Source organism: Lampris incognitus, chromosome 2 (assembly GCF_029633865.1).
Source record: "Lampris incognitus isolate fLamInc1 chromosome 2, fLamInc1.hap2, whole genome shotgun sequence".
In the NCBI taxonomy this organism is placed as follows: Eukaryota; Metazoa; Chordata; class Actinopteri; order Lampriformes; family Lampridae; genus Lampris; species Lampris incognitus.
In genome coordinates this window covers 6098803-6170891 of record NC_079212.1, presented here as the reverse complement: position 1 = coordinate 6170891, position 72089 = coordinate 6098803, and the positions used below count along the sequence as shown (strand labels likewise).

General features: G+C 48.6%; 3 protein-coding genes and 1 pseudogene across 3 annotated transcripts in view; 1 reads left to right on the top strand and 3 right to left on the bottom strand.

Moving 5' to 3' along the window:
• slc52a3 (solute carrier family 52 member 3) overlaps positions 1-12921 on the bottom strand; it is a 14376-nt gene extending 1455 nt beyond the window's left edge. Inside the window, exons 1-3 of the mRNA XM_056274590.1 lie at positions 12752-12921; positions 8151-9191; positions 6146-6269 (exon numbers count right to left, since the gene is read on the bottom strand). Coding sequence (XP_056130565.1) covers positions 6146-6269; positions 8151-9151 — 1125 coding nt within the window. The 5' untranslated portion in view covers positions 9152-9191; positions 12752-12921. The remainder of the gene's footprint in view (positions 1-6145; positions 6270-8150; positions 9192-12751) is intronic.
• Positions 12922-18399: 5478 nt separating this feature from the next.
• LOC130106692 (ubiquitin-conjugating enzyme E2 variant 1-like) lies at positions 18400-22863 on the bottom strand (annotated as a pseudogene).
• A 4271-nt stretch (positions 22864-27134) lies between these two features.
• On the bottom strand, positions 27135-37919 carry peds1 (plasmanylethanolamine desaturase 1). Its single transcript, XM_056272902.1, has 6 exons — positions 37778-37919; positions 35589-35708; positions 34494-34585; positions 33417-33561; positions 33059-33271; positions 27135-31143 (listed from the first exon to the last, which is right to left on the bottom strand). The coding sequence occupies exons 1-6, from the start codon at positions 37917-37919 to the stop codon at positions 31022-31024; spliced, it is 834 nt and encodes a 277-aa protein (XP_056128877.1). The 3' UTR covers positions 27135-31021.
• A 5499-nt stretch (positions 37920-43418) lies between these two features.
• cebpb (CCAAT enhancer binding protein beta) lies at positions 43419-45186 on the top strand. The gene has a single exon (XM_056273705.1). It carries the CDS (start codon positions 43679-43681, stop codon positions 44552-44554), a length of 876 nt encoding a protein of 291 aa, XP_056129680.1. The 5' UTR covers positions 43419-43678; the 3' UTR covers positions 44555-45186.
• The last annotated feature ends 26903 nt before the right edge of the window (positions 45187-72089 follow it).

The following is a 72089-nucleotide window of genomic DNA, read 5'->3' as shown; positions in this document are numbered from 1 at the left end:
AGCCCACGCAGACCAGCAGTTCCGATAACACCGAGGGCGGTCTGACAGGACACGGAAGCGGGAGAGGCTAGGCTAACTGCTAGCCCATGCAGACCGGCAGTTCCGATAACACCGAGGATGGTCTGACAGGACACGGAAGCGGGACAGGCTAGGCTAACTGCTAGCCCATGCAGACCGGCAGTTCCGATAACACCGAGGATGGTCTGACAGGACACGGAAGCGGGACAGGCTAGGCTAACTGCTAGCCCATGCAGACCGGCAGTTCCGATAACACTGAGGACGGTCTGGCGCCGGCCTCGCCTAACGTTGACTAGGTTTTTGGCGTCGTCGTGTGGAGTGAGGGGAGGTGTGTCGAATGTGTGTGGCTGGGAGAGCTGGCGTTGGATCAGCTGGGAGAGCTTGGTCTGCTGCGTCCAGTGGGCCCAGGGACCACGGCCCTGCCTGGAGCTGCACCCGAGGAGGAAACACCGAGGGCGGTCTGACAGGACATGGAAGCGGGTAGGCTGAGCTAACTGCTAGCCCATGTAGACTGGCAGTTGCAACAGTCATCCTGGCGTTCGCTCCTTTTTTTTTTGATAAGTTGGATATGTGTTCTTGTAGTTTTTTGTAGTTTGGATATACTATATGTTCTTGTAGTTTGGATGTGTTTTTGTCTTTGTTGCACTGCTGTGAGAAACCACGTGTATAAAACGAAACATGTTCTTGAGTCCTGAAGCGTTTGGAGACGGGTTTGTTTTTGTTTTTTTAACTTAGTTTTTATTTCAATTTCACAACTTATACAACCAATATAGATTTAGGAATATCGTAGGTTATCATCTGAAATTGATAGAAAAGCTTAGGTAGGACATTCATGCGTATACTCTCAATACGGCCTAACAGAGACAGGGGAAGTGTTGACCACTGGTCCAAATCCTTACTGATATTATCAATTATGCGTTTGTAATTTGCATTATATAACTTACCTAGCGATGGGGGGATTTGAATACCGAGATATTTAATGCCATATTTAGGCCATTTAAACCCTTTCTGGAGTTTGACTGCTTGAGAAATTCTACCACTTATATCCATTGCCATTGTTTTGTCCACATTTACTTTATAGCCCGAGAAGTACCCATATGTTGAAATAAGACCCTTTAAGTGTGAGATTGTGGTTGTAGGTTTGGCTATATATAAAAGCACATCATCTGCGAATAAGGATAATTTGTGTTCTTCATTTATTGTCAGTCCCTTTATGTTATTGTCATCTCTGATAAGCTGTGCTATTGGTTCAATACTAATATCGAACAGCAGGGGTGATAGAGAGCAGCCCTGTCTGCAGCAACGTTCTAGGGCAGATCGGTTTGATAGAGCCCCATTTACTTTAACATCAGCTTGTGGATTAGAATATACAGTGTTTGTATCCACTTTATGAAATTAGGGCCAAATTGGAATCGTTTCAGTGTTTGAAGCAAGTATTGCCAGGATACTTGATCGAATGCCTTCTGGGCATCGAGGGATAATATCACTGCTCCCTCCTCCTTGACTTTTGGATGAGCCATTAAATTTAATAGTCTTCTGATATTGTCCCCATAGCTTCTTCCTGTGATTAAACCCGGTCTGATCAGGATGAATAATCTCTGTGATCATTTTATTGACGCGTCTTGTTAGAATAGCTGTTAGTATATGCAGGTCTCCATTCAGTGGTGAAATAGGCCTATATGATTGGCATTTGGTGGGGTCCTTGCCTTCCTTATGTATTACAACTATTGTCATCTCCCTCCAGGAGGGGGCCATGGATCCAGATTGTAGCGCATGGTGGTAAGCTTTTAATAGTAAAGGTGATGCTGTCTCTTTAAAATTTTTGTAAAATTCATTAATATACCCATCTGGTCCGGGGCTTTTATTGTTTTTCAGTGTAGAGATTACCTGTTGTATTTCCCATTCCTTAATTGGTTCATCCAACTCTTTTGCCATGGGCTCAGGTAGCGCTTTTATTTTGATGTCTTTTAAAAACTGTGCTAACTCTTTGTCATCTGTGCAAATGTCTGTGTTTTTGTATAGGAATTTATAACATTTTTGCAAAAGACTGAAATTTCATCTGGTTTTGTAAGTGTTGAGCGATTAGGCTTTAATTTCTGTACTACATTGGATGATTGCTGTTTTTAAGTCTTAATGCTAACAATCTACTTGCCCTGTTACCACTTTCATAATATGTTTGATTGGTGAACCTTAAGTTGCCCTCAATCTTTTCTGTGATTAGGCTATTTAGAGCTCTTCGTGCTTGTTTGAGTGCATTAAGTAGATTGGAGGATGGTGTTCTTTTATGTTGTTGCTGGAGCTGTCTTATTTTGTCCTCTAATTCATGTTGTTTTGTTTCCCTTCTCTTTTTTTAGTAAATGAGATAATGCGACCTCTAATATAAGCCTTAGCACAGCCCCATAGAATGAGAGGTGATATTTCGGGCGAGATATTTGTAACTAAATAGTTGTTTAGTTCAGTTGTTACAAATGAGATAACTCCCTTATCATTTAAAAGTGATGCATTTAATCGCCATTGTTTAGTTGTTGGCCTGTGACCTTTGTTCCATGACAGTGCTAGAGGTGCATGATCAGAGAGAGTAATTGGTAGAATCTCCATGTCTTCTATCCTGTGGATCTGCTTTGGGGGTGAAAAAAATAATAAATTCTAGAATAGAATGAATGTCTATGTGAGTAAAAAGTGAAATCTCTACCTTTAGGGAATTTACATCTCCAAACATCCACCAGACCTGACTCTGTCAATGTGTCTAAGAATTTTACTCATTCTAGAAGTGGGAGATTTTGAGGTAGGTTGTCTATCCATAAGCTGAGACATAACAGTTGAAATCCCCTCCTAGCAGTAAGATACCAGAGCTGTTCTGTAGGATTGTGGTGAAGATTGTACTAATGAAGCCAGGCTCGTCCTCATTTGGAGCATACATTTTCATAAAAGAGACTTGTATTCCATCAATAGATCCATTTACTAGAATAAATCTCCCTTCAGCATGTTTGTGGACTTTAGTTTGTGTAAAATTAACCTGCCTATGTATCAGAATAGATACGCTTCTCTTTCTACCTGATGGGTGTGATGAGTAAAATACTTTGTCCGCCCAAGATTTTTTTAGTTTCTCATGTTCCGTTTCTGACAAGCGGGTCTCTTGCAAAAATGCTATCTGAGTGTTGGCTCTTTTTAACTGATTGAGGATTTTCTTCCTCTTTATAGGACTATGAAAACCTTTCACATTGTAACTTATGACTTTAAGGGATCCCATGACTTAAAGTTAGAATTATGTAGAGTATTAGTTTTGCCCTTGAGTAATGTGGTGGGAAGGGAAGGGAAGTGCGGAGGAGAGAGTTTGAAGTGGGACGTAGTATCATTTGAAGTGGGACGTAGTATCAATGTGTGTGATTGTATGAGCGCAGGTGGATGGGTATAAGAAAGTACCTGTGGTAGGTCAGGGTAGATAATGTGGGTAAAGCAGGGTATTGTAACAGAAGAAAATATATAAAAGTAAAATACATACATAAATGGATATACACGTAAAATTATGAAATAGTGTGTGAAATAATTAGTAATACTAAGTACAGCAGTATGATCACCATAATGTTTTAACATTAACAAAAAGCATTTGAAAGGAAAAGTCAATTTCCCTGTTGCTCTTATTCTTATGGCAGGATCCCTGGGGAACAGCGGGATCTGTGCAAACAGAACTGAACATAAAGCAAGATAAACCATGGACTCAACCAGCATTAGCGTCCGATCACTCTTTTGGGACAAGGTCCCAAGCAGCTGTCCGAACAGTCTTTAAAAATGTTTGCATTTGCTTGGATATAAACCCGAGCATACCAACTAGTGTCATCAGTTAGCACTCAGGATCCTGCAGAACTTACGAATACAACCTAGCAAAGATAACGACACCTTAACCTCAATGTCTCTGTTATCAAAGTAATTATATATATCATGTATATAGCTTATTGTGGAGCTGGGAAACAGTCACCGACAAGGTAAATATAGAGAATTTTTTTTTTTTAATTATAGAAAAGTAAATGTATCCTATGGGGATATGCCCTTTGTTCATTACAGCAGGTTTGCATGGACAAACCTACATCAAATCCATTCCTATACACACACACACACCCCCCACCCCCCTACACACACACAGAGTACCAAAGCACACGGGCATATCAACATGCAAACGTGCAGACAACCACAAAGGGATTTGCATATTCTGTTAACCTTGCCATTAATAAGAAATAAAAATACTCATATCGACTGTATGGGTTGACATTTAGAAAGCTGTCGATATAGACATGATCATGTGTTACTTATCATATAAAACAAGGACACTTTTACTTCCGGTCACTTGCCCGTATCAGTTGATGGAATGATCTTTTTCTTTACATAGTCCATAGCTTTGGCGGCATCCACGAACTCTTTCTCCTCGTTGTTGTAGGAAATGCGGAATCTAGCGGGGAAGAGTATTCCATAACGGACTCCTGGTCTTCCTTGGAGCATCTTCCTGACGTCCGTGAAAGCCGCTCTGGCTTTAGCGACGTTGGCTGTGTAGTCCGGAAATATGGCGACTGGATTGCCGTTGTAGTTGAGTTGGCCACCCCGGTCACGGGCCTTCCTCAGGATGTCCACAGCGTCCCTGTCATGGTGTCATTTGGCAATGACCACACGCGGCTTGTCTCCCGGTTTTCTCTTTGTCAGGCTTCGATCTGTGCATCCCTGTCCATCTGGAACACTTCCTTAAGAAGTTTGGAAACTGCCGCGGGAGAGCTTGATCCTGGTTGCTCAGCGACCCCCATGATCCGAATGTTACTTCTCCTCATCCTCCCCTCCACGTCCTCACATTTTTCTTTTAAGTCTTCGACCTGCTTCTTCAGGTTTATTAGTGATTTGTACCGACACTACTTCATCCGACCATGTGGACAGTCCCCCCTCCACGGCTTTTACATTAGCTCTAACCTGGTCTATTTCTGCATGGGTTGCGGTTGTAGTGTTAGTAATTTCAGTTTTCACTGCCTTAATTTCATTTTTCAGTCTTTCGAAATCATCCGCTGAAGCCCTCTTCAGCTCTTCTCTTATTACAGAGGATATATCTTTTCTTAATGAGGAGAGGATATCAGCTTTGATCGATGCGGTGTCTATGGTCGGGCTTACCGCGGGTGTGGGTGAGGCTTGATCGAGGTTACCAGAACTCTTCACCGGTGGATTGTTGGGCTTTGCGTTGATCGGACCGTCGTGTTTACTATATTTTCGAAGATTAGACGCCATCCGTGTTGGTTTTACTGAAATTCAGCTATACTTTGATTTATTAATAACAGACTGAAGTTTTTTGTATAATATTTAAAATGATGATGTCGTTAAAATGTGGAATTAGCAAGGATTCTGCCGGAGCCCTAAAAGTAGCTGCTATTCCATTTGCCGCTCAACCGGAAGTCCGAGACGGGGTCGTTTTGTTCAGAAAGTGACATGTTTGGATAAAGACAAGTCAAACAGACTGACAACATGATTAACATGTGGGTTGGGGTTGTAACATAAAAGATTATGTCAGATGTTTCATTACTGATATCTTTAATATTCATTTTCTCACTCACACACACAGCTAAACTATTCCATAACATTTTACTATTTTATTATTTATTTACTTGACTTATTTCCATTTTCTCTTCATCCCGTTCCCTTTATCCTGCATTTGTGTTGTGTTTTTGTTGCGTTTTTGCAATCAAAATAAATGTCATGGTGATATGTTAAAGCAAAAAGAGAAACCTGGCGCTGCTTTGAGGTACAAAACGTGCAATATAGATATAAATACAATTCTGATTACGTGGGTCACTAATTCCCCTGAAGAATAATGTAACAACGGACCGAGGTCTGAAACGTCTGGAACGCAAGACGTTAACATACATATAAGTAATTCTTAGACCTTTATACCTTTATTATAACTGATCTTACAAACTGATTGCCTCGGCAGAGTTGCTCAATGCTTCAAGTCGTCCGCCGTTAAAAAGGTGAACTTTGACACGAGCGTGTAGCTGATAAAGCAACTGACAAAAAGTCAAGGTTGGATGTAGGTCTCGGGAGGGTCGGTTTCTATTCTGCGCTGTGTGAATCACATCTTAACACACTGTCTGATACTCACAATGACAGCCTCCCCGATGGCAGAGTTCTGCAGCAGAGGACACGGACTCAGAGCCGCCATCGCCATGTTATAGCTCCCGAATCCAGTCCCCAGGAAACCCAGCACGCCCAGAAAGACCAGGGACCTGCAAGACAGTACGAGACAAGAGGGCTAGGCGATCCAATATTACCCTTTATTTTCTGTTAGTGGTAGTGTGTCAGGACGAAATTTGGTTATGGTCTTATTATGATACACAATTTTGTTGTCTAAATTGATGACAATCAATTACTTACAATTTCACATGAAATGAGATGTAAAATATTTGAGGGAGTATTATTTGGAAACCAGTTTTGGTTCAATATTATACTTTCCATTACCAAACAGTTCAATCAAGAACCTCAGTAAGATTGTTAAAGGGACACAATCAGTTTTCAACATTCTCCCTCTTGCGCACACGTGTGCTCGCTCTCTCTCTCTCTCTCTCTCTCTCTCTCTCTCTCTCTCTCTCTCTCTCTCTCTCTCTCTCTCTCTCTCTCTCTCTCTCTCTCTCTCTCTCTCTCTCTCTCTCTCTCTCTCTCTCTCTCTCTCTCTCTCTCTCTCTCTCTCTCTCTCTCTCTCTCTCTCTACACATACATACATTATCCAAACCACTTATCCTGCTCAGGATTTCGGGGATGCTGGAGCCTATCCCAGCAGTCATTGGGCGGCAGGTGGGGAGCCACCCTGAACAGGCCGCCAGGCCATCACACCCACACCAAGGGACAATTTAGTATGGCCGATTCACCTGACCTGCATGTCTTTGGACTGTGGGAGGAAACCGGATCACCCGGAGGAAACCCACACAGACACAGGGAGAACATGCAAACTCCACACAGAGGACAACCCAGGACGACCCCCAAGGTTGGACTACCCCGGGGCTCGAACCCAGGACCCTCTTGCTGTGAGGCAACCCCCACCACCACTGTGCCGCCCATATATATATATGTTGTGGGGATAGCACTCCATTAGCAACCATAATACTGAGCAGTCTTCTGTCTGTCTCTGAAACACTGCCAAAATTGTGCGGAAAAGTCCATGAATGTGAAAACTCACATCTATGTTTGCCACAAGGCTGCATTGTATAAGAAACTGCATATACTGTTGTAACACACAGCTGTATACATATATACTATATATATATATTTACTTCATTAAATGAAACCTTCAACGGTTGGGAAAATGCTCAGCAAATGAGGAGCAAAATAATCCACTCCGCACATCCACACATAGGACAACCTGGGATGACCTCTTTAGGTTGGACAACCCCAGGGTTTGACCCCAGCACCTGCTTGCTGCTTGGCATCCTGCTCATTCTATTCTTCATAAATTTTATAAGTCCGTTATAATTCTGTTTATCCTCTTTCAATGTGGTATTGTGTAAACACAACATCCATTGCTCATTGTCCGTCGTGGGAGATAGATCCCTCCTCTGTTGCTCTCCCTGAGCTTTCTTCCTATTTTTTCACCCTGTTAAAGGTTTTTTTTTTAGGGAGTTGTTCCTTATCTGATGCGAGAGTCTATGGACAGGATTTTGTGTTGCTGTAAAGCCCACTGAAGCAAATTTGTAATTTGTGATATTGGCTATACAAATAAAATTGACTTGACTTCCTGTGAGGCGACAGCGCAAACAACCGGGCCACCGTGCCTTATGTATACATGTTATAGTGTTGTTATCCACATTTTATTATATAATGCAGCCCAGCAGCAAATGAGGAAGTACATTTTCACAACCACTGCTTGTTCTACTAGAATATAAGGCGATAATGTTGAAAATTGTGACTTTTTGCCTTTAAACATCAGATTTTTGTATATGTAAGCAGATATCTTGATATGAATATTGATATCCTGTGAAATTCCCTATAGTTATCATGATGATCACATTTTCCATAGTATGGTACCTGAGATGATTACTTACAATGTTTTCCACCACATCTGTTGTGAAATAACTGACAGGATTGTTGACTAAAAACTGCCGAGACCGTCTCACCTGTTTGGGAAGAACATGGTGATGGTACACGCCACTGGGTTGGCCACAGATGACAGTGCAGCAGAGAGGTGGTAGGCCAGGCTTCCATAGGGCATACAGGAGTACGTCTGCACTGAGGGCAGCAGGCCGTTGGTCGCTGCGTTAACCCAGACCACCATAAAGTAGATGAAGGTCAACTGGTACAGCGAATGTTTGGCTTTGGCAAGTGTGGCTCTGCTGCGGTCGGTTCCCTCACCCGGACACTTCACACCATCACCATCCATCTCCGCTGCAGGGTTATCCAGGTCAGAACAGACAGATGCAGCGGCATCTGGCACAAGGTTCTCTGTGGACAGCTCGACTGTCAGAGGAAGTCTGTTGAGTGTACAAAAAGCAGCCAGGCTTATACACATCATGGCCGCCAGGAAGAAGAAAAACACCTCAGTGGAGAAGTTGGGAGGAAGATATTGGGTCTGTAGGGACCATGAATTGACAGCATCACTGTTATTGTGAGTGGTGTTCACACACTTGGCTATGCCAACGCCCTGCACCAGGGCCACCAGGCTGGGGACGAGCCCACTCAGCCCTTCGCCGAGGAAATAGGTGGTGATGTATTTTGGTGGGAGCTGCATCATGAAAGGCAGGAAGGTGACAGAGGAAGTGCAGTCGACCAGGGAGAGGAAGAATGTTAGGATGAAGAAGGCGGTGCTGTGCAACTCCCCCGCCACCACCGTGGTGTGGTCCCAGAAGAAGGCCAGCAGGATGCAGGACAGGACCCCAATGGACAGGATGGCATAGATGACCATGCTTTCCTTCAGACGACCGGGGAACATTTTGTGCGTGAGCGTGACCAGCAGAGGACCGATGTTGGCCAGCTGGATGATGACGGTCAGGTAGGATGGGAGGTTCCAGTCCTCGGGCAGCACGTTGACGATGAGCGGCAGTTCGACCCATAGGCCGTTCACCGCCACCCAAGAGCCTGAGCCAAATGCACAGGCCAGCATATGGATGAGCAGAGCCATGCTGCAGCCTGATGGGTCCACGGCGATCCAGGCAGGAAAACTTTGGATATCAAACAAGATTCTCCAGTTAGATCAGAAAATATGTCATGAAATGGCAGAATTTGCCTGTTTTACTGTTTTGTGGCAATTTTATTGTGTTTTATAACTTGAGTCTCCTGTTCAACACCTCTTGATTGTGTACAGCACACCTACACTAAATGCACTCTGCATGACATGCACTTTTGGCTATGATATAATTACTATATAGCACATGTACCACTACTACTACTACTACATATAGCACTTCTATAATATGATTACTATGTAACAAATGTACTACGACTACAACATTCAGTAGTACTAACTACAGTGATGTGATTATGTAGCAAATGTACTACTATGACTACGTATGGTGTTACTATGATATGATTACTAGGTAACATATGTACTACTACTACTACATTCAGTACTACTATAATATGTTTACTATGTAGCACATGTACTACAACTACTACTACATATAGTATTACTATGATTACTATGTAGCAAATGTACTACTTCATTTAATATCACTGGTATATGATGATTATGTACTACTACTACTACTTCATATCGTACTACTATATTACTGTGTTGCGTGCTATGATGCCAGCTGGTAATACTTGAATTTATCTGCTAATCGGGGACTCTCTCGTAAATCGCTGTGGATTAAAGCATCTGCCACGAGTCAATATAAATGTAGTAAAATCTTACTTCTACAATACAGAGAGGAGGGAAATAAAACACTGCTTGAGTCTTTAAATTCTTCTCCCATCTGCAGTGATGCTGTTCAGACGAAAGGTCAATACTGAGCTAGTCGTGAGCAGAACCAGCATGTCCAAACCAGACAACACTGCCAACCAAACAACTGAACAACTTATAAAAGAGAGGGAGATTCAGATCAGAGGATGTTAAAGGATTTTCATGAATTTCAAGTGTGTCTCAGAGGCCTCTGAAGCGTTGACTCTTGATAAAGTAGAAAATGCAAACAAGGTAATAAAATTCCTCTCATCTCATCATCAGCCGCTTCTCCGGGGTCAGGCCGCGGTGGCAACAAGCTAAGTAGGGCACTCCAGACGTCCCTCTCCCCAGCAACACCCTCCAGCTCCTCCTGGGGGATCCCAAGGCGTTCCAAGACCAGACTGGACATGTAGTCCCTCCAGCGAGTTCTGGGTCTACCCCGGGGTCTCCTCCCAGTTGGACGTGCCCGGAAAACCTCCAAAGGAAAGCACTCAGGAGGCATCCTAATCAGATGCCCGAACCACCTCAACTGGCTCCTTTCAACGCAAAGGAGCAGCGGCTCTACTCTGAGCTCCCTCCGGATGGCTGAGCTCCTCAACCTATCTCTAAGGCTGAGCCCAGACACCCTACAGAGGAAACTCATTTCAGCCGCTTGTATCCACAATCTCACCCTTTCGGTCACTACCCAAAGCTCATGACCATAGGTGAGGGTTGTAACGAAGACTGACTGGTAAATTGAGAGCTTTGCCTTCCGGCTCAGCTCCCTCTTCACCACAACGGTCCGGTACAACGCCCACATTACTGCTGATGCTGCACCAATCCGCTTGTCAATCTCCCGCTCCATCCTCCCCTCACTTGTGAACAAGACCCCGAGGTACTTGAACTCCTTCACTTGGCAACAACTCATCCCTGACCCGGTAATAAAATTAAGTGTGAAAAATTCTACTGCGTGATAAGAAAAAAAAGATGCGGTCCAACAAAACTCAGTATTGATCTACTGACCAAGTATTTCGTAATACCCTTATCTCAGGGTAAAAGGGTGAAAATAAATTCTCGTTTCCATCCCATCAGATGAAAGACAAGACAGATTTTCACATGAGGAAGTTTGTGGATTCTTCCATCGTTTCCCATGCTGGATGTTACCTAACTCTTTTATGTTTCATTGTTGTTGGTGCTTGAATAATGCAAATAACACCAAAGCATTTTCCCTGACCACAAAGTTAACCAGGGAGACGTGGTGCACAACAGGAGCCACGCAGGGCTGGCACTAAAAATGAGTCATTTCAGTCAACGACTCCATTTATCTTCATTCTCAAGCAGATGATGAGATGTTCACATTCTGACACACTCGGCAAACCATGTGGTCCTCTTGTTTCTGCCCGTTGGACTGTCAGAGACCGACCGAGCAAATGAGGAAACATCTCAATGCTTCAACCGTCATCTGATGCATCCGAATTGGGGAAATCATGAGTCCCTTTTTCATGCAATAAAACCACACAAGATAGGGAACTATCACAAGGCACAGAATAACTAAAAGAAGGAGAAAAGGGGGGTTACATCAATCATGCAACAAATCACCCAACCGCCATGCTCTGCTCATATAAGTGGCAGTTGAAACACAGGCGATCCTACATTCACTTTTAAACAGCTAGGTTTTAAATGGATTCATCTTTCAATCTTTCGAGAGACTTAAGATAATCTGAAGAAGATGAACGGCGGCTCTACTCCATTTGCAAATATGAAGACATTGATAATCAAATCAACTATATATATATATCTGATGACTGGTCCAGCTGGAATAATAAGCTGGCCAAAGGAGGAGAAGATAAAGGTCAATCCTGAGCTACGGTAACATCAGGAAGAAAGGGCATGAGAAGCTATAGAAATACCAAGGGCTGAGGGAAGAGCTAGATCAGATGTAGAAGATCAAATCCACAGTAGTCCCAGTGGGAATAGGAGCACTAGGGGCTGTGGCCCCCAAACTGGGAGAGTGGCTCCAGCAGATTCCAGGAGCAACATCTGAGGTCTCTGTCCAGAAGAATGCAGAACAGCTAAGATACTGCAACAGGTCCCTCAAACTCCCAGGCCTCTGGTAGAGGACCTGAGCGCTTGAGGAAGACACACACCACCTGACAAAGGGTGAGAGGGAGATTTTATATATATATATATATATATATATATATCCATCCATCCATTACCCAAACCGCTTATCCTGCTCTCATGGTCACAGGGATGCTGGAGCCTATCCCAGCAGTCATTGGGTGACAGGTGGGGAGACACCCTGGACAGGCCGCCAGGCCATCACAGGGCCAACACATACACACACATTCATACCTAGGGACAATCTAGTACGGCCGAGTCACCTGACCTGCATGTCTTTGGACTGTGGGGGGAAACCGGAGCACCCGGAGGAAACCCACGCAGACACGGGGAGATCGTGCAAACTCCACACAGAGGACGACCCCCAAGGTTGGACTACCCAGGGGCTTGAAACCAGGACCTTCTTGCGGTGAGGCGACAGCACTAACCACTGCACCACCATGCTGTGTGCGTGTGCGCGCATGTGCGCGTGCGGCACATGGAGCCGTTTTAAACCTGAACCGTTCATTAACACAACGGGGTTTGTTGTTGCTGCTGCTGCTGCTGCTGCTGTTGTGGCGGCGGTTGTATAACAAGTTTCCTTCATTTTCGTCCCCGTGTTAAGAAACACATCCAATACTGCCTGTAATGACGTGGACTACCGAGATGGGTCAGACCCAAAGTACCACAACCTAAAGGCTTACTAGTAAAGACCAGGTTCCGCGCGTAAGGGAGAGCCTCGAAGCATGCGGTTTTACTTACTGGCGTCCCGTGGCTCCGGGTGTCCTGAGGCCAACCTGGTTCAGCTGGTTTACAGGCTGGGGGACGTCACAGGCACGGTGGGCAGGTCAGAGTCCAGCCCCCTCAGAAACGCGGCCTGCCCTCTGGTCTTCATCCCCATCCAGAGGACCGCATGGCCAGCGCGGACTCGTCACGCGCTCTTTTGTAAGGCAGGCTGATTAATCTTGTCTGGGTTCGCGTTCGCGGCTGATGAGAAAAACAACCCGGAACACTCGCCGTCGTGACGCGCCGCCCGCTGGCCGTGTTCGCGCATGGCGCTCAAATCTCCGGCTGGACTTCAGTTTCGCGGGGAGACGGAACGCCGAGGGAAAACGCGGAAGTCTGCAGCAGTCTGACAACAGCGACGCTTGTTGAAACACCCTCGCGAGGGTGGGCAGTCTTATCCAGAAAGGGCTGGTCTGGGTGCAGGCTTTTGTTCCAACCGAGCAGTTGCACACCTGTGTCTCCTAATCCAGTGTTTCTCAACCGGGGGTCCGCGGACCCCTAGTGGTCCGTGGTGTAGTTGCAAGGGGTCCGTGAAAATAAAATATCTTTAAAAAAAAGATCCTATGACATTTATAGAAATAGGATTATTTTACTCAAATGTGACTGAGATCTTTACCTAAACTATAAAGGGTAACAGGACTTTTTTCTCTAATTACATCTGTTTCACAAGTGTAATTTATTGTATTTTAATAAGAGATCTCGCTCCCGTTTGCATTGTTAAAAGTTACTGCATAAAAATTCTGTTGTTACATATATCTGAAAGTTACTGAATACATATTCTGTGTTGTTACATATATCTGAAAGTTACTGAATACATATTCTGTGTTGTTACATATATCTGAAAGTTACTGAATACATATTCTGTTTTGTTACATATATCTGAAAGTTACTGAATACATATTCTGTTTTGTTACATATATCTGAAAGTTACTGCATAAGAATTCTGTTTTGTTACATATATCTGAAAGTTACTGAATACATATTCTGTTTTGTTAACTATATCTGAAAGTTACTGCATAAGAATTCTGTTTTGTTACATATATCTGAAAGTTACTGAATACATATTCTGTTTTGTTACATATATCTGAAAGTTACTGCATAAGAATTCTGTTTTGTTACATATGTCTGAAAGTTACTGCATAAGAATTCTGTTTTGTTAACTATATCTAAGTTACAACTGAAAGCTCTTATTTTGCCCCAAAGAGTGAATAAATGCTATAATGCAATTCAAAATGCAGTTTCTACTGTTTCTATCAAATTGCAACCCCCCTCCCCCAAGATCAGGTGGAGGGGTCCTCAGGGTAGATCAAAAATACGCAGGGGGTCCAGGACCCCCAAAAAGGTTGAGAACCACTGTCCTAATCAAGTTCCTCAGCAGAGACGCTACTGGCGGATCAGTGGGATCAGGTGTGGAACTGCTTGGTTGGAACAAAAACCTGCACCCGCACTGGCCCTTTCTGGATAAGACTGCCCATGGACAGATACCGCATTACTCATTGTTGGTACTTTTAACAAACTACTGAGTATAAAAGAAGGTACGGTCTTGTTCCTTGATTGCAATACTGGCTCATCTCCTGTAGGGAACGCTCTCAAAATTCAGTTTTTGTTTTTTTTTGTGTAAATTTCACAAGTCCAAAGTGATGGGCTCCAACAAAATTCATAACTCAAAGGCATGAAGACATGTGTCATCCTGGAAAACATATTAAACGCATAAGATAAATGGACAGATTAGATTTACATTGTTTCTTCTGCAGGACTCCTGATTATTTATTACAACCACGTGATCATCCACCTCATCAGTTCATTTTTGTGTCCTCCTTTCCTCGTTTTTTTATGTTATTCCTTTTATTTTCTCTTTTGCATTGTATTATATTTAGACTGTAATTATTACTTTTATGTTTTGACTCTCTCCTGTACTGAAACTCTGACAGTGTGTTGCTGCACTGTAAAAAAAACAACGTACATGATGAAAACTGAATAAAAACATGGAAGGACAAAAAATAAAGTTTGTTGAAACAGCTTTTATGAATGGCAAGCCGGTTGAGCTTTCAATGTCTTTGTTTATAAGAAATTAAATTTTCCTTGATTAAATGTCAATTTTAGTATCAGAAGTTGAATTCGAAGTACTTATAATCTAGTTTCACTGAGTTAAAACGCCAAACGTTGATCCCAAAAACAGGAACGCTGATATCCAGCGTCGCCGTCTGTCCCTGAGGGGGGACTTGGTGATCCTCCTCACCAACTCCCCCTCTCCACATCTGAACTCCTGATAGCAACAACTGGCATTTTAACTTGTTAAAACAGATTTTTTTTTTCATAAAAACATTTTTGTATTTAAATTATTCAAAAGTGACTTACAACTATTTGTGATTCAATTTCTGACATTAAAAATTGAATCTTTACGAGTGGACGTTGAATTTGAGATACTACAGAGAAGTGAACATTGCTCGCCATACTTTTTAATTATGGTTTTTCCCCAGACAAAAGCCTTCCACTTCTATTTATTAGCTCTTAATTTACTGCTGGTCAGTTATGGCCGTTGTATAAATACATCTGAGTATTTTACTGTTTCTTTGTCTGCTGCTGCTGCCCGTGTTTCCCTTCCTCTTCATCATTCGGCTGCCTTCATCTTAACGTGCGTCGTGGCTTAACGAGGCGCACGTTGCTGCGTCGTGTTTTAACGTACGTGTGTGTGACGTAGAGGGTTGGAGGTGATCAGCTGACAGGGTCGTGAGGGAGACGGGGGGGGGGGGGTTCGAGGCAAAAGTCTCGTCATTATAACACGAGAGTCCTGGGCACAAACACCTCGAACACGATTCAGGAGGGAAAAGCGCGTGTGTCTGTCTACCAGGTCCAGAAGAGAACGGCTGGCTGTTCATCTGCTGCCCCTCTTGAGGCGAGGCTGTTCCAGGGGAAAACCTCAAGGACTGAGACAGCAGGGCCTCCGTTCAGTCGCCACAGTCAAATGTCAACCTTAATTTGTTTAATTGCGCCACAACAGGAGACGCCCCCGCTTCACACGTGCTGGATCACGCCTGAAGTTACAGGACACGTGGGCGTCTATGCCCATAGGACTTCCAACAGCTTTTCCTTCTAACTCAGGGGCAACGGATCCGGGTGGTTCCATCCTACATCTGTATCTTTTCTTTCTAACTCAGGGGCAATGGATCCGGATGGTTCCATCCTTCATCTGTATCTTTTCTTTCTAACTCAGGGACAATGGATCCTGATGGTTCCACTCTACATCTGTATATTTTCTTTCTAACTCAGGGGCAACGGATCCAGATGGTTCCATCCTTCATCTGTATCTTTTCTTTCTAACTCAGGGACAATGGATCCGGATGGTTCCACCCTACATCTGTATCTTTCCTTTCTAACTCAGGGACAACGGATCCTGATGGTTCCACTCTACATCTGTATCTTTCCTTTCTAACTCAGGGACAACGGATCCTGATGGTTCCACTCTACATCTGTATCTTTCCTTTCTAACTCAGGGACAACGGATCCTGATGGTTCCACTCTACATCTGTATCTTTCCTTTCTAACTCAGGGACAACGGATCCGGAGGGTTCCATCCTACATCTGTATCTCTCCTAACTCAGGGACAATGGATCCGGATGGTTCCATCCTTCATCTGTATCTTTTCTTTCTAACTCAGGGACAACGGATCCTGATGGTTCCACTCTACATCTGTATCTTTCCTTTCTAACTCAGGGACAACAGATCCAGATGGTTCCACCCTACATCTGTATCTTTTCTTTCTAACTCAGGGACAATGGATCCGGATGGTTCCATCCTTCATCTGTATCTTTTCTTTCTAACTCAGGGACAATGGATCCGGATGGTTCCACCCTACATCTATATCTTTCCTTTCTAACTCATGGACAACGGATCCTGATGGTTCCACTCTACATCTGTATCTTTTCTTTCTAACTCAGGGACAACGGATCCTGATGGTTCCACTCTACATCTGTATCTTTCCTTTCTAACTCAGGGACAATGGATCCGGATGGTTCCACCCTACATCTGTATCTTTCCTTTCTAACTAAGGGACAACGGATCCTGATGGTTCCATCCTTCATCTGTATCTTTCCTTTCTAACTCAGGGACAACGGATCCAGATGGTTCCACCCTACATCTGTATTTTTCTAACTCAGGGACAACGGATCCGGATGGTTCCACCCTACATCTGTATCTTTTCTCTCTAACTCAGGGACAATGGATCCGGATGGTTCCATCCTACATCTGTATCTTTCCTTTCTAACTCGGGACAACGGATCCAGGTGGTTCCACCCTACATCTGTATCTTTCTAACTCAGGGATGACGGATCCTGATGGTTCCACCCTACATCTGTATCTTTTCTCTCTAACTCAGGGACAACACATCCAGATGTTCCACCCTACATCTGTATCTTTTCTTTCTAACTCAGGGACAACGGATCTGAATTGTTCCATCCTACATCTGTATCTTTCTAATTCAGGGACAACGGATCCGGATGGTTCCACCCTACATCTGTATCTTTCTAACTCAGGGACAATGGATCCGGATGGTTCCATCCTACATCTGTATCTTTCCTTTCTAACTCAGGGACAATTGATCCGGATGGTTCCACCCTACATCTGTATCTTTCTAACTCAGGGACAACGGATCCGGATGGTTCCACCCTACATCTGTATCTTTCTAATTCAGGGACAACGGATCCGGATGGTTCCACCCTACATCTGTATCTTTTCTCTCTAACTCACGGACAATGGATCCGGATGGTTCCACCCTACATCTGTATCTCACAACGCCTTGACCTTCTGATTCTTTTAGGGATACAGTGTAAAATAACAGCATGTGTCGTCTACATACAAATGTCATCACAGAAATTATTCCGTTGAAAGAGAGGTCGAGTAACAGAGGCCAAAAATGTGTCGCTGTGCCAGCTGAAGCCCAACTAGACAGACAGGACATCCGGGTGGTGTTGTACACCGTCAGGAGTGTTTACATTCACCACCACGTTTTGTTTTGTTCAGTTTGCTGTTTGGTAAACTCACTCATGGGTATATAACTGCTGTACATACGGCAAGTCATTGCGGGAAAAAATGTTAAAAAGCTACATTCATAGCGCCACCGCCTGGTGGTTGAGGGAACCAGAACATCTGAACACACAATGCCGCGTCTATGAGAGGCGCAGAACGGAAAAGGAAAGTACCGTATGGGGAGATGAAGAACACCCCCCCCCCTGCGAGGTCTTTTCTCTGACGTGACACAAGAGCAAGAGGCGGATGACATCAGTTCTCTTTACGAGCCGGATCTGAAGCGGCCTTTCTGCTGACCTCTTGGCAGACGCCAGGTGTACCAGACACGCCAACAAACCACATAAGGCGTAGACGCCCGTAACCAGCACACTCGTGAAAAACACCAACACATCTCATCATAGATGTTTCCATGTTGACCGACTAAACCAGTTAACTACCAGGTTAAATCTTCATTACGGTTTTGTGGGGGTTTTTTGCACGGAAAGAAAAATGTTTCGTTACCAACAGCGGAGGGGGAACGCCTGAAAAGCGAACTCTGCGCAGTGATGACGCTCGAGTTTTTCCGGCGTCACAAAAAGGCAACACACGAGATGTACACTCAATAAGATTATTTATGTTATTGTACAATTTGCATTTATAACAAATAATAATAATAACAATAAAAAAAGATTAGTAAGATGTACAGTATTCAAATGGTCACATCTGTCGTGGACTGAGGACTGCTTCTGCTGAGTCACATCTAGTCCAGCCAGAACTCCAGTGATGAGAGAGGAAGGGGACCAGGAGAGGAAAATGGCTTTTGAATGCTGAATATGTTGCCGTATATGTATATGTGTGTGCACATGTATGTATGTGTTTGTGTAGTCATACGTATACTTGTGTGCGTCTGTCATTGTCACCATATAATTAAGTACGCCGCCGTTTGAGCGTTGGCAGGCAACTGAATGTCACGAGGTGCTGGATGGGATGAGGGGGATGAATGCCGACAGAACAGCGAGGAAAAACAAGGAAGAAAACGGGGAGTCGAAAGCAGCATGGGGTCAGTTTGTGTAGATCTGGCCCTCGGGCGGCTGAGGAAGCTTCATGTTCTCCTTGCACATCATGAGCCGTCTGAGCTCCTGCAGAACCATCCGGATGCTGTAGGAGTTCTGCCACTTGGCCAGAGCTGACACCGCCCGCGTGTCAACCTGCGGCGTAGAGAACAAAAACCAATACGACATTGCACCTTGCATCTCACCACAAACTAGGAGCCATCTACACTGTATGCCATGTGACAAAGACCCACGCATCCAAAATCAGTCTGCAAAATGGAAATGAAAAGTGGAGCGCCGATAAGCAATCTGTGAGGGAAACCAAATCATTTGTTGTACATTTTAAAAAAAAGAAAAGAATAATAATTAGCGCTTGGGAAAAAGACCGAAACAGAAACAATGCCCTTGCGTTCCCTTTCAACATCATGAAAACGTGGGGAATGACGTTTTACTGGTTTACTGGGAGGTGAGCATGTTTCAGAGAGGACCATGTGACCACCGCTGTTTCCAAAATGTGTTTAGCAACTTGGGAGTTGGCACATTAACATTTGCATGTGTGTCGTTTGTGTTCACGCTGTCGGTTCATTCTTTTTACAAAACTACCCAGTACGCTGGGCAGCTTGAGGAAGAATACTGCACGACAACTTATCTCCACTACTACGCTGCATGTCCACACTGTCGTATAAGCTGAATACTGTCTTTCTGTGCAACCTGTTTCTGAGAGGTCGGGACAGACTTGAGTCTTGACTGTGCAAAAAAACTGACAAAAGCCCCATCTTTATTTTCTGCTTCTATCGTCTTTACTTAAAAAAGCATCAGCTAGGCTCGGATAACCAGGTCTACTCACCACGCCATTGGAGTTGTGCACACCATTCAAGTTTATCTTCGTCACAAATCTGACAAATGGCGGTGTCTCTGGATATCTGGGCCCACATTCAACCTTAAGACTGTACATCCGATTTTCATAGATTGTCTGTGGAGAACAAAGATACACGGATTGGGCGGAGTTGGTAGATCGTCTTTTCAAAATTCAACTCTGCAGAATACACAAGGCTCAGCGTTTTCAGTTTTTACCGGCTTCCACCGAAAAATACCCAGCTTTTTTAAAAGGAGCAGATCGATTTAAACTGATTTTCACCCGGATTTTATGTTTCCACGGATCGAAACGTTGTTCCTGTTCGTGTGAGGTTATGTAACAGTGTCCTCTTGGGGCGAAATTCGGCATGCTAGATGGCTTTGAAAAATAAAAACCGAAAACGCTGAGCCTTGAGAATACACTACAGTCCCTCCTAGATTTGGTGTTTATGTAGTATACAAAAAACCTGATCTTATAATGCAAATATATTTATTTTGATGTCTACTATGGGACCAAATATATGAGCACTTGGCGCAACAGCTGCAGTTCTTTTTTGACGTCTTTAATTGCATCTTTATAATTTTGACATTATTATCTCTGCTCTGCTGACAACGACTGAGTTTCCCTGTGACAAATAATTACGTTTATTATCAATCACAACTCTCCTGTAACTATCCAGACTAACAGCTGAATATCAGATGTCTCATTCCTTTGTACCGACAGGAGAGGCAAAAGAAAAAAGAAAAGAAAAATCAGGCAGTTGAAAAGTGTCACCGCTTACCCTCGGAGGGCCGATTATCATCCCTCGCCATCGTGTTAAGGTCATGTCCTCATCGTCTTCCAGACCCCAGCTCACTGTTCCATCCCCAACACCCTTCTGTCCTTCTTCCAGCTCCTCCAGCAGCCGGAAATTGCGGGGAACTTTGACGCCTGTTAAAATGAATGAGTCAATCAAGAGCACATTTCCATAAACATTAGATTTCAGTCAGTGGATAAACTTATATAACGGCAAGATTACTCGTTTCTTGCAGGGTCCGGGGCCCCCACAGGCACCGACCACACTGCCAGGCCGGCATTAGTTCTGCCTGTAGTAAAGTACAGGTCAGGGTGTGGCGTTGCTTCGGTTCTTTCTGATTCAAGTGATGGGACAGGAAGTAGCACACCTTCCAACCAGCTTGGATCTCTGCTTCCTGATGTGTTTATTATCCTGGACCTTTGAGCTAACTGTTGACCTGAACGCCATTCCTGGACCTTAACGCAAAGCTTTGCATAATCATTACTCCCACATCCCTGTTCAGATGGTGTTGCATACACAGGGCTGGCTGGGCAATAATTCAGCGTCATCGTTTTTCGTCTTTCAGAGGCACTGAATCGCAAAGAAAATCGGATGTTGTCAAATCACGATACACAATGTTGTCGTCTAAATGAATGAAAACATTTCACCTCGGACTTCTCACAAAAGAGTTCTGGGATAATTATTTGAAAACTAGTTTTGGTTTGACATTACACTATGCGTTACCAGCCAGTTCAATGTGACGAACCTCTCATGGATTCTTACACATGGTGTTCTTCTAGTAATAGTTTCCATGTAGCCTAGCATGAGAGTTGCATCATTTCTGCCACTGTATGAGTAAGAGAGAGCATCAGTGAGAGTCGGTGTTGTATACCGTACAGTGGCTTCCTCGACAGCTACCAACTCACGAGAGAACATGAACTTTGCAAGGTTATCGCAGAAATCACACTGGGATAATTATGATTAGAATATTAGCCATGTGATGTACTGAGCAGCTGATGTGCTGATGTGGAACGGTCACAGTCTTTCTGAGAGACAGACACAGCCAGAGGTAGTTGAGCGTGGCGCTCTCCTCCTCACAGCCCATGTGTCTGGAGAATCGGTGGTCGGCCACCAGCAGCAGGGAACACGTGTCCTTCTGGTGGTCGTCAGTCTGACGTTCTGTCTCTTACCGGAGCCTCTGAGGGACACAACACAAAGCCAATTCTCCTGCTTATGTATTTATTCATTTCAGTTACTGTCCGCCGTGCCGTGCCATGGCCCTGCGTGATGGCCTGGCGGCCTGTCCAGGGTGTCTCCCCGCCTGCCGCCCAATGGCTGCTGGGATAGACTCCAGCATTCCACGACCCTGAGAGCAGGACAAGCGGTTCGGATAACGGATGGATGGGTGGACGGAAGTTGAGGCCACTGGCATCAAGCTAACAAAAGACCCCACCGGTCGACCAAACTAGCTTTATGTTAGTAGGTTCGAGTCCTGCTTAAACTTGGTTAGGAGTCCCAGAGACAGCAGTTCGATTCCCACCGATGAAAGAGCCGGGTTCGAGTCTCGGGTGAAAGAACCTATAACAAGTGGGGTGATTCGGGTTCAAGGCCTACCACCACCACATGATGTTAGGGGGTTCGGGGTCCCGCCTGCAGAGAACCGGCTCAAGAGTCACAGACACTGGGTGGTTCGATTCCCCAGTGATAAAAGAGCTGAGTTCTCGAGTCCTGTTTCTACACAGGAACATAAACCCCCCTTCCCCCCCCCCCAGAGGTGCGAGACATCTACCCTACTAAAAACATCTGCTTGGCCCAGGTGTTTGTATTCCGCCTCGTTTTCCCCGCCTTCCTTCTGGCCCGCGCAGTGTGACTTCCCTGCGCCGGGTTTTGACGTGGGCAGCGCGCCGTGCACATGAAGTCTGGGCCGATGGGCTGGTTCGTGTGAGGTTAGCGCGGTCACATGGTAGGCGGAGAACAACAAGCGCGGCGACGTTGGCGTGAACACAGCACAGGTCACCATGGCTGCCGCCGCCGCCGCGGCTTAACGCCCACAGCTAAACCCGATCCCCGCTGGTCCGCTTCTCGGCCGCTAGCAGGGCGCAGGGCGCCTCTCTGGAGCCCGTCCATTACTATCCTCGGCCGCTGCGTTCAGGAGGTGGTCAAGTCTGCCCGAGCGGGCTCCCTCTCCCATCAATCCGCAGAAAGCGGCTCGTTTGCGGGGAAAAAATGCGCGCCGATGAGCGGAACCGGAGCGCTGCCCGGCCTCGCCCCGACGTTCGCACGAAGCGCGAGAACTCGTTCGATTGCCCCTGACAGTTTTTAATAAAGCGATTATTTATTTATACCGACAATTTTACCTGATCCGGCGGCGACCGCCATCTTGTCGCTCAGTGACGGGGGCGCGCACGTCGGACGTGCGCTACGCTCGCGCGCAGCTCTGCGGTGGCATGAAGGGGCGCGTCTCGATGCGAAACTCGCTTCCTCCCTTGTGCGTCCTACGTCCTCCGGCGATTTAAAAAGGGCTCCCGCTCCTATATGTAAATATATGTATATATATATATATATTTTTTTTAAAACAGCCCTTGTTGTTGGTTTATAGAAAAGGACTCAAGCTACTTTGATGCATTTAAACATAAAATGGTCAACTTAAAGAGACGTGAACTTAATATCGCCTTATCCGAACCGCTTATCCCAACTGGGGTCGCGGGATGCCGGAGCCTGTCCCGGCAGTCACTGGGCGGCAGGCGGGAGACACCCCGGACGGGCCGCCGGGCCATCACAGCGCCTTTTTGGAGAAGGGGTCTGTCTGCGGACTGCAAGACAGGGGCGTGACTTGTAAGGGTGTAACTTGTAGCAGGAGGCTTCATTTGTACTTTCTAAATCGTTTGCCAACTGCCATAAAGTAGAAGACACCAAAGAAGCAGAAGCTGAAGCGGGGTGTTTTAATCGGGTGGTTAAATAATTGGTTGAAAGTCATTCTGCAGAGCAATAATATAATAGTAATTTGTAAACAGTAGATTGACGTTAGATGCAGCTCGTCCAGGACCCCGAGCCTGCAGCCTCGCTCCTTAGACGCAGCTCGGGCCTGCGGCCTCGCTCCTTAGACGCAGCTCGGTCCTGCGGCCTCGCTCCTTAGACGCAGCTCGTGTCTGCGGCCTCGCTCCTTAGACGCAGCTCGTGCCTGCGGCCTCGCTCCTTAGACGCAGCTCGGTCCTGCGGCCTCGCTCCTTAAACGCAGCTCGTGTCTGCGGCCTCGCTCCTTAGACGCAGCTCGGTCCTGCGGCCTCGCTCCTTAGACGCAGCTCGGGCCTGCGGCCTCGCTCCTTAGACGCAGCTCGAGCCTGCGGCCTCGCTCCTTAGACGCAGCTCGTGTCTGCGGCCTCGCACCTTAGACGCAGCTCGGGCCTGCGGCCTCGCTCCTTAGACGCAGCTCGTGTCTGCGGCCTCGCTCCTTAAACGCGGCTCGTGCCTGCGGCCTCGCTCCTTAGACGCAGCTCGGGCCTGCGGCCTCGCTCCTTAGACGCAGCTCGTGTCTGCGGCCTCGCTCCTTAGACGCAGCTCGTGTCTGCGGCCTCGCTCCTTAAACGCAGCTCGTGCCTGCGGCCTCGCTCCTTAAACGCAGCTCGTGCCTGCGGCCTCGCTCCTTAGACGCAGCTAGTGCCTGCGGCCTCGCTCCTTAGACGCAGCTCGTGCCTGCGGCCTCGCTCCTTGGACGCAGCTCGGTCCTGCGGCCTCGCTCCTTAGACGCAGCTCGGTCCTGCGGCCTCGCTCCTTAGACGCAGCTCGGTCCTGCGGCCTCGCTCCTTAGACGCAGCTCGTGCCTGCGGCCTCGCTCCTTAGACGCAGCTCGGTCCTGCGGCCTCGCTCCTTAGACGCAGCTCGTGCCTGCGGCCTCGCTCCTTAGACGCAGCTCGTGCCTGCGGCCTCGCTCCTTAAACGCAGCTCGTGCCTGCGGCCTCGCTCCTTAGACGCAGCTCGGGCCTGCGGCCTCGCTCCTTAGACGCAGCTCGGGCCTGCGGCCTCGCTCCTTAAACGCAGCTCGGTCCTGCGGCCTCGCTCCTTAAACGCAGCTCGGTCCTGCGGCCTCGCTCCTTAGACGCAGCTCGGTCCTGCGGCCTCGCTCCTTAGACGCAGCTCGGTCCTGCGGCCTCGCTCCTTAGACGCAGCTCGGGCCTGCGGCCTCGCTCCTTAAACGCAGCTCGGGCCTGCGGCCTCGCTCCTTAGACGCAGCTCGGGCCTGCGGCCTCGCTCCTTAGACGCAGCTCGTGCCTGCGGCCTCGCTCCTTAGACGCAGCTCGGTCCTGCGGCCTCGCTCCTTAGACGCAGCTCGTGCCTGCGGCCTCGCTCCTTAGACGCAGCTCGGGCCTGCGGCCTCGCTCCTTAGACGCAGCTCGTGCCTGCGGCCTCGCTCCTTAAACGCAGCTCGTGCCTGCGGCCTCGCTCCTTAGACGCAGCTCGGGCCTGCGGCCACGCTCCTTAGACGCAGCTCGGGCCTGCGGCCTCGCTCCTTAAACGCAGCTCGGGCCTGCGGCCTCGCTCCTTAAACGCAGCTCGGTCCTGCGGCCTCGCTCCTTAGACGCAGCTCGGTCCTGCGGCCTCGCTCCTTAGACGCAGCTCGGTCCTGCGGCCTCGCTCCTTAGACGCAGCTCGTGCCTGCGGCCTCGCTCCTTAGACGCAGCTCGGGCCTGCGGCCTCGCTCCTTAAACGCAGCTCGGGCCTGCGGCCTCGCTCCTTAGACGCAGCTCGTGTCTGCGGCCTCGCTCCTTAAACGCAGCTCGTGCCTGCGGCCTCGCTCCTTAAACGCAGCTCGTGCCTGCGGCTTCGCTCCTTAGACGCAGCTCGTGTCTGCGGCCTCGCTCCTTAAACGCAGCTCGTGCCTGCGGCCTCGCTCCTTAAACGCAGCTCGTGCCTGCGGCCTCGCTCCTTAGACGCAGCTCGTGCCTGCGGCCTCGCTCCTTGGACGCAGCTCGGTCCTGCGGCCTCGCTCCTTAGACGCAGCTCGGTCCTGCGGCCTCGCTCCTTAGACGCAGCTCGGTCCTGCGGCCTCGCTCCTTAGACGCAGCTCGTGCCTGCGGCCTCGCTCCTTAGACGCAGCTCGTGCCTGCGGCCTCGCTCCTTAGACGCAGCTCGTGCCTGCGGCCTCGCTCCTTAGACGCAGCTCGGGCCTGCGGCCTCGCTCCTTAGACGCAGCTCGTGCCTGCGGCCTCGCTCCTTAAACGCAGCTCGTGCCTGCGGCCTCGCTCCTTAGACGCAGCTCGGGCCTGCGGCCTCGCTCCTTAGACGCAGCTCGGGCCTGCGGCCTCGCTCCTTAAACGCAGCTCGGGCCTGCGGCCTCGCTCCTTAAACGCAGCTCGGTCCTGCGGCCTCGCTCCTTAGACGCAGCTCGGTCCTGCGGCCTCGCTCCTTAGACGCAGCTCGGTCCTGCGGCCTCGCTCCTTAGACGCAGCTCGTGCCTGCGGCCTCGCTCCTTAGACGCAGCTCGGGCCTGCGGCCTCGCTCCTTAAACGCAGCTCGGGCCTGCGGCCTCGCTCCTTAGACGCAGCTCGGGCCTGCGGCCTCGCTCCTTAAACGCAGCTCGTGCCTGCGGCCTCGCTCCTTAGACGCAGCTCGGTCCTGCGGCCTCGCTCCTTAGACGCAGCTCGGGCCTGCGGCCTCGCTCCTTAGACGCAGCTCGTGCCTGCGGCCTCGCTCCTTAAACGCAGCTCGTGCCTGCGGCCTCGCTCCTTAAACGCAGCTCGTGCCTGCGGCTTCGCTCCTTAGACGCAGCTCGGTCCTGCGGCCTCGCTCCTTAGACGCAGCTAGTGCCTGCGGCCTCGCTCCTTAGACGCAGCTCGTGCCTGCGGCCTCGCTCCTTGGACGCAGCTCGGTCCTGCGGCCTCGCTCCTTAGACGCAGCTCGAGCCTGAGGCCTCGCTCCTTAGACGCAGCTCGGTCCTGCGGCCTCGCTCCTTAGACGCAGCTCAGGCCTGCAGCCTCGCGCCTTTACTAACCAACTCTTTGTCAACGTGGATTGTAAAAAACACAGCTAAATAACTATAAAGCTAGCGTTAAACAACGCTAGCTAGCAACACATTGATATTGTACCTGAGCAGAAATGGAACCCACACCGGAAGTGGGGGGTGGAGGTGGATTGTAGTGATTCTGTTACTTGTGGTAGGCGTGGACTGTGGTGGTGACGTTACTATCAGAGTGGGCGCGGATTGTGGTCTTCTGCGGGACGCAGACAGATACTCTTGCCTTTTTGATCGTCTTTCTTAATTGCTCAGAATTCAAAGGAATGCTTCTCGATGTACTGACCAGGTAGTTAAGTTGTCGAGTCAGTCTTTCTGGGCCTGCTTGTGACCCTTAAGGCCTCTGCACAACTAGTCTCAATTTTGTTTTGTCTGAAAATTTCCCACGTTAAAAAATGACTATAACCTCACACTTGGTACACAAAATTTACAGACCAACTCTGAAAAAGTCCCCCGTCACGTGGTTGTTCATCTTCAGAAGCTGCAGTCCATTGACTTGCCCACAAATCTTAGTCCAAGTAGAAAATCTGTTTTGCCAAAATTGCAATTATGCACGAGTAAATTCCACACAAGCGGGTCATTCTGTTCTATTACTGGGTGAGGCCATATTTGTGTGCAACATTTAGTAATGTCGTCCCACAAAGTCAAACGTGAAATCTCTGTTGTGAGATTTAGTCTTTATTTAGTTTCTTTATAAATACAGTTTAAATATTTACATTGCAAGTCCTCCAAATGGAGACAACAGAAAGGCATCAAGGCATCGTTTGTGATATCCAAAACTCCACCGCCACCAACATAACCAACAACATCCATTAGGTATTGCCTCGATAAAGACGCGAGGCAAGTGGCTGAGCATGGGTGTGGATGGGGACGGGGGGACGGAGGGGACAGAGGGGATTCGGGAAAGTCAATGAAATGGTTTCCCAGATCGCTGGCAAGATTTACATTGAAATCAATTACATAGAGGATAAGGCAACTCAATTAAGAAAATATCCAGGGAACACTACAAAACTAATTAGACACGTACAGGTTGAAACATACCCAAACAAGAATCCTCAAACAACCAACAGTGTTGATTTGCAGGTAAAGGTAATTCCAGTTGGCAATATAACTTGTTCTTTATGGAAACAGTCGTACACTTGTCAATAACAGCTGTCAAATCCACTGGTGAGCGTCCAATGTCTTAAAGCAAGTTGTCCCCCCCCACCCCAGATGTATTAACACAGGGCTACAGCAGAGCATGTCAATAAACCTGTCACTTACTTCAACACAAAACCTAAGATGAAATATTGAGTTCTAACTTACCATGTAACAGCAACTATTTCTCTATCAAATACCTTCCTCGACATCAAATAAAAACAATTAAAAGTAAACTGACCACCAACTCATCACGTAGAACATGTTCTGAACGTGGGTTCCTGTCAGACGGTTCACGTTACTCACAGACCCCGAGATGGGACCCGGCCGTCGAGCAGAAGGAACCTCGAGTCACTGTGGCATGGGACGACGTCCATCAGAGCTCAACATACAGATGTCTTTATTAACACACGCTCGTTAAGTCTAGTTAATCTCCACACTAATCATGTAATGTCTCATCTGTTTTTGTTTTTTAGCGATTTTCCGGTTGCCACACGAAAGCATTACTTGCACTGGATTTCGACACATCCCTTGAACACAAAACCGCGTTAATCTCACAAGTCCAGTTCTACAGGTGTGGGCAGGTTGTGTCGCCACGGCAACAGTACAAAGGCGATGAGTGATTTACTTCAGTAGGGCACCATAAGGCCACAGCCATGACAACAATAATAATCATGATAATTCATGTTAAGGAAATTAATTCTCATTCAAACTTCAGTTGTATGTCAACAGTTCTGAATATATATATACTGGCGAATGAGCGCCACTTAAGTAAGAAAAATAATAATAAATAAACTCTAAACGCAGGCCTATGACTTGGATATAGTGACGCAGAATGTCATCCCCTGTCCGGCATATGCTGAAACTACCGAGCAGACAAGGAAATGCATTTCACAATAATTACTCATCCTAGCAAGCGTCATAAAATCTACAGAGTAGTTTTCCTATCGGCCTGTTTGCAAAGAACCCTTATTACTCAAGTATGTAGGATTCAAAAGCTGGAATATTACCGAGTAGAAAAAGCTGTTTTGGCTTTGACAGAACATAAAAATGTCTACACTGATGAAAACGCTGGAGGAAATCTACCATGTAGTCTTTAACCTGGTCGATGTTGCTTTCCTGCATGGCCCGCTTCCCCCGTTAGTGCCTGAAAACACGTTTCAGTTCCTTGGAATGAAGAGAAGACTTCTGGTTGTTTGAATCAGGGTCAATTTGGTAAAAGCTGAGGGGTTCCTCCTCATTAGAAAAAGGTATTAAATGACAACCGCCTGCAGCAGAGTCCTCTGGCCCGCGGCTCATTCACACAAACCCTTCAGAAAAGCTGGTGACCCGTTCTGTAGCCTGCACAAGCCAACATGTATCATGCATGCATTATGTAGCCTGCACAAACCAACATGCAGCAATGCATGCGTTATGTAGCCTGCGCAAGGCAACATGTAGCATGCATGCATTATGTAGCCTGCACAAACCACCATGTAGCACTGCATGCGTTTGTAGCCTGCACAACCCAACATGTAGCATTGCATGCGTTATGTAGCCTGCACGAGCGAACATGTAGCATTGCATGTGTTATGTAGCCTGCACAAGCCAACATGTAGCATTGCATGTGTTATGTAGCCTGCAGAAGCCAACATGTAACATGCATGTGTTATGTAGCCTGCACAAGCCAACATGTAGCATTGCATGCGTTGTGTAGCCTGCACAAATCAACATGTAGCATGCATGCATTATGTAGCTTGTACAAACCAACATGTTAGCATGCATGCATTATGTAGCCTGCACAAGCCAACATGTAGCATGCATGTGTTATGTAGCCTGCAGAAGCCAACATGTAGCATGCCCGCATTATGTAGCCCGCTTAAGCAACACCTCAAGAGAAAGGCAAAAACAGTTTTGACATGCAGTTTTTAACTGGCTGAATTCCAAGAACCATTATTTGCCCCTTGGCAAGTGTGTGTGTTGGGGGGGGGGGGGTGAGGGAGAGGAAGCAATTTTGGCAAAATCAGATCTTTAAATGTTTACGTTATAACGTATAATTAAGGGCCTTTTAATACACTGCATTTATGCACTGTGAAATCCATGTACACATCAGCAAACCTGCTCCTCACCACGGCCAGGGTGGTGCAACATCGATCGTGTTAAATTCCGAGGAATGTTTCGTGGTTACGTGTTGAACTACGACCATTCCCGCTCTGAGTCAAAGAAAATAAGCTGCGACGTGTGAAAGTGTATGTTTGGTAAAGCTGGCACACGACTTAAGAGCATCTGCGTTCAGTGCCGTCCGAGACAGAAATCCTGCGAGTTCGGCTTTCATCAGCTGCAGTACAAAAGAGCGCAGATTACAAAAAGAGTGCAGCAAATAGAAAAGAACGATGACATGCCGTCACTGCATCTGTGGTGCTAAGGCTGCTTGGGAAAACCCCCACGTGTCCGAAAGCAACGCCGGGTGGAGGGTTCCCGAAAAGACACATAGACCTTAAAAATAACTCGCTCGTTCGAAGACACACGGTCATCTGAGAAGGCTGTTGAGCAGATAGCGGGACAGCGATGCTAAAAACGGTTTTGCACAAATGTTTTGCTTTGGTCTCACATCGGTCTTGTCAGAGATCCTCGGACGTTAAGCAGTACGTCTTGATTAAAACAAATCTGTCAAGTCCAGAATTTCGTTGCACCAAAGTAAAGAAATTCCTAAAAGTGGCGAGAATGTCTCGTCGCCCTTCTCTTTACAACGGCGACATTTTTGTGGCATCGCTATTTGGTCGTTTGTTCGCTACTGATCAATATTGGCAATGGTTAAACTTCTGTACCGGCCCGCTCCAGTATTTACTCTACAACCGAGCTTCGTTGTCGCCTGTGAGGCAGACCCGAGACAAGTTGAAACTACAGCGGAACTGGTATTTTCTAGCAAAGGAAATACAAACTGTGACGCTTTAATCTTCTTTCCAATGTGACCTTATGACTTTAAAAACAAAAAGGAGGAAGAAGACCTCCGGAGCATTTTTTTGCCCTTTCAAGTTTTTTGAATTTGACAGAAGAGACTGACTGAAGCCTCTCACCTCCCTAAGACTGAGCTGAAGCGACGCGTCTGAACACGGCCGGCCTTAACAACTCGTGTCGACGGGTCGTGGAGTGTGTCTGGCGTCAAACATCCCGATGCAGAGCAAGGCTGGGGGAGACGGCAAAGTTCAAAAAAATATTACGATTTCCACGAGTAATGAAAACAAAAAACAAAAAAATCAATCCTTTCAAAAAACAAGAGAACAAAATGTGCAAGACTTAAAGCTATGGCATCAGAGACTGTTGGTTAGGTTTTTCATCCTATCGTTACAGTTTTAAAGTTAGGCAAAACAGGGATGAGAAGACACGGCGAAGCCGGCATCTTCTGAGGTAGGCTGCTGATGGGCTGCGGGCGTTACTTGACTTTGTGGGCCCATTTCAGGTCGTCGGACCTGGGCTTCTCCCCCGTCACACGATGGATAAGTTCCTCCAGGTAACGCCAAAAGCCCAGCTTCTCCAGAGGATAGTTCAGCCAACCTGAAAGAGACAGAAGTCCATTAACCAAGACCCCGATTCCCCGACAGTCTCTAGCCTGTATCGTGAACTCCACCACAAACCTTCCACGCGTGTATTCAGTGTGTTTACGTGCCAGTTAAAAATCAGGATTAAGGCGACAATTTGATTATTGCAACTGCCATGTAAACACCTTCCCGGCCTCTTATCCTACGCAGGGTTGTGGGGATGCTGGAGCCTATCCCTGCAGTCACTGGGCCGCAAGTGGGGGGACACCCTGGACAGGCTGCCAGGCCATCACAGAGCCGATACATTCACACCTAGGGACCATTTAGTACAGCCGATTCACCTGACCTACATGTCTTTGGACCGTGGGGGGAAACCGGAGCCCCCGGAGGAAACCCACGCCTGGATAATAAATTGATAAAGTGGCTTGGATAATGGATGGGTGTGAACGCCTTAACAGAACTATCAAATTAAGGCCTACGCAATGTGATTTAACAGAGCTAGATTTTTCCTCAATCATTCAGTTTACTTTGGATTCACCTTAAAATCAGAACTCTCTCAGAAAGTCAGCGATCCCCGCGACTGGCGTCAGACCAGGAAACAACAGACGAAGGACAACATGGCGAGCGGCAGTATAAGAACGGTTATAGGCAGGGGTCCCCAATTACTTTTCATAGCGGGCCACTTTTAGGGCCACTTTTAAAACCACGGGCCACTCAACCTCCAGCAGCATGTTGTTCGCTAGTTTGTTTCGGTGTTGATACGTTGCAGGTATTATCATTTAAACAGAGATTTTTCATCTATTTTTCGATATATTACTAGTCTTACTTTTACTAAGAAATTAATTATTTCACATACAGTAGTGGCCAAAAGTTTAGTCCGGGTGCCGAATTTTTTATTTCCAAAAAAAAATTAAAGGGTTTTTATTTTTTGGTAGGGAAATAAAAAAAATTTCTTCTGGCATTTCTCCAAAAATTCTCATGGACCATAAATCAACCCGTCACGGGCCGGACGTGGCCCGCGGGCCGCCTATTGGGGACCCCTGGTTATAGGAGTGAGACTGAAACGGCGAACATTCACGCTCAGTAAAGATAAATGGAGCTCAACATCCCAAAGTTTGAGGGCGGGTGAAAAAAAAACAAACGGAGATGATTTCAGAAAAGTCTCAAACACAACGCTGGAAGAGGACTCCCTGTTTGGACGCCATTTCAGACCTTAATCCCCACCCTAATCTTTTCTCTCTTTTTTTTTTTTTTAAATCTTCCCTTTTTTCTCCCCGATTGTATCCGGCTAATTACCAGCCACTCTTCTGAGCCGTCCCGGTCTCTGCTCCACCCCCTCTGCTGATCCGGGGAGGGCTGCAGACTACCACATGCCCCCTCCGATACATGTGGAGTCACCAGCCGCTTCTTTTCACCTGACAGTGAGGAGTTTCACCAGGGGGGACGTAGCGCGTGGGAGGATCACGCTATTCCCTCCAGTTCCCCCTTCCTCCCCCCGAAGAGGCACCCCGACGGACCAGAGGAGGCGCTAGTGCAGTGGCCAATTATGTCTAGGGACGCCCGACCAAGCCGGAGGTAACACGAGGATTCAAACCGGCGATCCCCGTGCTGGTAGGCGATGGAATAGACCGCTACGCTATCCGGACGCCCCACCCTCACCTTAACCCTTATCTTAACCTCTGGGTGAAATGGCGTACACATCAGGAGTCCCCGTTGGGAGGTGGGGGTCGCGTGCGAATGAGCTTCCGTTTTGAAACGCGAATATCCAACAAATCCTGTAAACTCAAATCGCCGACGAGCCACAGACAGGAGTGCGCCCCTTAATCACACTGTACCGCCTAAATCTGATCACTCAGCGTGAAGAGAGTTACTGACGGCGTGTAAACGCGGTGATTGTTACACGTGTGCGACGCCGGCTTCGCGACACAAACCTGTGGTGATGCAGAAGTACGTCTCGTGCGGGGAGACGTGATGGATCCGGTGGTGCTTGCGGGGAAGGATGACATGGCAGTCCTGCAGAAACACCACCCAGCAAGGCAGGCCGAAGTACGTGTGGGACCACTTGTGAATCTGGTTGGTAAGGGTCACAAAGATGGCTAGTGCAAACAGGAAGCAGTACCAGGGGTAGTTGTAGTAGATCTCCGCTGCAATCGAGATGGCAGAAATGGAGAGAAAGTGACACCAGAGCCTCGCCTGGACGTTCCGAGTTCTACGTCAGATATCAGGCAACAACGACTTCACGGACGTCTCGTTAAAGAAACGAAAAGCTATCCCCAGTCTGTTACCCACCGGGAGTGAGGGTGAGGAAGTTGAAGGCCATGTTCGCTAAAGGTACAATCGTCAGCATGCAATTGTCCCCATTGGTCTCGATGAAGTCATGACGGGTGATGGCTGTGGGGTCGATGTGGTGCTCCCTAAATGGTCTGATGAAGGCCTGGAGAGGGACCAGAAAACAGACGGTAAATAGATGTACGGTGAACCACAGCAGCACTAATTCACAACGCTCACTGTGTCAAACAAAGTTATGATGAGTCTAACGAGTCGGTTTTGGAAAAGCTCAAAGTATTTCATTCTGACTTCGGCGATACGCTCACGAAAGAGTGGGAATTCTGGGAAATGTACTGGGACTGAATGACACTGAGAAGAAGAAACAATCTTAAGTGCGACCTCCCCAGTTGTACCCAGCCAATTACCCCACTCTTCCAAGCCGTCCCGGTCACTGCTCCACCCCCTCCGCCCATCCGGGGAGGGCTGCAGACTACCGCATGCCTCCTCCCATACATGTGGAGTCACCAGCCCCTTCTTTTCACCTGACAGTGAGGAGTTTCACCAGGGGGACGTAGCGCGTGGGAGGATCACGCTATTCCCCCCAGTTCACCCTCCCCTGCCCCAAACAGGCGCCCCAACCGACCAGAGGAGGCGCTAGCGTAGCGAACAGGACACATACCCACATCCGGCTTCCCACCCGCAGACACGGCCAATTGTGTCTGTAGGGACGCCCGACCAAGCCGGAGGTAACACGGGGATTCGAACCGACACGTTTTTTTGTGATATATATTTAAGAATAAAAGTAGTTACATTATTTCACAGATATATTTATGCAGCTTTTAACTTTGGAAGCTCCAGGTGAAAAGAATTCATCTCTTCAGCAATGACTGGGTTGGTAGTAGAGGAGAGAACAAGGAAGTCGTCCATAAAGTCGCTAAAGCGGACTACATTATATTATTCGTGCGACGCAGCAGGGCGTCTTTATTCACCAGGAGTCACTACTGAGACTTCTTTCAAGCAGCAGGAGTTTAACTGCTCCCACTGCATCCTCTGCTATGTGACTGCTGTACGTGTGTACATGGAGGACGTTGAACCTACCTTTCCAAAGATGGGGAGCTCCACCGATCCCCACGTGTCGGCCCCCCAATGGACAAGGCCTGACGCAAAGTCAGCAGTGAGGATCCCCACCACTGAGAGAGAGACAGACGGGGAGAGGGAGACGGGGAGGGAGAGAGAGAGAGAGCGAGACGGGGAGAGAGCGAGACGGGGAGAGAGAGCGAGACGGGGAGAGAGAGAGAGAGAGAGAGAGAGAGAGAGCGAGACGGGGAGAGAGCGAGACGGGGAGAGAGAGAGAGAGAGAGCGAGACAGGGAGAGAGAGAGAGAGCGAGACGGGGAGAGAGAGAGACGGGGAGAGAGCGAGACGGGGAGAGAGAGAGAGAGAGAGAGAGAGAGAGAGCGAGACGGGGAGAGAGCGAGACGGGGAGAGAGAGAGAGAGAGAGCGAGACAGGGAGAGAGAGAGAGAGCGAGACGGGGAGAGAGAGAGACGGGGAGAGAGCGAGACGGGGAGAGAGAGAGAGAGAGAGAGAGAGAGAGAGCGAGACGGGGAGAGAGCGAGACGGGGAGAGAGAGAGAGAGAGAGAGAGAGAGCGAGACGGGGAGAGAGAGAGAGAGAGAGAGAGAGCGAGAGAGAGCGAGACGGGGAGAGAGAAAGAGCGAGACGGGGAGAGAGAGAGAGAGAGAGAGAGTGAGACGGGGAGAGAGCGAGACGGGGAGAGAGAAAGAGCGAGATGGGGAGAGAGAGAGCGAGAGAGCGAGACGGGGAGAGAGCGAGACGGGGAGAGAGAAAGAGCGAGACGGGGAGAGAGCGAGACGGGGAGAGAGAGAGAGAGAGAGAGAGCGAGACGGGGAGAGAGAGAGAGAGAGCGAGACGGGGAGGGAGCGAGACGGGGAGAGAGAGAGAGACGGGGAGAGAAAGACAGAGTGGGGGGGGGGCAAGAGAGCGAGAGAAGCTAATTAGCAAAAAAGACAAAATACAGGCCAAACAACAGTGTTCTTTGTTGGCCGTGGCACATTTCTAAATCTGCTAACAACCAAAAAACAGATGAGAACAAGTCAAGATAAAAACCAACGAGAGGACGTTGTGTAATCTGAGGTCCACAACACTGAGCGGGGCAGCTGGCTCGTATCTTACCGATGCCAAACAAGATGTACCACATGTGTCCCAGATGAAAATTGGCAAGGAGGTGAAAGAAGTTGAAGGCCATAAGAGAGAAGCAAAGGACAACACTGACCCACTCTTGACATCTTTTACCTGCGAGGTGGGGAGAAAACAATCAGTGAGCGTGGCAAAACGGACACCCGGCGTTACCCGCAGGGCGGCGGCGAGCAGGAGGAGCGGTCACGACTCAATCTCAGACCATGATTACAGACAATCAAGTGCCGGCACATCGCTCGGTATCAGCTCGCTCATGTTTAACTGTCCAAAGGTCCATAAAGTACGCCTGCTAAGCAAACTAAGTCCTCGTGTGTGGCTTCACGGCGGGGCGGGGCGGTGGCGGGGGGGGGGGGGGGGGCACCGCACACCGGGATCCAGCAGTCCTCTCCAGTGATTGCTGGAAGCAGCTGGGCCTGAAATACCCGTCCCAGTTCCTGCAACTAAACACCCAGTATCCCTCGCAAGCGAACCCTGCAAAGTCTCGCAGCCACCCAGCTCCCAGAGAGTCCGGACCGTAAATCTCCACGGGTCTGGATTACACTGGAGAGGAGGGGGGGGGGGGACGGGCTCCGAGGAGCCTCTGCGGTCTCGCTGGGACCGGGAACGGGCTGATACCGAGCTCAAATTCAAATGCCGGTGCCGAAAGTCACGAGTAACACGTCATACATAGAATAGTGTGATTTACGGCATTTATAACACATGGAAGCTTGGGGGGGGGGGGAAATATCCTCAGTTATTTTACCCGCTGATACCCCCCACCCCCCACTGACCCCCCCCACACCTAATGGTAACGGCTCGGTGCTGGGCATCAGATCCGTTCCGGGAATCGGTATCGGCAGAATATCGGCGCGTCCCGACTAGAAGTACTCACACACGGTGTGTAAGTCCTGCAGGACGCACAGTCCTGACCCCCATACATGTTGTGTTGTTCTTTGTGCAACACATCTCCTGTATAACAAGGACACTTGAGAGAGTGTTATTAGTGATGTGCGAGACAAGCTGCCGCCGCCGCCAGGCGAGCGGTACCGCGGCCTCGAAGCCCGGACCGGCAGGCTCCAGAACAGCCTTTCCCACCCAAGCCACCAGGCTTTCCAACAAAGACCATTAAAGACACGAAGCCTGGTGACTGGTACTGACCTGTGGTCTCCAGCGGGTCATCAGTTTACACACACACACACACACACACACACAGCTTGGCATACACAAATACACAGAAATATGCAAACAACTACACACATATGCAAATTTATGAAGGCTGGGCCTACACACACACACACACCATGTATTATTATCAGTGCTTCTTTGTTGGTATTTCATTGCTGTTGTCGCTGCAGTGTCGAGGGTTTCGCTCTCTCGCACTTGTGTAACGACACGTAACAACAGAGGGTCTGGAAGAAACGCACAAACACACACACACACACACCAACAACACAAGTCTGCAAGCTGACTGACTGGCGGGTCACCTGACCTCCCCAGTTAAAGCCCTGTTGGGAAGGAGTCCTGCGACTTCCTGTTTCAAACGCTGCCCCGCATGTGTGCGTGTGCGTGCGTGTGTGTGTGTGTGTGTGCGTGCGTGTGTGTGTCCATAATAGAAAGGGTAGACAGCCACACGTGCACACCTCTGGTATGTGTGCGTGTGACATTCCTCAGCTCGGACGCTGCTCAACGGCACTTGTGACACAACGCCAGCCAGGACGAACGAGTCCAACTGAGGCCGAACGGACCCCCCCTCGGTTCCGGTTCTGCTGCTCCCCCCCTCTCCGCGGCCCGCTGTGTCGCACTGATACCCCCCCCCCGACAACGTGTTACGACCCCCCCTCCCCCTGCGACGAGACGACGGCGAACGCTCGCAACAGTTCCCGTCGTACGACCGCGGAACAGATTCTGGTCCAGGTGGACCCGGTTGCCGAGCCTATCCCGAACTCGTTGGAGTTGCGTCAGAAATGACACTGGCTCCCCCAAAGCAGGACGTATGACGGACAAGGCGAGATTACGGATGGCGACACCTCCTCCCCCCTCCTCCCCTCCCCCCGTTTGGCGTATTTAAGACAGGAACTCGAATCCGATTTCTCGTCCGACCCGGGAACGATTGTTGGGGGGGCGCTCGCCCGAGCCGGGATGACGGCAGACGACCAGAACCCGGGCGATACCTGACCCGAACTCACCTGGCGAGTACAGGTTGGCCAGCTCGCGAGCGCCGGCGTGTTGCGAACCCCAGCGGGCCGCGGCCCGACCCGGTTCGAGGGCCGTCTCCGGGGTCTGCGGTTCTCCTTTTCCGCAGCCGATGTCGCTCTCCGTCCTCGCCATGTTGTACTTTTTTTTTTTTTTTTGGGTTCCTCCTTTTTCCCCCAGCCCAACCCCTTGAAAACGCGCGCGCACACACACACACACACACACACAAAGACGTGCGCGCATACGCACACACACGAGAATTTGTCTTCTTCCTGTTCTTCTTGGCGTTTATTGGCTGTTGGCAAACCGCGAATCGGCGCGTTACCGCCACCTGCTGGTACGGAGGGTGGATCAGAACGTCGTTTGCGCTGTTCCCTCCCAACAAAAACAAAACCCTCAGATCTCCTTAGTCACATTAGTTACTCTAAGAAACTGAAACAGCATTTTACAACATTCAGTGGAATCCTTCTGTAGAATGTCTACTAAATCAAATTGTGCTTTTATTTTCCGGAGCTTTTGAGCCAGACGCCTTCTTCCTGCCTCATATTCCTGACAATGTATCGTCATAACGTGCTCTAGTGTGTCTTCGTAGTCACGTCCGCCTGTATTGTGTTGGCCTGTTTAGTCCAGAAATCTGAGTCCTGAAGTTACCGTCTCATCTCTCCTGCTCCTTCCTGCACACCCCATTTCTCCCACTTCCCCCAGAACCGTGTAAAACCACCGTCCTCCTCCTCCTCCTCCTCCTCCTCCCGTGGCTTTTGCCACCTTTCCTCCAATCTGTGCTTAACAGTGCTCTTTATTTCTGCCTTGCTTAAAGTCGCTACCATGTCACGTGGTTATGTTTTGTAGCCTTCCAAGAGAGCTCGTCAAGTCCTCTACCCCAGTGGTTCTCAACCTTTTTGGGGTCCTGGACCCCCTGCGTGTTTTTGATCTACCCTGAGGACCCCTCCACCTGATCTTGGGGGAGGGGGGTTGCAATTTGATAGAAACAGTAGAAACTGCATTTTAAATTGCGTTATAGTATTTATTCACTCTTTGGGGCAAAAATAAGAGCTTTCAGTTGTAACTTAGATATAGTTAACAAAACAGAATTCTTATGCAGTAACTTTCAGATATATGTAACAAAACAGAATATGTATTCAGTAACTTTCAGATATATGTAACAAAACAGAATATGTATTCAGTAACTTTCAGATATAGTTAACAAAACAGAATATGTATTCAGTAACTTTCAGATATATGTAACAAAACAGAATATGTATTCAGTAACTTTCAGATATATGTAACAAAACAGAATATGTATTCAGTAACTTTCAGATATATGTAACAAAACAGAATATGTATTCAGTAACTTTCAGATATATGTAACAAAACAGGATATGTATTCAGTAACTTTCAGATATATGTAACAAAACAGAATATGTATTCAGTAACTTTCAGATATATGTAACAAAACAGAATATGTATTCAGTAACTTTCAGATATATGTAACAAAACAGAATATGTATTCAGTAACTTTCAGATATATGTAACAAAACAGAATATGTATTCAGTAACTTTCAGATATGTGTAACAAAACAGAATATGTATTCAGTAACTTTCAGATATAGTTAACAAAACAGAATATGTATTCAGTAACTTTCAGATATATGTAACAAAACAGAATATGTATTCAGTAACTTTCAGATATAGTTAACAAAACAGAATATGTATTCAGTAACTTTCAGATAGATGTAACAAAACAGAATATGTATTCAGTAACTTTCAGATATATGTAACAAAACAGAATATGTATTCAGTAACTTTCAGATATATGTAACAAAACAGAATATGTATTCAGTAACTTTCAGATATATGTAACAACACAGAATATGTATTCAGTAACTTTCAGATATATGTAACAAAACAGAATATGTATTCAGTAACTTTCAGATATATGTAACAACAGAATTCTTATGCAGTACCTTTTAACAATGCAAACGGGAGCGAGATCTCTTATTAAAATACAATAGATTACACTTGTGAAACAGATGTAATTAGAGAACAAAGTCCTGTTACCCTTTATAGTTTAGGTAGATAAAGGTCTCAGTCACATTTGAGTAAAATAATCCTATTTCTATAAATGTCATAGGATCATTTTTTTTAAAAATATTTTATTTTCCCGGACCCCTTGCAATTACACCACGGACCACTAGGGGGTCCGCGGACCCCCGGTTGAGAAACACTTGCGTCTACCCGCTCAACGTTTCCGACCAATCACATTCCAGCTTTCCGAACGCCGGCGCGGCGGCGGCGCAAACCGCGGTCGCTCGTTCGCCCGACCGACCAATGAGATCGCGAGGCTGAACGCCTGCGCTTTCTGACCCCGCCCGTCACGCCGAGTCACACGTTCGCAGCTTCTTTCTTTCTTTCTTTTTTAATTTTTACGACAGCGTCGACTTTACGACACGGTTGGGCAACAGCGGGCCTGCTGTTAAGACCGGCCCCTCAGCCGAGCAAAGTGCACAACGCAGCGGCGCCACCCAGACCCAAACACAGTAACACCAGCAGGGCCCACATCTGCTAAAGTACCGCATGGCAAATCATGGCAGAACACCGGGCGTCTAAACCGGGGGCTGGATTAGGGACGGTGCTGTGTGATGACAGAGTGTGGTTTAGGGGCTGGGCCTCCAGTCCAGTCACGGGTCCGGTGTGTAGCGTTAATCCGCGTTATAACGCTGTTATGACGCTGTTCATTTCAAGTCTCACAGATTTCACTTGGGCCGGGGAGTTGTTGACAGAATGCGAGTTCATAAAAAGCATGATTTGTATTTTTCGTTTGCTTAGTTTTAGTTTTAAAAAAGAGAGAGAGGGGGGTGGCGAATCTACATCTGCTCCACCCTCCATACCAGCTGCTGGCGCTAATACAACAGCTGGCTGTTTGCCAACGGCCATTGAAATGAGTAGAAGAAGACGAAGAAGGAGACGACGACGCGGAGGAGGAGGAGGACGCAGAACGAGGAGGAGGAGGCGGAGGCCTTTATGAACACGTGATTCTCGTCAAACTAAACTCACTGACGTGTTGTCTTACGATCACCCAGAAATGGATGAGTGAAAAGTATTGGATGTCTTCTTTATCAAGTAACACCAACTAAGACTTGGATGATATCGTAAAGGGAGATGGAATAGAGTAGAATCACTACACTTTTCCATAGGAAACTTCATATGTAGTGGCCAGTTTGAGGCGGATAAACAAGCTACTTTAACAGGGAACATTATGCGTAAAATATATTCATATTGCACTGTAATCTAATGCTATTACACCTCTACTCTCAAGTATTGTGCTAATAGACAAGAATACTAAAATACCAATGGTACCGCACCAGTACTACTACAGGCCTGTTGCTGAGTGTTTCTCCCTCAGAACCCGGGGACACACTCCTCGAAGTAAGGCTGCCTTGGTTAAAGGCGGTGGCAAAGGTTAAAGGCAATGGCGGGAGTATTGACTTAACATGCCTTTTAGAGAGGTGTGTGTATGTGCGGGGCGGACTGCTCACCACGATCGTTAACTGTCTGGCCAGTGTCCAACGCGGGATTTTTCCACCCGAGCAATGTGTGTAGAGATCCACTCCTTGCTCCTCTAGCCATAAGCAGTGCTGAAAGGCCCATTTTCGTTTTTGACAGCCCCAAATCACAACGGGGCTTCGCAATGACATTATATCCTCACACAGGGCCAAGACGCAATGGGTGTTAACCTACGACACACCCCGTCCTCAGACCGTCGATTCGGATGAGGGAAAACTGGAGAAAAACAAAATAACTACCAACGAATGGGGGCACCTGAGGAAGAGCGGCGGGGGGGGGGAAGGGATTCCTCCTCCAGGACGGGCTGCCAGAAATGATAAAAACCACCCCTTACAATGTCGCTCTTTCTTCTAGCAGCCCACTTTTGATCTTCCCAGTTCTCGGGTTCTTGAGCATTTAAATGCAACACATGGACTCGGTTCAACCGAACCCGCTTACGGACTCGTGTATTTTTGCCGTCGTGCGGCTTCTCGCCGGCAGGTGGCGGTAACGACGCGAGTCGGCGTCACTAACTGCTGCGGGCTACGTTGAGAGCGAAGGCGTCGCGCGGCCGATGGAGCCGATGCCGCCCTTGTGAACGTGCACTCCGGTGGGCAAATTAGCTAGAGGACGTCATCGCGTCAGGTTTTCAGGCCCACCGTTAAACGCGTCTCGCTGTGACGGGAGACAAAACAACGCGATGACCTGACGCGGGAAACCCTTGTAGGCGGTCTGGTCACCGACCCTGCTCCTGGAGAGCCGCCGTCCTGCTGCTTGTCAAGCCAACCCTCATTTAACACACCCGATTTTACTGATGACCTACTTACCGAGACCTTAATTAACCGAGTCGGGCGTGTTAAACTGGGGTCGGGGGCAGACCCGGAGAGCGGGACCGGGACGGTATGGCTCTCCAGGAGCAGGGCAGGGGTGGTGACCGCTGTGTGGCACGTTTGTTACTGCTCAGCACGACGCACCTGACGTCCTGCCAATAATCTGACGAGACCGCTGCGGATGGAATAGAGTAGAGTAGCGTAGAGTAGAATAGAGTGGAATATAGTAGGGTAGAATAGAGTAGAGAAGAGTAGCGTAGAGTAGAATAGAGTAGCGTAGAGTAGAATAGAGTAGGGTATAGTAGAATAGAGTAGAGTAGAATAGAGTGGAATATAGTAGGGTAGAATAGAGTAGAGAAGAGTAGGGTAGAATAGAGTAGAATGGAGTAGGGTAGAGTGGAATAGAGTAGGGTAGAATAGAGTAGAGTAGAATAGATTAGGGTAGAGTAGAATAGAGTAGGGTAGAGTAGAGTGGAATAGAGTAGGGTAGAGTAGAGTGGAGTAGAGTAGGGTAGAATAGAGTAGCGTAGAGTAGAATAGAGTGGAATATAGTAGGGTAGAATAGAGTAGAGAAGAGTAGAGTAGGGTAGAATAGAATAGAGTAGAATAGAGTAGGGTAGAATAGAGTAGAGTAGAGTGGAATAGAGTAGGGTGAATAGAGTAGGGTAGAATAGGGTAGAGTAGAGTGGAATAGAGTAGAGTAGAGTGGAATAGAGTAGGGTGAATAGAGTAGGGTAGAATAGGGTAGAGTAGAGTGGAATAGAGTAGAGTAGAATAGAGTAGGGTAGAACAGAGTAGCGTAGAGTAGAGTAGAATAGAGTAGGGTAGAATAGAGTAGAGTAGGGTAGGGTAGAATAGAGTAGAGTAGAATAGATTGGAATAGAGTAGGATAGAGTAGAGTAGAATAGAGTAGAGTAGAATAGAATCGCGTTGTTTTCCACAAAGTGAGACTCATATTAGAGCAGTAGTAGTCGCGTCGACGGCGGATAAACAAAACGAAAGAGCTCGAACCTGTACTAATTACGCCGCCGATAATGTCCTGACGCTAAAATCGCTTTCGGACGACCGATCCCAGCTAATTAAAAGCCTGTTATCCGCGCTCAGGTTGGCGGGAGCCCACGCTCCACCCGGTCCCCCCCCCCCCCCGCGGCGCACCGTACCGCTGGGCTGCTAGACTGGCGTTGACAGCGTCGTCGTCACTCACCTGCCCAGCGCCCGCCCCCCTTCGTCCCTATAAAAAGCCCTCCGAGGCAGGAAGAACTGGTTAGACTCGCCACTTTCACCGCAGCAGCAGCAGCAGCAGCAGCAGCAGCAGGACCCGGCGCACTTTCTCCCTCTGTCAAACTTTACAGGCTAGCAGCGACACCGCGCGGGGCGTGTAAGCCGCCTGCCGACGAGGGGGACGCACGCACGCAGATACTTCACAGGTACGCGGACGGCCGCCGCGGCGCAGGAGGGGAACAGCTACTTCGGACGCGTAATCCCCTCGATGTTTCGGCAATCCGGCGGGTGTTAAGATCCATGGAAGTGGCCGGCTTCTACGACGAGGAAAGCTTCGCTCTCCACAGCAGGAACAACATCATAAGTCCCGTCAGCAACAGGAGGCCGGACGACTCCATGACGGAGGTGGGCATCGACGACCACGAGAAAGCCATCGATTTCTGCGTGTACCTGGACCCCCCTCTGCACTGCCAGCAGCCGGCCGCGCACGGCCACACGCAGCAGCACGGGGACGTGTTCTCGGATTTCCTGGCGGAGAGCAAGATCAAGAGAGTGGCGGCACTGCACAACTACAGAAGTTACCCGTTCGTCAACGAGCTGGAGTCCAGCCAGTGCGGCAACCTGCGGGACCCGCGAGAGCACTTCGCCCTGCAGGGTTACCCGGACCTGCAGGAGACGCGGGTGGACACCGTGTTCAGCCCCGAGCTGGTCGGGGAGCGCGCCAGGGCGGCTATCGGCTTAGACCGGGACGAGAGCAAAGACGAGGGGAAGATGGACAGCGGGTCCGGTTTCGACAGGAGACCCTACCTTCATTACCAGTCCACGCCCAGCGACAGCCTGGGGAACATCTCCACCGCCTCCTCCACCTGCTCCAGCCCGCCCGGCACACCTGCGCCGGCAGGTAAGAGCAGGTCGCCGTCGCACGCGGGCAAGTCGTCCGGCGGGAAATCCAAGAAGCGGCTCGACAAGGACAGTGAGGAGTACAAACTGAGGCGGGAGAGGAACAATCTCGCCGTGAGGAAGAGCAGGGACAAGGCCAAGATGCGCAACTTGGAGACGCAACACAAAGTGCTGGAGCTGGCGGCGGAGAACGACCGGTTGCAGAAGCGAGTGGAGCAGCTGTCCAGGGAGCTGACCACGCTGCGGAACCTGCTGTCTGCAACCGGACAATGTTGACGAGACACGCCGGAGGTGGGGGGAGGGGGGGGGAGGGAGGCCAGCCGCGGTGACCAGGTTGTGCACAGCGGCTCTCCGTGGAGACCCGTGCGGTGGAGGAGGAGGGGGGGGCTACGCTGGCTTCATAACTGATGGGACTTTAAACGGGGGTGGGGTGGGGTGGACGCTGAGCGGGGGGGGGGGGGGTTCAGAGCGGTACGGGTGAGAAGAGCCATCTACAGTTTACAAGGACAGCTGGACCGGGAGTGTATGATAGTGAACTCTGGGTACACGGATTGCGCAATAATTGCTGATTTGTTTTTCTTTTTTGGACACGTCGTGTGTCACCTTACTGTAGCTTTGTTCCAAGACGTTTTATTTCCCTGAATGCAGTATTTCTGTGCCAGAGGTTTTACACACATGAGGGAGAGAGAGAGAGAGAGAGAGAGGGAGAGAGAGAGTTTATACATTTCCTTATGTGGAGCAGCGGTTGTCAAGGGAAGAGTTTGTGCTGCAGTGAAATGATGCAACTCTTTGTAACAGTATTGGCGATGAATGAAACAAGTCTAATTATTTAATATTAAAAGGTGAAACGCTTTAATTGTATGTGATATTTTATTGAATTAAACAGCTTTATACTTGTTTTTTATGAATTCCCTGTTGTATTTCCCCTCTTTTCTTCTTCTTTTTTTGTGGGGGGTGGGTGGGGTGGGGGTGGGGGTCTCGTTTCGGTAGAGGCGGGTGCAGCCACAGCCGGACCGGCGTTACGCCGCAGACTGCGAAATGCACCGCGTCCTTCCACGTGTCGTGTTGGATGATTCGTATTCATATTTGTGAGGATGCTGTGCTGGGAGGAGGAGGAGGAGGAGGAGGAGGAGGTGGGGGGGCGCTACACGGATAAGAAGATGGTAAATAACCCATGTCTCCCGGTAGAAAGGACGGGTCGACGTCGCACCCTTTTATCAGGCCCTGGTTTTACGGGCGACGCCAGCTCCAGCGTGATCTCTAGTCGGAGCAGCACCGTGACCTCATTTGGCACGTGTCAACCCCCCCCCCCCCGCGCGCGCGCGCTGGCCAGTTCCGTTATTTGCAAAGCAGAATAAGTCACCAGACGGTCTGGGCGACGTGCCTGTCGCTCAAACGGCATATTCTCCATCCGTCCGTCCGTCCGTCCATCCGGCTCCCGGGGCCGCGGGGGATGCTGGGGCCTGTCCCAGCAGTCGCCGGGCGGCAGGCGGGGTGACACCCCCCTGCACAGGCCGCCGGGCAACCCCACAGGTGTTTTCACCGATGACTCTGTAGGCACATTTAGCTGAGAAGCGCGGGTGGCGGGGTGGGCGGGGCTTATGTCGTATCCTCACATCTAAACACAGGCTCGGGGTGACAAGATGGCCTAATTCATGGCGGTTCGCAGTAGGAGCCGTACGCTACGGTTGGCTCTGGCGTTATAGCCGGGTATTGGGTATTGACAAGTGGGTGTGCAGCGGGGGGGAAGGGGGGGGGGAGTTTCCATCGGCATGAAGCACAGAAGACGGATGACGTAGTATACCTGGTGACCACATGCAGACACTCCTCCCGGAGTGAGCAACGCCGGCCATGACCTCCGGCCGGTGTGTGTCACCTGCCTAAGAAACCCACACTGTCAGTTCCGTTCTCCGCACAGATGTGGTCACCTTTATTTCTGTATTGTCCTGTTTTCAATGCTCAAAGGCGGGTTGGACCAGCTCATCTGGACCCAACGTGCATGTCCCCGCTCGTCTAAGTGACCTCTAGCCTCCACTGACTGCAGGTGCCCCCACCCTTATCAACTGTACAGCGGCATAACGACCCAGACCTATCGGTTTTATATGCACACCGCCGTGAGAATTAACCAGCGTTACTATGGTCACGTGTACTGTTCACACAGGACTGGGGAAGGGTTGCAGTCACAGCGTTGTAAGCTGCTGACAGATGTACTCTTACCCCCCTACCCCCCACCCCCCGGTTCAGGGGTGGTTGTTCCCTCTTCACATAGACGGACTCTTTGACTCCCCGTTCAAACCAGCGTTCCTCCCTATCAAGGATGTGCACATGACGTCACGTCACGTCACATCACGTCACATATCACACCACATCACATCATGTCACGTCACGTCACATCATGTCACATCACACCACATCATGTCACATCACGTCACATCATGTCACATCACGTCACACCACATCATGTCACATCACATCACGTCACACCACATCATGTCACATCACACCACATCATGTCACATCACACCACATCATGTCACATCACACCACATCATGTCACATCACACCACATCATGTCACATCACGTCACATCATGTCACATCACACCACATCATGTCACATCACGTCACATCATGTCACATCACGTCACACCACATCATGTCACATCACGTCACATCACGTCACATCACGTCACACCACATCATGTCACATCACACCACATCACATCACGTCACACCACATCATGTCACATCACACCACATCACATCACGTCACACCACATCATGTCACATCACACCACATCATGTCACATCACATCACATCACGTCACACCACACCACATCATGTCACATCACACCACATCATGTCACATCACATCATGTCACACCACATCACGTCACATCACACCACATCATGTCACATCACACCACATCATGTCACATCACATCACATCACGTCACATCACAGCACATCACGTCACATCACACCACATCATGTCACATCACACCACATCACGTCACATCACACCACATCACGTCACATCACACCACATCATGTCACATCACATCACATCACGTCACATCACACCACATCACGTCACATCACACCACATCATGTCACATCACATCACATCATGTCACATCACACCACATCACGTCACATCACATCACATCATGTCACATCACACCACATCACGTCACATCACACCACATCACGTCACATCACACCACATCATGTCACATCACATCACATCATGTCACATCACACCACATCATGTCACATCACACCACATCATGTCACATCACACCACATCATGTCACATCACATCACATCACGTCACACCACATCACATCACACCACATCATGTCACATCACATGTCACACCACATCATATCACATCACATCACATCATGTCACATCACACCACATCACATCATGTCACGTCACACCACATCATGTCACATCACACCACATCATGTCACATCACGTCACACCACATCACACCACATCACATCACATCATGTCACATCACATCACGTCACACCACATCACATCATGTCACACCACATCACATCATGTCACACCACATCACATCATGTCACACCACATCACATCATGTCACACCACATCACACCACATCACATCACATCATGTCACATCACATCACGTCACACCACACCACATCACATCACACCACATCATGTCACATCACACCACATCACATCATGTCACGTCACACCACATCATGTCACATCACGTCACATCACATCACACCACATCACATCACATCATGTCACATCACATTACATCACGTCACACCACATCACATCACACCACATCATGTCACATCACATCACGTCACACCACATCACATCACACCACATCACGTCACACCACATCACATCACACCACATCATGTCACATCACATCACATCACATCATGTCACATCACACCACATCACGTCACACCACATCACATCACACCACATCATGTCACATCACATCACATCACATCATGTCACATCATGTCACATCATGTCACATCACGTCACACCACATCATGTCACATCACATCACACCACATCATGTCACATCACATCACACCACATCATGTCACACCACATCATGTCACATCACATCACACCACATCATGTCACATCACATCACATCATGTCACATCACGTCACATCACATCACGTCACACCACATCACATCACACCACATCATGTCACATCACATCACATCACACCACATCATGTCACATCACATGTCACACCACATCATGTCACATCACGTCACATCACATCATGTCACATCACATCATGTCACATCACATCACATGTCACACCACATCATGTCACATCACGTCACGTCACATCACACCACATCATGTCACATCACATCACATCACACCACATCATGTCACATCACATGTCACACCACATCATGTCACATCACATGTCACACCACATCATGTCACATCACGTCACATCACATCATGTCACATCACATCATGTCACATCACATCACATGTCACACCACATCATGTCACATCACGTCACATCACGTCACATCACATGTCACATCACATTACATTACATCCCATGTCACACCACATCATGTCACATCACATCATATCACATCACATGTCACACCACATCATGTCACATCACGTCACATCACATCATGTCACATCACATCATGTCACATCACATCACATGTCACACCACATCATGTCACATCACGTCACATGTCACACCACATCATGTCACATCACATCACATGTCACACCACATCATGTCACATCACGTCACATCACGTCACATCACATGTCACATCACATTACATTACATCACATGTCACACCACATCATGTCACACCACATCATGTCACATCACATCACATGTCACACCACATCATGTCACACCACATCATGTCACACCACATCACATCACATGTCACACCACATCATGTCACATCACATCACATCACGTCACATCACATGTCACATCACATTACATTACATCACATGTCACACCACATCATGTCACATCACATGTCACACCACATCACATCACATCATGTCACATCACATCACATGTCACACCACATCATGTCACATCACATCATGTCACATCACATCACATGTCACACCACATCATGTCACATCACATGTCACACCACATCACATCACATGTCACATCACATCACATGTCACATCACATCACATGTCACACCACATCATGTCACATCACATGTCACACCACATCACATCATGTCACATCACATCACATGTCACACCACATCACATCACATCACATCATGTCACATCACATCACATGTCACACCACATCATGTCACATCACATCATGTCACATCACATCACATGTCACACCACATCATGTCACATCACATGTCACACCACATCATGTCACATCACATCACATCACATGTCACACCACATCATGTCACATCACATCACGTCACATCACATCATGTCACATCACCTCACATGTCACACCACATCATGTCACATCACATCATGTCACATCACATCACATCATGTCACATCACGTCACATCACATGTCACGTCACATCACGTCACATGTCACGTCACATCATGTCACATCACGTCACATCACGTCACATCACGTCACATCACATGTCACGTCACATCACATCACATGTCACACCACATCATGTCACATCACGTCACATCATGTCACATCACGTCACATCACGTCACATCACATGTCACGTCACATCACGTCACATGTCACGTCACATCATGTCACATCACGTCACATCACATGTCACGTCACATCACATCACATGTCACGTCACATCATGTCACGTCACATGTCACATTACATCACATGTCATGTCACATTACATCATATGTCACATCACATGTCACGTCACATTACATCACATGTCACTTCATGTCACATCACATGTCACATCATGTCACATCACATGTCACGTCACATCACATGTCATGTCACATTACATCATATGTCACATCACATGTCACGTCACATTACATCACATGTCACTTCATGTCACGTCACATGTCACATCATGTCACATCACATGTCACGTCACATCACATGTCACATCATATGTCACGTCACATCACATGTCACATCACATGTCACGTCACATCACATCTTGTCATATCACATCATGTCACATCACATCACATGTCACATCACATGTCACATCACATCTCGTCACGTCACATCACATGTCACATCACATGTCACGTCACATGTCACGTCACATGTCACGTCACATCACGTCACATCACGTCACGTCATGTCACATTCACCCGATACTGGGCGGCAGGGTGGCCCAGTGGTGAGAGCTGTCACCTCACAGCAAGAAAGTCCTGGTTTCGAACCCTGGGGGTCCAACCTTGGGGGTCATCCCAGGTCGCCCTCTGTGTGGAGTACAGGGAGTACGTATACTGGTACCCTGTCATGTCCATCTACATCAGACATGTATGTCAGTAACCTGCTAGCATCTGTTTCAGCATCTCTGGTATGTCCTCTGCACCACTGCACCTTATCAGCTGTTATGTCGCATGTATAAGTCGGTCCTTGTGTATACATCTGAAGAGTGTTGTGTTGAAGTGTTGTTATTCTATGTTAAGTACACTGAGAGAGCCACGAGTCACATTCCATGTGTGTGTAAGCCTGCAGGGCCGGTAAACACGATTCTGATCCTCATCCTTGAAAGAGTGGCCACTGGCCTGTGGGTGGGTGTAGACTGCAGAGTCCTGGCCTGCCATGTTAGCTCTCCTGCATTGTGCCATCCTTAACCAGGGCCTGTTTAATGTGGGGTTTCTCCCCTTCCCCTTCCTCTTCCCCTTCCCCTTCCCCTTCCCCGGCCGCTGTGTCAGTGGGCACGTTGTCAGCTCGGTGGTTCAGCGCCCTGATGACTCCTAGTTTGTGCTCCAGCGGATGATGAGAGTCAAACCTTCAGTACTGATCAGTATGTGTTGGTTTACGGTAAACATCAACAATCACATGTCCCCCATCGCCAACTGCAGTTTGACAGTGTAACAAGGCTAACCTGTCATGTTTCACATCCTCCCTGGTGAACTCGATGTGGTTGTCCACCGAGTTATGTGGTTGGGGAAATGTGGTACGTCCTGAGATGTAATTTTGACCCAGGAGTCGTCCACAAGTCTGAACCCGTGGCTAGGTGGTGTCCCTGGATAGGACATCAGAGCCCTCTTTTCCACTTCCTCCATGTACAAGTTGTCCACTACAGGTGAGACTGGGGAACCCGTAGCACACCCATCCCTCTGCCTATAGTGCTGCCCCCTGTATGTGAAGGACTGAAGACACAGCTTCAGGAGCAGACACACTTGGTCAGTGTTGAGGGTGGTCCTGTCGCTAAGGATGGGGTCATCCTGTAATGTCATACGGACCACCTCCACTGCTTCATCAGCAGGAACGCCCGTGAAGAGAGACGACGCTGTCCCTCACCTTAGCCACAAAATCCATACTGTTCCGAGTGTGATGTTCATCACTGTCTACCAACGGGATAAGGACAGATGCCAGAAACTTAAGAGAGGTTATAGGTCACTGATTTAAGTAGGTAAACCATACAGACTAGGGGGGGGGGATGCCTGCAGTCAGTTGAGACTTAAGAGGTCACTAATGCCCCTTTTCCACTACACGGTACCGGCTCAACTCAACTCGACTTTTTAATTTTCCATTACCGGAAAGTGCCGGCATTTTGGTAACAGTTAGCACTTTTCTGGTACCGCCTTTGTCGAGGTTCCAAAAAGAAACCGGAGCGGGTACCACAACCGATGCAGACCGGCTACACTGAGGGGTTACTGGTACGGTAATGGACAGCGACCCTCTGCGGGTCGAGTCGAGTTGAGCCGGTACCATGTAGTGGGAAAGGGGCAGTGGACGAGTGACGAAACGCTTCTCTCTCAGTAAACGTGTCCAGATGAATTGATTCAACTTCCTGTGATTTTCTTACCGGGGTTATCGAGTGCGCGTCGAGACGTTTCAGACCTTGCTTTACTCGTATGGGGGTATTATTTGGATACAAAAGAGAGCTGAGTCCTGAGGTGGGACAAGCTGAATTGTTAGCTTTATCTTTAGCACACAGCTCTGTCAACAGTCTGCTGGGTCCACTGGCCCACAAAGGGGTTCAAGGTTACATAAAAATTAATCAACAACCAGCCTCGCACCACCGCCGCCGCCCTGGGTCATACTCTGCAGCAGCCACGGCGCAGCAGGCCGGCCTAGAGGCCTCGGCTTGGCGACGGCACCCGCTCGAACATTCAGAGCGGAAACTGAAAAGCATTTCCTCCATTTGCAGGAATAAGCAACGGCAAACACAGCAACAAGTTCCCTTTTTTCCCCTGTTTTTTGTGTAAGTGAATGGTAAACAGTTGGTCGGGTGGGCTCATAAGAATACGGATGCACCGATACTGAAAGCAGGTTAAGATGGAGTCTAGGTAACAAGAGATTTCACCCAAAACTAAGATCTGATGCTCAGATGGCTTGACGTGGAAGGCTGTGTACCTTTCATGGGTTTATTTTGCCCCCTGACCCCCGGACTAGCGGTGCAAATCCGCACCGCCTAGCAGAAGTCACGCGTCGGCTCGGCACGAAGCGTACAGATCTGTGCTCAGAATCGGTATCGGCAGTGAAAGGGGGATTAGCGGTGCATCCTGACAGAGGAACCGACCGAAACGGACACCACAGGCGCCGTCACACACGTTATAGCACCAAGTACGCCACCGTAGAAATACACAAATATGGTCTGTCAGTAAGAGTGGAGAAGGGCTTTGAGCGGCTGCTGCAGCGAGGAGAGCACTAGAAAGAAGGCAGCTTGATGGATTGATTGATGGATGGATTGATGGAGCTGTGAAATACGTCAGGAGAGGAACTCTTGCAGATCCACAACCCTTCACCTCGAACAACGTGGAATAAAAGGGGGCTCGAATCTGTTCTGTGAGTGTCTCCGGATAGCCCGCATTGCCTCTATCATCACCCAGAGAGGCAAGAGCAGCGAGGTCTGAAGCGTTTTGTTTTGTGCGCACCATGGAAAGAAAGAAAAGGCTTGACATTTTAAATGGAGTGTATTTCTCAACACTTCCCATGATGAATAGGCAAAGCTTGGAGGTATTGAGCAACATCCTCCTGTTAGAGCACATCACTATTACTTTAAGGACGCCACACCCACTACTATACTGTAAAAGTCATTGTTGTAGCCACGGAACTGCACATGACAATGGTGCCGGTCTAGTTTTTGGGCCGGAGATATGGCTTCTCTGTCAACGGCAGAACACAGCAACCAAACAATGGGGGGAGGCGTTAGCAGAACGCCAACATGAAGAACTGTGAAACATAGTCAAGTTCTCTCCGGCTCTCCTCGTCTCAGAAGCGAGCCGAGGGAGGGAGGGGCTGGCTCGGCTATCGTTTTCTTGGCACGCCGGGATTCAAACATTCTGAACATTTTTTTCTTGGATGACGACCCCTCCCCTCCTCTCCCCCCTCCCCCCCCCACACACCTCCTCCTTCATCCCCTCCCTCCCTTCACCCCTCCCCCCCCCCCCAATCCCTACACAGTCTTTCCTCACTCCCCGGCTCAAACAGGGACAGGAGACAGGGAATTTCCCACACGGAGTGACCTCTTTTTCTGGAAAGTTTAGCCCGGCCCCCTCTTCAGATTTTACCGTCAATGGGCAGTGTCTGTCCGTAAACACCGGGTTGCATCACACCCCCCTGCAGGCCAATAGGCCCTCCTAAAAAAACTCCTCTGATAAAGCAGCGCAAACACAGATACACACACACACCCCCTCCCCCACCTGACACGCACACACGCACGCGCGCACGTACTTTTGACCGTTGTTATTCCAATGTCCATTCTGTCCTATTTCTGTAATAGAGGATTTTTTTTACGGCTGGTTTTGTTCCTTCTGGCTGTTCTCGCTATGCGCTCCTCCAGAAGCGGCTCCTTGGAGACGTAGCGACGCATAACGATTAGTCATTATGTGCAGTTCTGCATCACGTTGTACTTCCTTAATTGACCGTAGGACGGATGTCCACACGAGAACTGTCAATTCAGATGGATTAGCTTTTGCTTCGTAAACGCAAAAAAAAAACAAACAAAAAAAAAAACTCGCTGACCAAATGTCCGCTTCTTTAAAAAGCAACATTCCTGAAGATTTACACACCAACACGCGTCCCTGCTGACCCCGGCCGTCAGGGGCGCAGCACCAGAATTCTGGGCCCTAAGCACCAGCGGTCTCTGTGGGCCCCTTCCCTCCTTTGTCTCTCACGCATCACTTTTTGGAGTTCTCGCGTACTTTATATTATTTACAATCACAGTACATTAATCTACTTTAACATGACTTAACTTAACTTAACCTGACTTAACCTAACTTAACCTATCTTAACTTAACTTAAGCTGACTTAAGCTGACTTAACCTAACTTAACTTAACCTAACTTAACTTAACCTGACTTAACCTAACTTAACCTATCTTAACTTAACCTAACTTAACTTAACCTGACTTAACCTAACTTAACCTATCTTAACTTAACCTAACCTAACGTAACTTAACTTAACCTATCTTAACTTAACTTAACCTAACTTAACTTAACTTAACTATCTTGCAGTGACTGAAAGAAGTGTGTAGTATCGCTTCACGCTTTGACGCATCTTAGGGTACTGATGCGGACGCCCATGATGCGGACTAAACCATTTTGCACCTTTAGGTAAGGGATGAGAGGGGTCTCATCTTTTCGACCAAAGTAGCTCCGGTTCCGTTCAGGGTTCTGAGAACCTTGGTGTTGTGTGGCGAACGGGCCCGCGTTTTTAGCGGAACCGTTGCACGTCATCAAAGGGGGACTTTTTGCGTTGCACACCGGGGTGTAAACATTAGCTACACCCCACTGAACCCCACTAGCTACCGATAATACGGCGTCATGTTGTAGCGAATTCGGGGGGCGACCACAGGAACTGCCGCGGCCGGGACGCGACTAAAGGGTCCGACCCGTTAGTCGAGGACCAGCGTGTCTACTTATCCATGCACGTCACAATATTGTTACGTCGTCCAGCTCCACTTTTGGACCACTCTTTGCTATCGTCTCCGTAGTCCTGCTTACGTTTTGTTTGTTTTTAACTTGCTGATAATTTGTCCATCATGGCCACGTCTTCTACTAATTCGCCACACAGCTTACTGTGTGTCGTGCTCCTCTCTAGTTTCTCCTGACACTCGGGAGATGCCCAGATAACAACCCAACACCGAGCTTCCTCAGCTGACCGCCGCGCACCCTTCTTATCTGCCGGTTCCGCCATTATCTTGTCTCCTCTCTTCTTCTCTTCTTCATTATCTACCGTTAGGCCGTCTCCTCTCTTCTTCTCTTCATTATCTGCCATTAGGCTATCGCCTCTCTTCTTCATTATCCACCGTTAGGCTATTTCCTCTCTTCCTCTCTTTTTCATTATCTACCGTCAGGCTATCTCCTCTCTTCTTCTCCTCTTCATTATCTACCGTTAGGCTGTCTCCTCTCTTCTTCTCCTCTTCATTATCTGCCGTTAGGCTGTCTCTTATCTTCTTCTCTTCTTCATTATCTACCGTTAGGCTGCCTCCTCTCTTCTTCTCTTCTTCATTATCTGCCGTTAGGCTGTCTCCTCTCTTCTTCATTATTTACCGTTAGGCTGTCGCCTCTCTTCTTCTCTTTTTCATTATCTGCCGTTAGGCTGTCGCCTCTCTTCTTCTCTTCTTCATTATCTACCGTTAGGCTGTCTCCTCTCTTCTTCTCTTCTTCATTATCTACCGTTAGGCTGTCTCCTCTCTTCTTCTCCTCTTCATTATCTACCGTTAGGCTATTTCCTCTCTTCTTCTCTTCTTCATTATCTACCGTTAGGCTGTCTCTTCTCTTCTTCTCCTCTTCATTATCTACCGTTAGGCTATCTCCTCTCTCCTTCTCTCCTTCATTATCTGCCGTTATCTCATGTCTTCCTCTGGACTGTCACGCGCCCATTGGTGTCGTCACGGTTCGCGCTGAAGAACCCGCTATTTTTGGTGCCGGTTCGGAACTAACTTTTCGGGTTCGCGACCAATCTCATTTTTGCTGGGAATGCTCTGAACCGTTCACAAAAGGGCTTGCGAACCGGCACCGAACCCGTTCCCTGTCGGTGGGAAAGGGGCTGAGAGAGTCGTCACTGTTTTCATTAAGTCCCTCAGCCGCTGCACTGAGCCGATTTGAGCTGAAGTTATGACGCTAATTAGTTAGAAATAATAATTTGCAAACCAAAACAAACTCTTAACTCCAAGCTTCCCGAGCAGCAGCAGCCCCCCCCTTTCTGGGCCCTGGTAAGTGCCCCCCCCCCTCGCCCCGCCTCTGGCCTCCGTTAAAGACAATAGCTAATCTCTCACACCCGAGCCGCGGGCAGCTCGCGGCGCCCTGGACTTTGACACGTTTTCGTCTCGAGCCGAGCGACCCGGCGCGCGGGGGGGGGGGGTAAATCAAGTGGGCGTCGAGTTCGAAGAAGAAGAAGAAGCTGTTGCGTCTGACAAGCAGATATGCCAGAAAGACTCGTACAGGTCTGCAGATAGCGCCACGTCAATACCCCCCCGCCCCCCCAAAACAAACAGGGTTCATACGTGTTGTTTGGGCTCAGCGGCGGGGGGGAGGCGCCGGGGACTCGCCGCCATTTTGAACGGGACTCCCGTTCTTTTCATAGTGTAACGTGCACGGATAAGAAGACACGCTGGCCGCTGGCTGGCGGGTCTGATCCTTTAGTCTAGCGGTTAGCGATGCCCCCTGCGGTGCGGGCGACACGGGTTCGCGTCCCGGCCGCGGCAGTTCCTGTTGTTGCCCCCCGAATTCGCTACAATATTCTTCTCGTTGTCATCTTGTCCTGCATCTCTCTTTTAATCTTCTTGTTTGCCTCCATGTGAAGCGCTCCGAGTTGCCCTTGTGTACAAAACGCGCTGTGTGAATAACGTTGCCTCGCCGCGCGTAATTGTCTTTCCGGACGCCCGGGTAGCGTGCCGGTCCATTCCGTTACCTACCAACACGGTATCGGTGGTCCGAATCCCCGTCCCAGATGGCATCCGGGCGTGGGCCACGTCAGGCACCGGTGGTCTTCTTCTGGCCCTGACAAAACGGATGTGAGCCGGAAGTGGCCCACATCTATAATAGCAAATATGGCCCAAATCACATGTGGGCCTTTTTTGGCAAAGATGCGGCGCTCTGAGCAACATGTGGTCTGGGTGTGACCCTGAAGTGACCCCGTGTGGTAAATGGTGAATATGGCCACCTCCTCTGGCCCATATTTGTTTTGGGATATTTGGGCCACCTTTGGCAAATATGTGGCACATGCAGCATTGCTATGGCTTGGTTCTGGCCCAGATCTGGCAAACAGGAGCGGACCGCGCCATCATTCGCGCGGTATGTGGGCCGGATGAAGTGTCGGGTGTGGGACGGGTCCGGGCCACAGCAGTTTTGTGATCTGGCTTGATCAGGCGGCCCTGCGGATGGGAAGCCGGATGTGGGTATGTGTTCTGGTCGCTGCGGTAGCACCTCCTCTGCTCGGTCGGTCGGGGTACCTGTTCAGGGGGAGTAGGGGGAACTGGGGCGTGGGGGTGGGGGAATAGGGTGCTCCTCCCACGTGCTACGTCCCCCCTGGCGAAACTCGTCACTGTCAGGTGAAAAGAAGCGGCTGGCGACTCCGCATGTATAGGAGGAGGCATGCGGTGGTCCCGCAGCCCTCCCCGGGTCGCCAGAGGGGGGTGGAGCAGCGACCGGGACACCGTCTTCTGAAGTTATTCCGCTGTCTTGGCCGAATGACACGAACAGCGTCGTGTATGTTTGCATTATCCTACTGAGCGTACAAACCCTACGGGACTAGCTTGTGATTTAGGGCTATGAATAACCTTGGTCATCATATCACATCGTCATTTGTCAGCGTTTTCACTATGTGTAAACATCTTACGGTAGTAGTCATCCACCAGATATCGTCACATGATCAATATGGAGGCATTCAGCGGAAGATGTCGTGACATCTGATTTGTTTCCCCGTATCGGCCAGCCCTACGAAGCAGTTACCGGTGAGTTAAATAAGAACGACACTCTTTAGGACTCCAGCTTTACGTCGGCTACGGGAAGGCTGTGAACAAAAGGAAGACGGTGCTGATGCAGGACACCGCTGCATCTTTGTTTACTGTGGAGGAGGTTGCCGCGGGGATGACGTGCCCCATAGGCCTGCTGAATATACATGCGTCATAGTGAATGGGTGTAATTTCATAGTGAAATGGCGAACTTGGGCACGCTTCACGTCAGCCAGGAGCAGCGGGGAGCAGCCTGGCCCTGCAGGGCGGATGGCGCGCTAGTGGACGGCAGAAAATGTGGCATCAAACTAGTCACGAAACAGCCCAAAACATCACGACACAGAAAACAAATCGCCATCCTCTGTAGCAGCGTTGAATTCTCTGGGTTCAAACTGCAGTTCCCCGTGCGAGTGAAAGGAGGGCCGCATATCCGGAGGGGCCGCGGGCTGTAACGGGAACCCGAGGTCCCTTGAGCTATCGTGAAGTGACAGAGTGGGTGACCTGCTTTGGAGTAAACCCCAGATTTCGACATCTTGATTCACTTCTGCAATTTTTCTGAAGATGACTAGAAAGAGGCGGCGCTGACGTCCAGAAGGGACTTGCGGTCATTAAATTGCAAGCACCATTGCCCGGGTCTTGCGTAACCTTAGCCATCCCAGATCTTGCAAAACCAGCGCCGGCCTCCAGCACAGCACAGATAGGTGTCGATGAGTTGACTTCAACAGACTCTCGGTGCTTGAGCCGAGGGCCCTTTGAATACTGCACAGGGCACGTAGCGGACACGGCCCCCCCCCCCCCCCCGCTGAAACAGCGGGTGATGAAGATGTGCACCGCACCGACGAAGCAATGAAACCAAGTCCCCGCGGACTGTAGGTGGACGCTGATCCTTTATGGCAGGTTTAAACTCGTTGCCGCTCGTTTCAGGGTCGACGCTTTTAAGTACGACTGCCGGAGTTGAACATAAAGGTTACAAGGTGTTGTGGGCCCTGATCTGGATTCAAGTAGGTTTTGGACGCTGTCACATGGTAGATTTTGTGTTGAACTTTCTTTTTTTTTTTTTATTATTTACGTTCATCAGGCGCAGTTACACAGTACAGTCACAAGTTCAAGTGCACAGCACACACATAGATGTCTTACGAAGCAGTCCACGGGTTTCGGCATCCTCTCCATGTCCGTTCGTATAGTTCCCATTCTGCAGAAGGGGAAGGGGAACAGCAATGAGTTGTGACATTTGACCGTGAACACAGATAACAGGTAAAAATATACATTATAGAAGAGGAAAAAAGACACGGTGTTCACATTCGAACGAGGGGGAGAAGAGCTCCGGAAGAATTTTGTCCCTGCCCCTCATTTCAGACCGTTGAGGGAATATGAAATAACTGGAGACCACTTAGTGAAAAATATATCTGTGACCTTCCCCCCTCCACTGTGTTACCGTGGGGGGCTGTGCCTCGGCCAGGGGACTGTGGGTAAGAGCAGATTTAAAACGATCTTGTATTGGTATAGACACTTCCCCACAACATTTCCATCCATCCATCTATCCATCCATCCATCCATCCATCTATCCATCCATCTATCCATCTATCCATCTATCCATCTATCCATCCATCTATCCATCTATCCATCTATCGATCTATCCATCCATCCAGCCATCTATCCATCTATCCATCCATCTATCTATCCATCTATCCATCCATCTATCCATCCATCTATCCATCCATCTATCCATCTATCCTCCATCTATCCATCTATCTATCCATCTATCCATCCATCTATCTATCCATCTATCCATCTATCCATCCATCCATCTATCCATCCATCTATCCATCTATCCATCCATCCATCCATCTATCCATCCATCTATCCATCCATCTATCCATCTATCGATCCATCCATCCATCCATCCATCCATCCATCCATCCATCCATCCATCCATCCATCCATCCATCTATCCATCTATCGATCTATCCATCCATCCAGCCATCCATCTATCCATCCATCCATCCATCTATCCATCCATCTATCCATCCATCTATCCATCTATCCATCTATCCATCTATCGATCTATCCATCCATCCAGCCATCTATCCATCTATCCATCCATCCATCTATCCATCCATCTATCCATCTATCCATCCATCTATCCATCCATCCATCTATCCATCTATCCATCTATCCATCCATCTATCTATCCATCCATCTATCTATCCATCCATCTATCCATCTATCTATCCATCCATCCATCTATCCATCTATCCATCTATCCATCCATCTATCCATCCATCTATCCATCCATCTATCCATCTATCCATCCATCTATCCATCCATCCATCCATCTATCCATCCATCCATCCATCTATCTATCCATCTATCCATCCATCTATCCATCCATCCATCCATCCATCCAGCCATCATCCAAACCACTTATCCTGCTCTCGGGGTCACGGGGATGCTGGAGCCTATCCCAGTAGTCACTGGGTGGCAGGCGGGGAGACACCCAGGACAGGCCACCAGGCCATCACAGGGACCCCCCCACACACACACACACACACACACACAATTTAGCAGGGCCGAGTCACCTGCCTGACCTACATGCTTGCAGGTATGTTGTAAAACAGTTAAGTCAAGTTTATTTGTAAAGCCTGGACAGCCCCGTATCCTCGACTCAAGTGAGGAGAAACACCACAAGAAAACCCTGGCAGGGAAAACAAATTCCAGGATCGACAGACACGCTATCGGGAGGGGAGGGTTGTGCAAAAAGAGCTGCCAGCAAGCTGAGATACGAGACGACTCGCTCGCACAACCGTGTGGTATCGCAGATCTGCGGCCTCTCGCAGAGGACCGTGTGTTATTGTTTGATTAAGGGAAAATAGGAGTTAGGTCCATTTTATTTCATAATGTGTGTGTAATGTGTTGGCTATGAACTCCCCCGGTCGTTCGGTACCAGCCCACATGATGGAAATAAAGCACGGCGAGATAAGGGGACGCCTCGCTCCCCCCGTAGGAGGCCGGACGCATGAGACGGTACGGACACAGGTACACAGGCGAGTGGGACAGACAAGACCACCGAGGTAAAGAAGAAGCCAGCATGAAAACTTTAACGCTGAGCTGTCCACCCCATGATATGTAAAGTTCATCCATTACACTACCACACCACTTCCCCCCCCCCAACTTTCTAGATTACCAAACACCGTAATTCATAATTTCGGTATTTTTTTTTCCCCTTTCTTTTTTGCCAACAAGGGTGTGAAGATTGTGAAAATAATGGAAGTGAAAATGTCTTTCTCCCTGCGAGTATTGCGCAAGTCGAAATCAAGGAAAAGCTTCAAGAATTCAATCTCCGCTGGCCGCGGACTCCCGACCCGAGCCAGCGAATGCACAAAGGCCCTATTTTTTATTTCATTTCCCAAACTGGACAAAGTACTGGGATTCAGCCGAGAAGAGGAAACCGCTTTCATTGGTACATCGTTACATTACGCTAGTGGGAGTTTGTTGGTTTTCCAGCACACATGCACCCCTCGAGGAGGTCATAGTGCAAAGGTCGCCCACAATCAGCTCCTTCGTCTTCTGCACATTGAGGACAAGATTGTTGGTGGTACACCATGATGTGAGGTGCTGAATCTCGTCCCCGTAGGCCGTCTCGTCATCGTTGGTGATACGGCCTACGACTGTGGTGTCATCCGCAAACTTAACTACTACATTTGAGGGGTGAGTTGGGCAGGCAGTCATGGGTAAAGAGGGAGAAAAGGAGGGGGCTCAGAACACAGCCTTGAGGGGCACCTGTGCTGAGGGTCCCCCCCCCCCGCCCTCACATTCGTCCCACATCAGTTCGCCTACCGTCCCAAAAGGTCTTTGAGGTCCAAGGACCCTTCAGCTGTAAATCCGTGTATGTATGTATGTATGTATTTTATTTTTCCTGCATCCATATATATGTTGTATGTATAGAACCAACATACTTATGATCACTACTAATAATACAAATACAACATATAATATGACGTCCATCCATTTTTGAATCTGGGTCAGGGGTAAAGGTAGACTGTCCTTTGCGTGTCACAGAAGGTTGAATCAGTTCATCTGGACACAACGTTTATTGGGAGAAACGTTTCATCGCTCGTCTAAGTGACCTCTTCAGTCTCAACTGACCACAGGTGTCCCCACCCTTATAAACAATACAGTACTGACCCAGCCAGAAAAATCCCCACCCATCCAGAAAACCAGGTGCTCACTCTATCGATCGCAGAGGTCAAAGAATCACTGCACAGAGTGAACACACGGAAGGCTGCCGGGCTGGACGACATACCGGGTCGGGTCCTCCGGGAATGCTCTGACTAGCGGCCTGAGGTCTTCACAACTATATTTAACCTCTCACTGTCCCAATCCAGGGCGGCACGGTGACACAGTGGTTAGCGCGGTCGCCTCACAGCAAGAAGGTTCTGGGTTCGAGCCCCAGGGTAGTCCAAACTGGGGGGTCGTCCCGGTTCATCCTCTGTGTGGAGTTTGCATGTTCTCCCCATGTCTGTGTGGGTTTCCTCCGGGTGCTCCGGTTTCCTCCCACAGTGTGATGGCCTGGTGGCCTGTCCAGGGTGTCTCCCCGCTTGCCGCCCAGTGACTGCTGGGATAGGCTCCAGCATTCCCGTGACCCTGAGAGCAGGATAAGCGGTTCGGATAATGGATGGATGGATGTCCCAATCCATAGTGCCGGCATGCTTTAAGACCACCTCTATCATTCCTGTCCCCAAGAAATCAACACCACATGTCTGAATGATTACCAACCCATAGCACTCACCCCCATTGCCATGAAGTGCTTTGAGAGACTGGTTCTGGCTCACATCAAAAACATTACCCCCCCCCCCCACATTAGACCCACATCAGTTCACCTACCGTCCCAAAAGGTCTACGGAGGATGTCATTGCCACTGCCCTGCACCTTGCTCTGACCCACCTTGAACTTAACAACACATACATCCTTTGCTTAGTAGTAATGGCAGTAGTAGTGGTAGTAATAGTGCTTTCAACACTTATCATCCCCGCCAAACTAACCACCAAACTCCTCTCCCTTGGCCTCAACCCCTCCCTCTGTAACTGGACCCTGGGCTTCCTGACCAACAGACCTCAGTCTGTTAGGTTAGGTGACCACACCTCCTCCACCCTGACCCTCAGCACAGGTGCCCCTCAAGGCTGTGTTCTGAGCCCCCTCCTTTTCTCCCTCTTCACCCACGACTGCCTGCCAACGCACCCTTCAAATGTTATAGTTAAGTTTGCAGATGACACCACAGTCATAGGCCGTATCACCAACAATGACGAGATGGCCTACAGAGACGAAATTCAGCACCTCATGTTATGATATGATGCACTCCAACAATCTTGTTCTCCATGTGCAGAAGACGAAGGAGCTGGTTGTGGACTTCAGGAGATCTAGAAGCTGCAGCCACTCCCCCATACACATCAATGGGGTGGAAGTGGAGCGTGTCTCCAGCTTTAAATTCCTTGGAGTCCACATCAGCGAGGACCTCTCCCGGACATCAAACACCCAGGCCCTTGTGAAAAACAACACCTGCATTTCCTGAGGAGGCTGAGAAGTGCCCGTCTATCCCCCCAAATTCTCACTACCACTGCACCATAGAGAGCATCCTGACCAGCTGCATCTCAGTGTGGTACGGCAACTGCACCTCAGTAGACCAGAAAGCTCTGCAGCGGGTCGTCAAGGCGGCCCAGCATATCACCGGTACCCAGCTCCCAGCCATAAAAGACATTTATCACAAACGCTGCCTTCGAAGGGGTCTCAGCACCAGCAGAGATCCCACCCACCCCAACCATGGACCGTTCTCCCCCCTGTGTTCTGGGAGGCGCTACAGGAGTCTCAGAGCCCGCACTACCAGGCTCAAAAACAGCTTCTTTCCCCAAGCTGTTGCCCACCAGAACCTGGCTACCCACTGAATATCTGTAAATATGTTTAGACTGAAGAGGCCACTTAGATGAGTGATGAAATGTTCCTCCCAATAAACGTTGTGTCCAGATGAACCGATTCAACTTTCTGTGATTTTCATCATCTCTGTGAGAAAGCGTGTGAGAACACAGCATTTTCCCTTCTCAGTTGTTACCAGGTGTTGGCTTTCCTCGCTACAGTGGTGCAGCCTAAACTCCAAGGGAGTATTTAAGCAGTTGCTCTGGAGTTGTTAGGGGGGGGTTGGACATCAGGGTGTAGATGTGTGCACATAATGTTCATTTCAGTTCAATCGTTGTTAGTTTGGTTTTGTTAATCTAAAGCTCAATTGTTATGAGTTGAGTTTTGTTCCGTTGAGTTAACTGTTGAGTTGTTTCTTTGCTTTGTACATATTGTTTCACATGTAGCTACACCCTGTAAGTAAATACGTTTTATAGAAACTGTTTTGAGTCTGCCTCCTACATTTTAACCACTTGGGCCAGGCTTCCCCACAATCTCTCATCTCGTCTCATCTCAACTCTCATCTCATCATCAGCTGCTTCGGGGTCGGGTCGCGGTGGCAGTGAGCCAAGTAGGGCTCTCCAGACGTCCCTCTCCCCAGCAACTTCCTCCAGCTCCTCCTGGGGGATCCCAAGATGTTCCCAGGCCAGATTGGACATGTAGTCCCTCCGGTGGGTTCTGGGTCTACCCCGGGGGTCTCCTGCCAGTTGGAGATGCCCGGAAAACCTCCAAAGGAAGGCGCCCAGGGTCTTTCGCATGATGACAATATGAGTGCATTTATTTTTAATGGGGGGAGAGAGGGGGGGGCTTGAAAGGTATTATTTGTAGGCACAAACAAACAGACCTGTATTTTATTACAAAACACGATGACTAATGTGAAGAATGATGATCTATCCATCCCCTTCAAAACGTGTGTTCATCCAGCCAATTACCATTAAAATCTTACAAGCCGCGGAGAAGGGGGGGGTGGTTAAATACGTGTATATCAACAGTAGTGAGCTGCAGGGTGAGCTGCGGGTGGATTACTCAACAGGAAACAGGGTGTGTTGGCAGCATTGGTATTCGTCAAACACACACGCATACCAACTGAAACATGTGGCTATCCGCACGTTCACAGCTACTTCACGTTAGACCTCGATGCCGTTGTTAGTGGTGCTCCAAACCAAAGCATCACCTCTGTGAGGCTGCATGACGGCCCCCTCCCCCCATTAAGTGAAAAAACAAACAAAAAAAACATTGCTGTTAAGTGTGTCAGTGGTAGGAAACCAAGACAGGCCAGACGTACGACTAACGTCGCCCGCCGCCAAGACACCGCCGATGTATACAGGGATATCGGTGCAGCGAGGTCACAGTGGGCTTTGTTTACATGGGGACCCGATCTGTGTCAGCGTCATCAGTCTGACGAGAGGAAGGATGCGGCAGCTTTTTCGCTCACGATGGGGAAGCACCGGGCCTCAATCTCTCTGTAGGATATTCGCTGTTCACGTATGACAGCCAGACCGCATGTCACAGCTCTGTCAGAGCAGCCTTTCGTGGCTCATAGTGTCGTCAACAACAACAACAACAACATCAGCAACAACAACAACAACAACAACAGTAACAGCAACTCCAGAAAGCAGAAGCCAGAAACAGGAACATGGACAACAGGCTGCTCATGAGCAACCGCCACCTTAGACATAAGCTTTTTCAGCAGGTCTCTGTGGTCAAACAGCAGCTACGCAGTGCTTTTCCATTTGAGAGAAGAAGACTTCTACATCTAACCATCCTGCCCAGTCAGCAGCAGGGCCGTTACTACACATATGTTTATAAGGGTCAATGGGGGGGGTGCTGAAGTAGTAGTAGTAGAAGTAGTAGTAGTAGTACTAGTAGTAGTAGTAGTAGCAGTACTAGTACTACTAGTAGTAGCAGCAGTAGTACTAGTAGTAGTCGCAGTAGTATCACCAGTACCATCAGTGAATGGTACTGTAGACTAGAAAAGACTAGAAAAAGTAGAAACTAAAACTAAAAAACTAAACTACAACTAGAAGATTCCGGAAAAGTGCTAGAAAAGTACAGTAGACTAGAAAAGTGCTATATAAAACACAGTCCTTTTACCATTTAGTAGTAGTAGTAGCAGCAAAAGCAGCAGCAGCAGTAGTAGCAGTAGTAGTAGTAGTAGTAGTAGTAGTAGAATTAGCAGCAGCAGCAGCAGTAGTAGCAGTAGTAGTAGTAGTAGTATTAGCAGCAGCAGCAGCAGTAGTAGCAGTAGTAGTAGTAGTAGTAGCAGCAGCAGCAGTAGCAGCAAAAGCAGCAGCAGCAGTAGTAGCAGTAGCAGTAGTAGTAGTAGTAGTATTAGCAGCAGCAGCAATAGTAGCAGTAGTAGCAGCAGTAGTAGTAGTAGTATTAGCAGCAGCAGCAGCAGTAGTAGCAGTAGTAGTAGTAGTATTAGCAGCAGCAGTAGCAGCAAAAGCAGCAGTAGTAGCAGTAGTAGCAGTAGTAGTAGTAGTATTAGCAGCAGCAGCAATAGTAGCAGTAGTAGTAGTAGTAGTATTAGCAGCAGCAGCAGCAGCAGCAGCAGTAGTAGTAGTAGTAGTATTAGCAGCAGTAGTAGTAGTATTAGCAGCAGCAGCAGCAGCAGTAGTAGTAGTAGTAGTATTAGCAGCAGCAGCAGCAGTAGTAGTAGTAGTAGTAGTAGTAGTATTAGCAGCAGCAGCAGCAGCAGCAGCAGTAGCAGTAGTAGTAGTAGTAGTAGTAGTAGTAGTAGTAGTAGTAGTAGTAATGAAAAGTGGAAAGTTTGACCATATTACACTAATTCTAGCCTCCCTTCATTGGCCTCCTATCCATCCCTGTTAGATCAGACTTCAGGTGCTTCTGCTGACTTGTAAAATGTCTAAATGGGCTTGCCCATTTAGACATTTACACATGTAGGCAGGTAAGATCCCCCGTCTGATCTCCTTAAACTGTACAGTCCATCTCGAGCTCCCCGCTCTCAAAAGTACAGCACTGCTGTGTGTACCCGGAGTTAAGACGAAGTCAGCTGGTGGCGGCGGGGCCTTTTCCTATCGGGCCCCGTTCTTCTGGAATAACCTGCCTGCTGCCACCAGACCGTCAGAGTGTGTTGAGTCCTTTAACTCCTCCCCTAGAACTAATCGTTTCGCCTTCGCTTACGATTAGTTGCCTTTAACTTGGTGCTTCACAACCTGCACTGGCATCCGGTGGCATCCGGACACTGCTTGACATCCTCCTCCTCATCATATTCGTCATATATTGTACAATTCCGTTATGATTGTGTTATCCTCTTTCATCGGTGTTGTGTTGTGTAAATGGTGTAAACACAACATCCATTGCGTGTCTGTCCGTCTTGGGAGAGAGATCCTCCTCTCCCTGAGGTTTCTCCCTAGTTTTTCTCCCTGTTGGAGGGCTTTTAGGGAGGTGTTCCTTATCTGATGAGAGGGTCTAAGGACAGGATGTTGTGTTGCTGTAAAGCCCCCTGAGGCTCACTTGTAATTTGTGATACTGGGCTACACAAATAAAACTGACTTGACTTGACTATTAGGACTAGTAATAGTAGCTGTGGAAGAAGTAGTAGCAGTAGTAGTAGTGGTGGTAGTAATAGTAAGTGTATTATTTATTTAGTAGTAGTGGTGGTTGTAGTAGTAGTAGTAGTAGTATAGTTAATAGCAGTAGTGGTTGTGGTAGTGGTAGTAATAGTAGTAGTAGTAGTATAGTTAATAGCAGTAGTGGTTGTAGTAGTGGTTGTGGTAGTGGTAGTCATAGTAGTAGTAGTAGTAGTAATATAGTTAATAGCAGTAGTGGTTGTGATCGTGGTTGTGGTAGTAATAGCAGTGGTAGTAGTATAGTTAATAGCAGTAGTGGTTGTAGTAGTAGTAGTAGCAGTTGTGGTGGTGGGGGTAATAATAATAGTAGTAGTAGTAGTAGTCGTACTAGTAGTGGTAGTAGTGGTAGTAGTAGTAGTTGTTGTGGTAGTAGTAGTAATAGTAGTAGTAGTAGTAGCAGTTGTGGTGGTGGTGATTGTAATAATAGTAGTTCTAGTAGTGGTAGTAGTAGTAGTTGTTGTGGTGGTGGTGGTGGTGGTGGCAGTAGTAGTAGAAGTAGTAGTGGCAGTGGTAGTAGTAGTAGTAGTGGTAGTAGTAGTTATGGTGGTAGTAGTAGTAGTAGTTAATAGTAGTAGTTGTAGTAGTAGTCGTAGTAGAAGTAGTGGTAGTAGTAGTAGTAGTAGTAGTTGTGGTGTTGGTGGTAGTAATAGTAGTAGTAGTAGTGGTAGTAGTAGTTATGGTGGTAGTAGTAGTAGTAATAGTGGTAGTTATGGTGGTGGTGGTGGTAGTAATAGTAGTAGTAGTGGTGGTAGTAGTAGTTATGGTGGTAGTAGTAGTAGTAGTAATAGTAATAGTAGTGGTAGTAGTTGTTATGATGGTGGTAGTAGTAGTAGTAGTTGTGGTGGTAGTAATAGTAGTAGTACTAGTAGTGGTTATGGTGGTGCTGGTAGTAGTAGTGGTAGTAGTAGTTATGGTGGTGCTGGTAGTAATAGTAGTAGTACTAGTAGTAGTTATGGTGGTAGTAGTAATATTAAGATATGTAAGCTTGTTGTGCTGGCTGATCAGGTGACTCAGTGTTTTATCTGTTTTCATGACTGACTCAACTCTTCTCAGTGTATTCACCTCCTCCTCTTCTCAGTGTATTCACCTCCTGCCCTCTCAGTGTATTCACCTCCTGCTCCTCTCAGTGTATTCACCTCCTGCTCCTCTCAGTGTATTCACCTCCTCTTCTCAGTGTATTCACCTCCTGCCCTCTCAGTGTATTCACCTCCTGCTCCTCTCAGTGTATTCACCTCCTCCTCTTCTCAGTGTATTCACCTCCTGCTCCTCTCAGTGTATTCACCTCCTCCTCTTCTCAGTGTATTCACCTCCTGCTCCTCTCAGTGTATTCACCTCCTCCTCTTCTCAGTGTATTCACCTCCTGCCCTCTCAGTGTATTCACCTCCTGCTCCTCTCAGTGTATTCACCTCCTGCTCCTCTCGGTGTATTCACCTCCTGCTCCTCTCGGTGTATTCACCTCCTGCTCCTCTCAGTGTATTCACCTCCTGCTCCTCTCGGTGTATTCACCTCCTGCCGTTTGCTCGGTGCTGTGAGCGACTCATGCTGGCTCCTGCAGCCTCCCCTCTCCTGGAAAGGGCTCTGCGTGGTTTCGCACTCAGGAAATTCCTGATCCCTGTGACTCTGACACGAGCGCTCGGAAGTGTCCAAGGTCCTCCCGACGTGCCAGGAGGCCCGCTGGCTGTTGGGAAGTTCCAGGTTGGACAAGTAAACAGGGGACACGCACGGCGTGAGTCAGCGGGACGGGGCTGAAATCTGCTGCGGCTCAGTGAAAGAGAGAAAGAGCAGAAGAAGAAGAAAGGGAGGAGGAGAAGAAGAAGAAGTTGCGCCCGAACGTGACTCGGGGAGCTCCGGGGGCTGAGAAGCCTGGTTTCAGAATCAGAATACTTTCTTCACCCCCGAGGGGGGGAGGGGGAAATTGGGAGTACCTACTAATCGATTCCTGATCGATCAGAGCAGTATTGATAAAAGACTCCCCCCCCACCCCCCACCCCAGCGTTTGGCCGCTGACAACCGCAAACGGAAAACGAGAATTCGTTGGCGATGATTTGTCATTCATGAACTTTTTTTTTCCCTTTGTTTTTTTTTGAAGTATCACCACCCCCCTCCCTACTACCACCCCTTACCCCCCCCCAGCAACAGCCCCCCCTCCCTCCCCCGCCCCCGCCCCGCCGCCGCCGCAAGACGTAAACAGTGAGCAACGCATCATTGATGAGCCGAGAAAAACAAGGTTAGATCTGATTAACCGCTGGGTTCGACCGCGCGGCTTCCTGTCCGGGCTGCGGCTGCTTTCTTCTTCCCTTCTCAACACCTTTTGTATGCTCACGAACGACGCGACGCAGCGCAACGCAAACTGCACACACACTCCACCTGACCGGTGCGGACGTCACGACGCTGCGAGGAGCGAGCGCGCGCTCTTCGTGCCGCAAGCGCCGCCGGCCTCGGAGCGCCGGGCGAAGCGAACGCCGAGTCGACTGCGCACATCCTAAACACACGCACGACATGCGTGAGTCAGAGGCGGGGAGAGAAGGGGGTGCCTCTGCCCCGTCCCATGTGTGAAGGGGTTTTTCGCTGCTCTGCGGCTCGTCACACGCGAAGCCGCACCTCGACAGTAGTTCTGCCAGGGCAGCTCGGGTTCAGCGTGTCCCGTCTTGCAGGGCCGCTTGACGTCAGCGAGCCTTCGCGGTCGGGGAGCGCTGTTGTTTCGTGATGCATTCCTGCGCGGTGTGTACCAGCACCTCCCTTTTTCTGCTTCCCAAACAGGAAGCGCTCTCTCACCCGCGCTGTTGCCTAATCGCTCGTTCGATACTCACGCCGCACCTTGTGGGCTGTTCGCGGGCCGCACGGTGTTTTTATTCGCCGCCGCGATGCGAGCGGTGACAGACGCCGCGCGGACGGGGGGGTGGGGGTGGGGGGGGGGAGAAGCCGTGCACTGTGCATGGGTGGTAAGCAAGCGGCGTGTATTTCGTCGTAGTGTTACGTGTAATCATGGTACAGAAGTGAACTGTGAGTCACCTGTTGTGCAATAACGGATATATGCGTGACCTTTTCTTCCCCGTATCCCAGTTAACCAAGGTAAAGAGTAACCGTGTGATAATGTGCTGCAGCGGACGGGGGTGGGGGTGGGGGGTGGGGGGGTACACTTCTCTGCATGTGAGGCAATGGCTTCCCATCCAAAACTTTACAAGGTACGTTATAGAAAACAGGAAATGTGGCCTTGGGGCCAATGAGTCATCAATCAATTGGAAGGGGGGGGGGCAGATGCTGCGATAACAAGAGCTGCAGAGACACCTTGTGGCGCTTCCAGAGGCCTCCACCCTCCTCTCAAAATGGCTCTGCGTTTGTCACGTTATGGACTTCACCAGAAATAATCATCATAATAACAACAACAACAACAATAATAATAATAATAAGCTCAAATATGATATGATTCCTAAACCTTCCACAATCCTGACAGGAGAAGCTTCAATAAATGTGTTTTATTGACCGTCAAGTAGTTGTTTACATTATGTCATCCCACACAGATAGATAGATAGATAGATAGATAGATAGATAGATAGATAGATAGATAGATAGATAGATAGATAGATAGACAGACAGACAGACAGACAGATAGATAGATAGATAGATAGATAGATAGATAGATAGATAGATAGATAGATAGATAGATAGATAGATAGATAGATAGATAGATAGATAGATAGATAGATAGATAGATAGATAGATAGATAGATAGATAGATAGATAGATTGAGTGAGTGAGTGAGTGATTGATTGATTGATTGAGTGAGTGAGTGAGTGAGTGAGTGAGTGAGTGAGTGATTGATGAGAACATGGAGCTGCTTTTCAAATCAAGGCAATGTTAATATTCAGCTCAGACATGAGACTATGTCTCTTCCTAAAACGTGTTGTTATGTGAAGGCTTTTCAAAAGAGTGTCTGTTATTCTTCACGTTTTGCTCTCTTTCATCCGTCTTGTCTCATGCACTCATGCAAGTCTTCCTTTGGGCTCTTTTGTGTTTTATGTCGTGTCCTTTTGAACTGTGTTGACTTTGTTTTTGTAAAGCACTATACAAATAAAGTTAATTATTGTTATTATTACCATCTATTTGGTTTAATTTATGAATAAAAAACCCCCCAGTTGTTTTTGCCTGTTTGTCATGTTTGCTTCTGAATC

What these genes read in the sequence shown, in the direction of transcription:
- peds1 (XM_056272902.1), bottom strand. Translation starts at nt 37,919, where the DNA reads ATGGCGAGGACGGAGAGCGACATCGGCTGCGGAAAAGGAGAACCGCAG. An exon ending in GTACATCTTGTTTGGCATCG is followed by an intron (nt 34,586 to 35,588) that starts GTAAGATACGAG and finishes TCTCTCTCTCAG; the next exon opens with TGGTGGGGATCCTCACTGCT. An exon ending in AGCTCCCCATCTTTGGAAAG is followed by an intron (nt 33,562 to 34,493) that starts GTAGGTTCAACG and finishes GTCCCTCTCCAG; the next exon opens with GCCTTCATCAGACCATTTAG.
- cebpb (XM_056273705.1), top strand. Translation starts at nt 43,679, where the DNA reads ATGGAAGTGGCCGGCTTCTACGACGAGGAAAGCTTCGCTCTCCACAGC.